The following is a 58,739-nucleotide window of genomic DNA, read 5'->3' as shown; positions in this document are numbered from 1 at the left end:
CACTGGGCCGCGCCATTACCCTCAGGTACCGTACTGTGACTTTCTCCCCTCACTGGGCCGTACCGTTACCCTCAGGTACCGTACTGTGACTTTCTCCCCTCACTGGGCCGTACCATTACCCTCAGGTACCGTACTGTGACTTTCTCCCCTCACTGGGCCGTACATTACCCTCAGGTACCGTACTGTGACTTTCTCCCCTCACTGGGCCGTACCGTTACCCTCAGGTACCGTACTGTGACTTTCTCCCCTCACTGGGCCATACCATTACCCTCAGGTACCGTACTGTGACTTTCTCCCCTCACTGGGCCGTACCGTTACCCTCAGGTACCGTACTGTGACTTTCTCCCCTCACTGGGCCGTACCATTACCCTCAGGTACCGTACTGTGACTTTCTCCCCTCACTGGGCCGTACCGTTACCCTCAGGTACCGTACTGTGACTTTCTCCCCTCACTGGGCCATACCATTACCCTCAGGTACCGTACTGTGACTTTCTCCCCTCACTGGGCCGTACCGTTACCCTCAGGTACCGTAACTGTGACTTTCTCCCCTCACTGGGCCGTACCATTACCCTCAGGTACCGTACTGTGACTTTCTCCCCTCACTGGGCCGTACCATTACCCTCAGGTACCGTACTGTGACTTTCTCCCCTCACTGGGCCGTACCGTTACCCTCAGGTACTGTACTGTGAGTGGTTTGCAATTAACCTCTGATATTGATACATGAGGGTTTTTGCATTCTGGGTTGTACTGGTATCTTCAGGTTCTGTACTACTCATTCCAGAAGCAAAGATTATTAATATGAATTTGATCCTCACTTTTCCCTTAAAACAGCCTTTAACCTCTACATTTTCTCAGAAGGCTTTCTGCTACATGTTGGAACAATGTTGGTTGGGTTTGTTTCCATTTGTACAGAATGGGTACTCTCCAAACTACCAATCCACAAAGCTTTCTTAAAGTTGGGATTTTTGATGACATTTCACCTTAAAATTTCCTTTTTGCAGCATCTTATCTCCCACATATCACTGGGTACAATGATTCCACCTCCTAAATACGAACCCCAGGGGCCCACTGAACAGTTAGATGCCCAATGTGTGTAGGTTTATCCAAGTCCGTAGCATGTAGGGGCCCCAGAAATACCTTGTGTTTGCATTTATACTTATTCATAAACCCACTGTCAGTTTTATGTGCGGTTAAAGCCGCAAAAACCTACGGTGATGATTTCTTACCAGGTGCTAAAATCCATTTTAGTAGAAGTTTTAATCTCCTGGAGTCTGAGTTAAAAGAATATCCAAAGAAAATTCTAGAAAAGAGGTTTCAATTATCATTCCTCATCCCCTGTTGGTTCTTTAAGGTCCCCGTACACCATAAGATCCGCTCATTTGGTGATGTCGCCAAGCGAGCGGATCTTCTCCCGATATCCCCACCTAAGCCTGTTTACTCAAAAAACTGTGACAGTGAGTGCTCCCTCAGGGGAATTTACTAGCAAAGACTTGACCAAGTGTCAGTGGAGACAAGTACAGTGTCTTGCAAACACCTTTTGGGGCAGATGGAGAAAGCAATACATTTCTACTTTGCAGCCACGGAACAAATGGCAAACTGCCAAACCCAACCTTAAGCCTGGTGACATTGTTCTCGTGAAAGACTGCCAGTCACAAAGAAATGAATGACCTTTAGGTCTTGTTGCCAAAACATTTCCCAGTGAGGATGGAAGCGTCCGCAAAGTTGAGTTAAAATCTCCAAACAAGGAGAAACCAAATTCTTCCTCAGACCAGTATCTGACCCTGTTGCTATCTCCTGAGGAATGAAGTGGTGGCATCTATAGATACCAGGCGGGGAGTGTCATGTCTCCAGCATAGCTTCCATCATTTGTTGTTTATTGTTGCTCATTAGCAGTGAACTCCCTCTGCTGGCTGTTTGCTATAAATGCAGTGAAACATTTTCCATGGAGCCTCTGGCCCTTTGGAACCACCATCCTCCTGACACGTGATGTATTACAGTGCATTGTGGGAATCCAGACTCCATTTTGTAGCCCATGCTGTGGAAGAAGCACACTACATCCACCTTCTCCCCCATGGTAGCATCGCTGGTAAGCACTATGGGCACAAAACCTGCACTGGGCCACCAATAAAGCTGCCAGCACCATAGAGACACTGTTGCATATAATTTGTGCCAGCATTGCCGTGTTTATGTTGCAGCTGTTTTCTGTGTTATTATATTTGCCATATACTCATTGTGTTTATTCTATTTGTTACAGTTTCATCTCATTTTCCACAATCACCCAGTAAAGTTCTACAGATTTCCCCCTGGGTCTCTTTATGGGAGTGTGGGAAGGTTTAGCTGTATGTCAAGCTACTCACTGCCCCAGGGGAACACGTGGCGAGGGCAGAACAGGCAGCAAACTGGAAAATGAGGTTCAATGTGGACAAGTGAAAAGTTATGCTTCTACTTTGGTTGAAATAATATAAATGCAAGCTATCTACTGAATGGGAGTGAGTTGGGGGTTTCCTTAATGGAGAAGGATTTGGGGGGGTTTGTAGATAACAAGTTGTCTAATGCCAGGCAGTGTCATTCTGTGGCTACTAAAGCAAATAAAGTGCTGTCTTGTATAAACAGGGCATTGACTCAAGGGGTGAAACTTTGCCTCTTTATAGGTCCCTGTAAGGCCTCACAGTGAGTATGGGGGGCAGTGACTGTGAGTATGGGGGGGGCAGTAACAGTGAATATGGGGGGCAGTAACAGTGAGTATGGGGGGGGCAGTTTTGGGCTTCAGTCCTTAAGAAGGATATTAATGAGCTGGAGAGAGTGCAGAGACGTGCAACTAAACTGGTTAAGGGGATGGAAGGGTTAAACTATGAGGTGAGACTGTCAGGGTTGGGGTTGTTTTCTTTGGAAAAGAGGCGCTTGCGAGGGGACATGATTACTCTGTACAAGTACATTAGGGGGGATTATAGGCAGATGGGGGGGTTCTTTTTTCCCATAAAAACAATCAGCGCACCAGAGGCCCCCCCTTTAGATTAGAGGAAAGGAGCTTCCATTTGAAGCAGCATAGGGGGTTCCTCATGGTGAGGGCAGTGAGGTTGGGGAATGCCCTGCTGGGGGATGTTGGGTAGGGGGTTCGTCACGGTGAGGGCAGTGAGGGGGTTGGGGAATGCCCTGCCGGGGGATGTTGGGTAGGGGGTTCGTCACGGTGAGGGCAGTGAGGGGGTTGGGGAATGCCCTGCTGGGGGATGTTGGGTAGGGGGTTCCTCACGGTGAGTGCAGTGAGGGGGTTGGGGAATACCCTGCCGGGGGATGTTGGGAAGGGGGTTCCTCACGGTGAGGGCAGTGAGGGGGTTGGGGAATGCCCTGCCGGGGGATGTTGGGTAGGGGGTTCCTCACAGTGAGGGCAGTGAGGGGGTTGGGGAATGCCCTGCCGGGGATGTTGGGTAGGGGGTTCCTCACGGTGAGGGCAGTGAGGGGGTTGGGGAATGCCCTGCCGGGGGATGTTGGGTAGGGGTTCCTCACGGTGAGGGCAGTGAGGGGGTTGGGGAATGCCCTGCCGGGGGATGTTGGGTAGGGGGTTCCTCACGGTGAGGGCAGTGAGGGGGTTGGGGAATACCCTGCCGGGGGATGTTGGGTAGGGGGTTCCTCACGGTGAGGGCAGTGAGGGGGTTGGGGAATGCCCTGCCGGGGGATGTTGGGTAGGGGGTTCCTCATGGTGAGGGCAGTGAGGTTGGGAAATGCCCTGCCAGGGGATGTTTGGTAGGGGGTTCCTCACAGGGAGGGCAGTGAGGGGGTTGGGGAATACCCTGCCGGGGGATGTTGGGTAGGGGGTTCCTCACGGTGAGGGCAGTGAGGGGGGTGGGGAATGCCCTGCCGGGGGATGTTGGGTAGGGGGTTCCTCATGGTGAGGGCAGTGAGGTTGGGGAATGCCCTGCCGGGGGATGTTGGGTAGGGGGTTCCTCACGTGAGGGCAGTGAGGTTGGGGAATGCCCTGCCGGGGGATGTTGGGAAGGGGGTTCCTCACGGTGAGGGCAGTGAGTGTAAGGCTCTGCTGGGGATTGATCCCAGGACCTACTTGTTCTTGGCTGCTCTCCCTAACCGTTGAGCTAGGAGAGCAGCTGGTGAGAGAGGATTGCCTTGTATTCCCTTTCACCAGTGTCCTGGGCTTCATAACATTACCCCAGCAGCCTTATTGGCTAGGTGGGGTCAGCCAATGAAGGCTGACTCTGCCCTATATAAGCCCAGCCCTCCTCAAACTCAGTGCCTGAACATTGTTTACATTTAGCACTGTGGCCTGACCCTCCCTGTTCTGGCTCCTTTGTCTTGTTTCTTCTCTTCTTTGTTCCTTAGCCTTGTTTCCTCGCTTCCTTGCCCCTTTGTCTTGTCCCTGTTCTTGCTCCTCACTCCTGATCTTTGCCTTGCCTGCTCTGTCCTGTCCTGTCCCATCTGGTCTATGCCCGCTCCATCCTGTTCTGTCCTGTCCTATCTTCTCTCCGCCCCCTACGTCCTCCATCCTATAACAGCCCCTGCCTGAAGGACTCACCTTACCTTCTCCCACTCACAACAGAATGACTCTTGACAGAATGTTCAGGCCAAAAGAGTCTGCAGGGGCTGTATCTGTTCCATCCTGCCCTGTACTTAAGAAAAAAACATTTTCCCTGGTTACTTGAAGGCACTTTGATGGTACCGCTGCTAAATTGCCAGTATTTCTGGAGGAAGTCCAGCTCCTCATTAGGGCACAGTGGTTTTTGGATTCCTCCCCCATGGACCAGGTCACAAAGATCATATTTTTCCTGTTGGAGGAGGAGGCTCGATCCTGGGCAGAAGATTTACTGTGCTGCAAGTCTTCGGTGATCTACGATACTGTTCTTTTCCTGAAGGCTTTTCAAGAGAAATTTGTAACTAACCTGCTGTCTACGCCTTAGGTACCTGCTCCAGGGCCAGCTGCCCAGCCTTCAGTACCCGCTCCAGGGCCGGCTGCCCAGCCTTCAGTACCCACTCCAGGGCCGGCTGCCCAGCCTTTAGTACCTGCTCCAGGGCTGGCTGCCCAGCCTTCAGTACCTGCTCCAGGGCCAGCTGCCCAGCCTTCAGTACCTGCTCCAGGGCCGGCTGCCCAGCCTTCAGTACCTGTTCATTTGTCTATTTTTCTGGTACCTGCTCTCAGGCGGCTTGGTCCTTTGCCAGCTTTCCCACAGATTGGGCCTCTACCAGCCCTCTGGCAGTTCAGCTCTGAACCTTTATCCGCTGCTGTGCCAGACTCCGCTGCTGTGCCAGACTCCGCTGCTGTGCCGGCTCCCCGAAAGCTGTCTGCTCCCGTGCCGGCTCCCCGAAAGCTGTCTGCTCCCGTGCCGGCTCCCCAAAAGCTGTCTGCTCCTGTGCCAGCTCCCCAAAAGCTGCCACTGCCTATGCCCACAGTCCAGTCTCCGGCTCCTGTGCCTGCGCCCCGGAGAGAGGGGCCTCAGCCTGGTCATGTGCCCCAGAGAGAGGGGCCTCAGCCATGTCCTGCACCCCAGAGAGAGGGGCCTCAGCCATGTCCTGCGCCCCGGAGAGAGGGACCTCAGCCATGTCCTGTGCCCCGGAGAGAGGGGCCTCAGCCATGTCAACCTTTTAGGGTGCTTCCTCCCATGTACCCACCTGAACCCACGAGGGTAGCTCTGCCCTCTCTGCAGTTGACTCCCCCGGCACCCATGAGGGTGGCTCTGCCCTCTCTGCAGTCGACTCCCCGGACACCCACGAGGGTGGCTCTCCCCTCTCTGCAGTCGACTCCCCGGGCACCCACGAGGGTGGCTCTGCCCGCACTCTTGCCTGACCCCCAGGCACCCACGAGGGTGGCTCTGCCCACACTCTTGCCTGACCCCCGGGCACCCATGAGGGTGGCTCTGCCCGCACTCTTGCCTGACCCCCGGGCACCCACGAGGGTGGCTCTGCCCACACTCTTGCCTGACCCCCAGGCACCCACGAGGGTGGCTCTGCCCGCACTCTTGCCTGACCCCAGGCACCCACAACAGAACCATGAGCTCCTTCAACTTACATAGGCTCACAATTAGGAACTACACTCACTACCCCTGGGCCAATGAACTCACCTCCCATGGGCATTTCCTCAATGGTTAATCCCTTTGCCTTTCAATGTACCAAGCTCAGGGCTCAGTGGACATTACGAGGGAGTAACAAATAAAACAAAATCAGAAATTACACATTGAACTACAGTCGTTACACTGAGAAATCCAGTAAACATGTTTGCAGATTACATTTTATTGTGTTACTATTCTGTTTAATGATTATAAATTAAAAAAAAAAAATAATTGTTCAAATGTACATTGATAAGACTTTTCCTTAATTGTTTCAGATCAGCTACGGAGCCACAGATGTAACTTTCACTGACAGAAGGAGGTTCCCATACGTCTACCGAATGGTCCCTAATGAAGGATATTTCCATCAAGCTCTCATTCAGCTGCTGAAGCACTTTGGTTGGACCTGGGTGGGAATCTTGATAGCAGATAGTCAAGAAGATTATATAAAGAGACAACTAATAGAGCTGATTACAAGCAATGGGATGTGTGTGGAATTTGCTTATAAAGTCTTATCAGATGGCAGGTTTGACAACATAATAGTTGAAAGGATTTTAAGAACAACTTCCAAAGTTGTCATAATCAGTGATTCCACCAGTATGCTTTGGCCAATATTGAGATACGTTAAGATTGAGTCTAGCTTTAAAAGAACTTGGATTTTGTCAGTCTCATCTTCATTTACGGATTATATTCTCGAATATGAATTTGCAGAGTTCTTTGCTGGAAGTTTGGCTTTTCCAGTAGCTGCTAGAGAAATTCATGGATTTCAGGATTTTTTATTCTCTGCAAACCCTGATCGGTATCCAGAAGATATATTCATTCGAGCTGCATGGCTGTGGTTTGTAAGCGACCTATCTACTGAAATGACTGACAGTGAAACGTATGTGAGTAATATAACCGGCAGTGAAGACTTTCTAAATGCTTCCTCTCTTGGAAATGAGACCCTTGCATCAATCCCTCACTATAGACAGCTGGATCTCAGAGTGCCCTACAGTGTGTACAAGGCTGTGTATTTGTTGGCCCAGGCTCTACATGTATTGCTCTCAGAGAAGACTTCTCATGGGGCTCCTACAGAGAAAGCCCGACTGGAGAGGGAACTGAACCCATGGAAGGTGGGATATTGGTTTAAGTCTCCATATTCTGGAACTAGATACTCGTTAGCAATATGTTGTTCATCAATCCCTTGGATGTTGCTCCCAGTGGCGTCAAAGTAGGTGCTTCTTTTTGATTTTCTGGCTTAGAGGCAAGTTTGCAAACAGAGCCTTCTCTGGGCTGCCAGTCCACATAGGGGCTATTAAATAGCCAATTATAGCTCTTATTGGCACCCCAGGAACTCTTTTCATGCTTCTAGTGCTCACCAACACTTTTTCCATTTGAATGTGGCTCACTGGTATAAAAGGTTGGGGACCCCTGCTCTGCAGTTTCCTTTAACCCTTTCATGGCCAAACAAAACAAGGCACCTCACTGAATTGGGAAACTCTGCACTTAAGTATTATGAAAACATATACAATAATTAAATTTTTCCCGACCTTGCTTCAATATAGAAGTTTGCAGAACAATTCCCATTCTATGTCATTTACACTAAAGTCAGATACACAGCACGGTATCTAGCAGATTGTGTTTGGAACAAAGATAAGAGTTTGTGGAATACAAAGTCATGAAGTTCCTAAATAATTGTGAACAAATATACAGTACAGTGCCCAAAATATGTGGCTTCCAGAGCTATATATATATATATATATTTTAAGTTTAAAGCTTATTCTAATTTTCAAAACTTTCTTTGATTGATAGAGAAAGAGATGGTTCAGTACAATTTATAAGCTGCAAAGAAAGAAATATGGGCACCAGTGGTTCCTAATCATAAAATAGATGTTTATTTAACACAGCTGAAATACTTATTTAGTACAATGATCATACAAATATACATTCATGTATAAAACAAGCACAGGTACCTTGTAGGTGAATGGACTTAGTATGTTTAGGGTAACCTTTAAAGGAAAAGGAAAGATTAAAACTAAGATGTATCAGAAAGGTCAATGTAAATATAGCCATACACACTCACAGTAATGTTGCTCTGAGTCCTCTGTCAAAATAAACACAGAATTTCTTTCTTTCTGTTCTTCACACATGTTCATAAGTATCAGACTTTCTCTCAGCTCAAACCTCCAGGGCTCAGGCTTGAGCATGCTCAGTTTACTCCTCTCTCCCTCTCCACCTCTCTTCTCCTTCCTCCCCTTCACACATTTGCTGTAATCTGAGCCCAGAGCACAGGGATGCAGACAGGAAGTGATGTCTGACCAAGCTAAAATGGCTTTCTTTGTCCTACCATAGAACCCCTCACAAAGAGAGTCTGGAGTCTCCCTCTCGCAAAGAACCCACTCGCAAAGACGGCTGTCGCGACTGGATTTTTTCACAATTTCTCACTTTCTAAACCTGAGGGTTTCACTTAAGCCAACCCTCAAGATCTATCAAAGGCTATATATATAATATCTCTTGATTTACTGTTATGCATAACATAACTTATTTTATCTCTGACGTTATTCACTTTTACTGTATATATTATGTTTTGTCTTTATGGAGATACGACCCCCCGGGGTCCCTATTTTAACCCCCAAGTTGGGCACAAGGTGTCTGGTCACAAGCCCACAAAACTAACAAAGAAACTTCAATATACCATGCTACATGGAGCTTTATATCCTAATGCTAAATCATGGCTAAGATAATCTCTATAAACCCTAAAGGTTTAAACACCATTACTAAAGACTGCCTGGTGCTTAAAGAAATTAGAAATTTAACGGCAGATGTAGCCTTTATCCAGGAAACCCACTTCCAGAAAGAAAAACCATACAAACTACAGTCCAAACATTATACAAGGGCATACTATGCTTTGGTCTGCTCAAAAACAGCTGGAGTGGCAATATTAGTCCATAAAGATTGCCCTTTAGTAGTTGAGCAGACTACTGCTATGGGACTATGGGAAATATATACCCATAGCCCCGCCCATAACATTACCATATCCAATGGCTTCTGTTACAAACATATACATATATACAGCTTTATATCCTGAACTTTTCAGATAAAGTTTTTTTCTTTCTCTGAAATTCTTATCATTGTCTCTTCTCCTATCTCTTTTAAGCAATTCCTGTCTATCAGTTTCCAGTGCAGACTTAAATGCATCAATTATGAAGTCGCTATTTGATGCATTTAAGTCTGCACTGGAAACTGATAGACATGAGGCCAGCTCAGCCATTAGACATCCCAATATAAACAAATGGGACTCCTACCTCCCTCAGCCTCTATCGGAGGAAGATTGGTCTCTCATTTGGGGAAATGGCAAAAAAATTCTCAAGAAAGAAGATATTTATAAGATTCTTATGTTTTGGTATCATACCCCAGCCAAACTGCATACTCTGTTTTCCAAACCCCCCCACTATGCTGGAGAAATTGTGGGGAGATCAGAACCCTCCCACATATCTTTTGGTTCTATCCGATGATATCCCCACTATGGTCAGAAATCTCAGGCTTATTAAGTGAGGGACTACGAGACCCTGTACCGGTCGATATAACTACCATTTTGCTGGTAAACCATCCCCAAAGACCAGCAAACCGTCCCAAGCATTGATTGATCATGTTCTAACAGCCGCCCGAATCTCAATAGCTGCAAAATGGAAAACCCTGTCCCCCCCACATTAGCTGAAATTAAACGGAAAATGGAGACAAACAAGGTATTTGAGGCTGGAATATCCAGAAGAAACCGTAGAACCCCTCAGTTTCTTCAAATCTGGACACATGGGAACTGCTTGTAACGAAGACTGAAACCCTACTATACCTATCTATCTCCTTTACTTGTATTTCAATAGTTTTTTTTAACTTTGAAATGTTGATATTGTTGAATATATCAATGCAAGAACTCAAACATGTTCTCAATAATTTCATTTTGGTTTTGCATCGCTGTAACACATGTGCTTACTTTCTAATTTCCCCTATTGTATAATCGACATTGTTAAACTCAATAAAAAATATGTTACAAAATATAAGGTCGGACTTGACGGAAGTGAGTCTTATTTCAGCCTACTGTAACTTACTATGTTACTATGAGTATGTAGACAAATCACTCCAGCCCATAGCACATAGTTTGCCCTCATATATAAGAGATAGTGGCGATGTGATTAATAAGTTACAGGATGTGGTGTGAGAAGAAGGTTTGTTGTGGGTCACTTTGGATCTTTATATTCTTGGATAAGTACATCATTTGGGGGATCCAGGCCTTAAGATTTTGGTCAGAAGAGACAAGGTTGTATCCCAGGGAACAGAATGAGTTTATTTTGGAAGCTGCTGAATACCTTGTAAGTCACAATTATTTCATGTATGGGGGCCATTTCTACCTCCACGTGTTTGGCACTACAATAGGGGCGTGGTTTGTACCCTCGTATGCTAATCTCTTTATGGGGTGGCTTGTGAGGTGCCACATCTTTGGGGATGGATCAGCACTAGAGAACTGTGTAGTGAAATACTATAGGTTGGGCAACAAGCCAGGGGGGCTGTCATGTCGGTCCTGTGATTCGATCATCGCAGGACCGACCTCCAAGCAGCTCTCCCTGCTTTCCCCCCGCCCTCCAGCGACACCCACTCACTTCCTGCTGCTGAAGCTCTGCACATGGACCCTCCAGAAGACTACAGGATGATCTGATCATCCCTCTGCCACCAGGACAGGTAAGTGTCCTTTATTTATACTACTATACACACCTACATACACTTACATATATTTACATGCATTCACACACACAAACAGCACACAATTTCGAACAGTTTTTTTTAATTTTGCGCTCATACACTCATATACACACTTACACACTGTCACACAACCTTTACACATGTACACACATGTATACAATAAACTTTTTATTAAAATTTTACCACTTTGTTTTTAGTTTCCTTTCCATGTTTATTTGGACAGTGTGACTATTGGATCAGATATTCTGACTACTAATTACACTGTCATGTGACTTATTTTGTTGTTTCACTGATTTGCACAATTTTTGTGGTTTTATTGCATTTTTATCCCTGTATTAATATTCCTGCATAGCTTTGCAATGTGTAACTTTGGTGTACAAAAATAATTTTACCTATTTTGAATTCATCAGAATGTGTACTTTACAAAAATATATGGTTTTCTGGGGTCTCTGTATAGTTAGGGGGTGTTATGGCACATAGTACGTTTTCCTGAGTAAACTAAAAGTCCCCCGGAGGAAAAGCACCTAATGTGAAACAGTGCAAAATGTTCAAAAACTGTCTGGCAATACAAGTTCCACTTTGACCAAAACAGCTGGCAGTAAAAAGGTTAAACTGTAACTCTTTATTGTCCAAGACAAGATGTAATATGCAGGGATAAGTAAATACTCACAAAGCACAGAAGTAGAAATAGCAGACACCTTGGAGGATAGTAAGAGAGGATGTCACTGATTTATCCCACCTCTTTGGGAGACTGGGCCGGATAAAGCACCTGTCAGCTTGGCACCACTTTAGAGATCAGTCTGGATAATTACTCCAATCCTCAGGTTGATAACCTTTAACTTGTATGGGTCTTACGGCCAGCCATGGATCAGGGTTTAGACTAACCTGTATCCTGTCTCTTATCCGTGCCCTAAGCTAAGGCAACATTGCAGTATGGAAGGTACTTCCAGCTGAACTTCCGGATGGAGCTTGAACTGCTCTTACTATCTAGATCTAACTACCTTGCTCTCCTAGAGAGTGCTATTACAGTTTCTGCTATTCTTTCTAGTCCCCGTTCATGGGGCCCTGTCCCTGACTTCACCAGAGTAGATGTTAACCCTGGGGCAATGGCTTTACTGGGGCCTAGTTCTGATTCCAGGCTCAGTGGAGCTGTTCCTTGAGAATCAGAGGCAGTCAAATAGGAAGCCACACCTCCTTGCTAGACACTATATGAGACTGCAAGAGGTGGGGTCAACCAACCAAACCAATAAGGTATAGTGCATAACTGTAAAAAAGATACATGGGACTTTGCCCAGTAACAGTACAAATCAGGAAGAGGTAGGGTTTAAAGCCATAGAGGAGCTTAACCCTATGGGTCCTTATATTTCTCCAATTATTTGACTGTGATTTGGAGAATAAGTGAGGAACAGGAAGCAAGTGAAGTTAGAGGAAAGGAAAGGAGATATAGAGAAAATGTTATGTAAAAGAGAGGCACGGTGGGTGGTTGAGACCAAAGGGTCTGAATAAGGATTGGGAAATTCAATGTTATGTTGATTAATAGGGATTATATTACATGACTTACAAGTAGCACTGAAACAAATGGATCCCTTTTGGTAATGAAAGAATATAATAGAAGAAGTTTTTTAGATGTTATTAAATAGAATATTCACATGGGTGTGGGATACCAATAAAAGTGATGTTTAGATGATATGCCTTGAAAATTGCCCAAGGAATCCCTGTGAGGTGGGTCCTGTTAGAGGGGATGTGTATAAAGCTGTAAATGTTATGGCTTGTGTTTATACTCTGAGGAACTGCTGTTTATGGGGCACAAAATGCGTCAGTAGTTGGAGAGACTGTTCTGTCCATCAATGTAGAGAAGGAAAACTTATTTATGGGGATGATGTGAGGTGGGTCTGTAGGTCCAAATGAAAGAAGCTCTCACCAGAAAAGCTCCGGCAGCCGCTCCCTTTGTATCAGTTGCCTGTAAATCTCTCACTAATAAGTGAATAAAGAAAATAATGCCGTGGTGTTGTTTCCCCTTAGCTGAATCACTTGCTGAGAAAGGTTCATGTTACACTTTCTTCATCCCAAGAAGAGATCTATATTAACAAGGAGGGAGAAGCTCCGGGACAATATGATCTCACAAACTGGGTCATGTTCCCTGATCGCAGAACCAACGAACTGAATGTGATCACAGTGGGAAGGTACAACACGTCGAACCCCAATCAGCTGATTTTCAATGACAGAGCCATTGTTTGGTACCCGAATGATACAGAGGTGAGCTCCTGGGAAAGGGCAAATTCACATCTCTTGTTTGTTTCCAGGTAAATGTGCTGCTTTCTGTGCTGTGGCCCTGGGGTTACATAGATATATAGTTACGTTGGGTTGGAAAAAGGCCAAAGTCCATCAAGTTCAACCCCTCCAAATAAACTTCAGTGCACATATATACACACACTCTTACCAACCTATACATATATATATTGTGGGGATTTAACTCTTTAGGTAGAGGCAGCAGGTCCTTTCACACAGGAAAGAGACAGGGACACAGGAGTTCCAGCTGAAATCTGGGGTGAGTTTATTTAACACAGCAGGCTTGAATAAAAGTTCATACAGCTGATATCCCAAATACAACCAAATAGTAGCGGTCTTGCTGAAACTGAAAACTGTCCTTCCCAGGGGCACATACAGGCACACTTGGGCAGAATAACCAATACAGGTAAATGCAGGTTACACTCACTGTGAGAAACCCCCTACCCAACATCCCCCGGGAGAGAATTCCCCAACATTACTGCCGTCACCGTGAGGAACCCCCTTCCCAACATCCCCCGGCAGGGCATTCCCCAACCCCCTCACTACCCTCACCGTGAGGAACCCCCTACCCAACATCCCCCGGCAGGGCATTCCCCAACCCCCTCACTGCCCTCATCATGAGGAACCACCTACCCAACATCCCCCGGCAGGGCATTCCCCAACCCCCTCACTGCCCTCACCGTGAGGAACCCCCTACCCAACATCCCCCGGCAGGACATTCCCCAACCCCCTCACTGCCCTCATCGTGAGGAACCCCCTACCCAACATCCCCCGGCAGGGCATTCCCCAACCCCCTCACTGCCCTCACCGTGAGGAACCCCCTACCCAACATCCCCCGGCAGAGCATTCCCCAACCTCCTCACTGCCCTCACCGTGAGGAACCCCCTACCCAACATCCCCCGGCAGGGCATTCCCCAACCCCCTCACTGCCCTCACCGTGAGGAACCCCCTACCCAACATCCCCCGGCAGGGTATTCCCCAACCCCCTCACTGCCCTCACCGTGAGGAACCCCCTACCCAACATCCCCTGGCAGGGCATTCCCCAACCCCCTCACTGCCCTCACCGTGAGGAACCCCCTACCCAACATCCCCCGGCAGGGTATTCCCCAACCCCCTCACTGCCCTCACCATGCCCCACTTTAGAGTTCCCAGGAATAACTGCTTTCCGTCTTTCCTTTTATATTCACTTGGGCATAGGATGTCCTTTAGTGTACTGCCCCATTTATAGCTAAACATGGGGGGTTCTCTATAGTAGTTACCATATTTCTTATCCCCCTGCAATATTGGTCAGTACTGCTTAACCAAAGTTCCCAGTTTCTTACTAACTTCACAGTATTTGCTCACAAAAATGGGTTGCGGTGTAGTTTCTCTACATATTTTTGGTCCTTGGAGTTTTTTGCACCTCCTCTGCTACTTGTATCTGTATCAGTTTATGCTTATTGTAACCTTTTTCTTTGAAACGACCTATCAGCTCCTTAGCTGCTGTCTTATATTTTTCATTTAGGAAGTTATTATACATACCCGCATAAATTGGCCCTTAGGGATGACATTGATAACTCTGGGGTTATGGAGGCTCTTTACGGTTAATAGGTTGTTCCTGTCCATTGGTTTTCTAAACAGGCCTGTGGAAATCTGACCATTCTCAATAGTCAGTAGCACATCAAGGAAGTTTAGCTTAGTCCCCCCAATTTCATAGGTAAACTTTATAGTGGGGTGCTCTGAATTTGCTTCCCTCACCATTTCTTGGAATTGCTGTTTTGTTCCATCCCAAATTACTAGCACATCATCCACGCAGCGCAGATATGATTTTATAATTAATGTGCCATGAGATATTTCTGCTCAAGGGTAAGTACAAAGATGTTAGCAAATGAAGGCGCTACTGAAGAACCCATTGACATCCCTTGTTTTTGCCAGAAATACTTTCCATTAAACCTGAAATAGTTTTTGACTGCCTTAGCCTTGTCTGGGTAAAAACTATTTTGGGGTTCAGGCTCCTAACTGGGTGCCCTGGAGCAGTAACCCCTCCCTTGGACTGCTTGGAACCAGTGGTGCTAAGGGGGAGGTTGGACTTGTTGGAAATGTTTTTTGTTCAGATGTTATGTTGTTCACTTGAAAAAGGGCTTTGCCCGAAACATGTAGTGGAACCCACTAATAAACACTAATTTGCAGAAAAGCTCTGCCTTGTCAGGTGTCCTCCATTATCTTATATGATGTTGTAATCTTATAGTAAATTAGCCCTTCAATTAGCACAAGCTACACCGTATTCTATCCTGGATGAGACTGTATCCCTCAGGGGGAGCCCTCGCTTGGTATGGAGACCAGGTAGATATGTGTTGTATTTCTCAATAAATGGGCACCAGTGGCTCTTAACCTTAAAACCATGAACTGTTTATTTACACAGCCACTTAGGAGTAATTACAGCACAGAATAGGTAGGTAGTAGCATCTCACAGCACAGGCAGTACTTACAAGGAATAGTCACAATAACCATTTAGCTGCAGGGCACAACGGGTTAACTCTTTCAGGTATATGCTTCCAGTGGAACCTGAGTGATCACTAACCCTAGGTCTGTACACTGTTACCCCTACTCTGGGCAGTATTATACCCGGGATTATAATCCCTCTACAATTCCTGGTTGGAGCCAAAATTCTGCTCACTAAATAGCCCTGCCTGTCTATCACACCTAGTGTGATCTATAACAGGAGCTGCCTATTCTTTCTGAACCTACCTATTCCCAGATTTCCACAGTTTCTCTCTCTGCCTGCTTACTCAGGCAGAGACTTTACAAAATGGCCTCTGGCCTCATGGCTGCTCAGTCTTTTATTTGGAGAGTAGTAATCAGCACCAAGTCTTGTGATTAGTTAGAAGTAGTGCAGGTTCCCCAGTGGCCACTTTCCATCGTCATATCCTGGTACAGAAGAACAGGAACAGCACCTCTTGTCTTTGTAGATTAAAATGCCTTTATGGCAAAGTTTTTGGGTGCAAACAACAACAGCAGCAACATTTTAGGTCACATAAGGCCTTTTATCAAGCTTGATAAAAGGTCTTATGTGACCTGAAACGTTGCTGCTGTTGTTGTTTGTCCCAAAAAACTTTGCAATAAAGGCATTTTAATCTACAAAGACAAGAGGTGCTGTTCCTGTTCTTCTGCTCAGCCTTTTATTTCACAGTGCCACCTAATGACCAAACTGTGGAACTGCACAAGGGTTCATGCTATGACCCAGGAACAAGGGACTTACTTCCCATTATATTAAGGACCCTTTATAGCTTTCCAAATACTAGGGGACCACAGAGTTAGAAAAGGTACAATTTACCAGTTCCCTACAATGACTACATGCAATTAGTGCTACAACAGGAGCACAGGAGTGATAGCCTGCCTGAATGAGGTAGCTGAACTGGAATACTGGATTTGGAAAGATTTTGGTTCCCTCATTAAACCTTCTGCTGCTGCTTCTTACATCTGGAATCCCGTACCGGAATTACTCCAGAGAGAATTTTCCCTCAAAACTAAACTCAAAGTGGGGAAATCACAAAGTGCCGGTGAGAATGCAGCGCTAAATGTGTCAGTCGGCAAATTGCAAAAGTGGATCTGTGTAGGTTTTGTTGGGCTGTTTCCCACTGTTAATACTATATTCATGGAAACTATTTTGCCGTTATTAGTCTTCAGGACTTGCCCAGGAAGCACAATTACCTGCTGTTATGGTGTTTGGTTTCAGATCCCAATCTCCGTGTGCAGTGACAGCTGTATCCCAGGGTACCGGAAAGTTTCCCGGGAAGTAGAGTTTTCCTGCTGTTATGACTGTGTGCCCTGCGCAGAGGGACACATCTCCAACACAACAGGTCCGTTCCCCACCAAACCCAAAACTCAAAGTTGTTTCTTAACAAATTATTTGGGCAGGCACAGACTGTGTGATATACTTGGAACTGACTGACTTGGAACTGACTGACTTGGAACTGACTCTTGGGAACAGTTGTTATTTTTATTATTAACATTTATTTATAAAGCACCAACATATTCCACAGCGCTGTATTCACACAGATGTTTCATCCTTATGGGCAGAGGACCTCCTGCATCAGATAGTCTTTTATCTCCTGCATATGGCACTGTATGGTACTATCTGGAGGGTGTGGTTATTTTAGCTTTTCTGGGAACTTGGTTTTCCTGGGAATTTGTATTCTAGGTAATTGTGTCCTTCTTGACTTATCTCCTTACATGTCTCTTACACTGTAACTATCTGAGTATCATGTGTGGTGCATTCTCAGTATTTATATACTCAGTAATAATCCATACAAGTACCTTACTAACAGTAACTATTCTCCAATGTTCATTCTAATATCCCACAGATATGGAAACGTGTATCCAATGCCCAGAAGATCAGTGGCCCAATGACAAGAGAACTATTTGCATCCAGAAAATAACAGAATTCCTTTCATATGAGGATCCCTTGGGACAGTCTCTGGCTGCAGTCTCGGTTCTCTCCTCTCTTACTGTCATTTCAGTTCTGCTGATTTTCATCAAATATCACAAAACTCCTGTGGTCAAGGCCAATAACCAAACCCTGAGCTACTCCCTCCTCCTCTCCCTCACACTGTCCTTCCTCTGCTGCTTCTTGTTCATTGGGCGCCCTCAGAAAGTGACCTGCCTGCTCAGACAAGTTACATTTGGGATCAACTTTACACTTTCTGTCTCTTGTGTCCTGGCTAAAACTGTCACAGTTGCCATTGCCTTTAATGCCACAAAGCCGGGAAGCAAGATAAAGAAATGGGTGGGAACAAGAGTGTCCCTCTGCCTGGTCCTTCTCTGCTCTCTGCTCCAGGTTGGGATATGCCTGGTCTGGCTGATCTCCTCCCCACCATTCCCAGACTATGACACTCACACTTACACTGGGAAGATGATATTACAATGTAATGAAGGCTCTGTCTCTGCATTCTACACTGTGATTGGTTACATGGGGTTCCTGTCGGGATTAAGTTTCATTGTTGCTTTCCTGGTTAGGAAGTTACCAGCCAGTTTCAATGAGGCCCAGCTGATCACTTTCAGCATGCTGGTGTTCTGCAGTGTTTGGGTGTCCTTCATCCCAGCGTACCTGAGCACCAAGGGCAAATACATGGTGGCTGTGGAGATCTTCGCTATCCTGGCTTCCAGTGCAGGGCTGCTGGGCTGTATCTTCATTCCCAAGTGCTACATTATCCTCTTCCGCCCTGAGCAGAACACCCGCCGGGGCCTTACTGGCAAACACTTACAGTGAATTATTGCTAACCTTCAGGATTCTCAGTAGCACACTCATGATTATTTTGATTTATTTTCGTTCATCTTTTTGGTCTTTGTTCCTTTCATCCCTTCCCTTCAATTCTTCTATATTCTGAACATTATCATGTCCCACCCTGAGCAGAACACCAGGAGGAGACACCTCACTAGGAAACACCTACAATTGTTTATTAATAACCTTGCCAAGATTGTTATAATTATTATTTTTAAGTCAGTTTTCTCCAGAATGATTTTGTCTTCTGTTTGGGTCTTTAGGTTTATCCGTATTGTGCACTTAATTGCTGGTCCAACTTGCTCCAAACACAAATGTCCCTTACATTAAATTGGGTCTTTTCATAATACTGGGAAAGTAAGACCTGTATAACTCCATGGACTCCATGGTAAAGAAAACTCTTATTTTGGATATATTCCCTGGGCCGCTGACTGCAAAATGGGTTAAGATACATATTTAGGACACAATGCTACTATAGTTTATTACTTATACTACTTGTATATAGAATGGGGCTGGATATGAATAAGATCATCAACAAAAAAGCAAATGGCACTCAGGGCTTCAAACAAGGGAAAAAACCCTTAAAGTATTTTTATTGCGGAGGTGCCTCCGCAATAAAAATACTTTAAGGGTTTTTTCCCTTGTTTGAAGCCCTGAGTGCCATTTGCTTTTTTGTTGTTGCACCATTTTTGGAGGGTGCCGATCCCTCCAGCAGTGTGCACCGGGCATACAGGTTTGGAGAGCTAGGGTGTGCGGATAAGGTCTCTGTGGTATGAATAAGATCATGACATTAGCTAAGAATGATGCCTGCTTCTTTAGTTGTCTTACTTCCGTAAGCCCATAAACATGGCGGCAGCACATTTCTGTCAGTAATAAATAATAATAGAAACCACAAATAAAACCATGTAAGCATCTGCCTGCTGCTGTGAATGTCCCATGTCTCCTGATACCAATACCAAACACATATAGTTTTATGGAGAATTCCCACGTGTATAGGCCACAAACTCCCAGCAGGACACTTCCAAATCCCCAAAACACTGCGCCAGAAAGCTGCATACTTTAGATTTAAAGGCCAAAACTTCCACTAACAGAAAGTTTATCCCAGAAAATAACATATTTCTGGAAAGAACAGATTCTGGGGAATCCAGAATAGGCACAACTGTCTGTCTGCTCCAAACTACCAAGTCACAATGCTTTCCTAAAGTTATAGGTTTTTATCAAACGTTTTTAAAAAAAATCACTTCAAAGCTTCTATAGTATCTTATCTCTTACAGGTCATAAAGTAAACAAATAAAACCCCCTAAATATGAACGCCAGGGGCCCACTGAACAGTTTGATGCCCAATATGTATAGGTTTAGCTAAGTATGTGGCATGTAGGGCCCCAATGGGAACCCCCATATGTACTGTCATTTCTGTCATTTCAGCTTCTGCAAAATCAACACATTTACATCATTATATGTGGGATAAGGCTACAAAAAGTACATTCACCCCAGAAAGTCATATATTTTTGGAAAGTACACATCTAAATCTAAAATGGGTAACCATGTTTTTCTACTCCAAAGTACCAAGCCGCAAAGCATTTCTAAAGTTAGCAATTTTGATGACAAAAATCCCCTCAAAGCTTCCACTTCGCAGCATCTTATCTCCCACATAGTGTTAGGTACCAAGATAAAACACCCTAAATTTGAACTCCAGGGGTCCACTAAACAGAAATGGGTACCCGTGTCTTTCTACTCCAAAGTACCAAGCCGCAAAGCTTTCCTAAGTTTGATGATTTTTATGATATTTCAGAAAATCGCCTAAAAATGTTGCAGTTTGCCGCATTTATCTCACACAATTTCTTGCATACAAAGGCAAATCACCCCAAATAGGAACACCTAAGGTCTACTGAACAGTTTGATGCCCAATATGCATAGATATACCAAAGTCTGCGGTATGTACTGACCCCAAAAAGAAAATAGCGCATATGGATTTCTCTCCTGCAAACCCAGCTTTTGCACACAGAGCCCCCTGACAGTGTATTATGTGCAGTAACCCCCCCTAACTCTACAGAAAAACCCAGAAAATCATATATTTTTGGAAAGTACACATTAGCCTTTCCTTCTCCTTTAATTACTCTGCCCCGGTCTATCTTGACACCTAAATGTATCTCACCATTCAGATTCCTATCCCACTCCCTTACTCAGGTGCTTGAATCCGTACAAAAAATTGCTACTCCCATTTCATTGCCTATGCAATTGGGCTCTACCCACTTGTCTTCCAAGGAGAGGCTCCGTAGGTGCACTAATGAGTTGTGCATGTACTGTGGGGAGAAGGGTCATTTCCGCATGAATTACTCCCCAGTTTGTCTCATCTAAGATCGTCTTACCTGTCCTCCTTAAATAAGGAGGGGGTAGTGTTAAGATTTCAGCCTTTTTGAATTCTGGAGCGGCTGGGAATCTTTTGGATGCCAATTTTGTCCATAAACTGGGCATTCCCTTTATTTCTTTAGTCCCTCCAGTCAGATTACTGGCTATAGATAGGAGTCCTCTGGGGTGTGGTTTAGTGTTTTTCAGGTCCCGGGATCCCATGGTTACAGAAACATAATCCACATATTGAATGGATTCTTTATTGGCATGGCCGCTGTGTGGGTTCTTGTCATCTAATACCGATTTCCTTGGCAACAACCTCTCTAGAAGGCTTACCTCCTCCCTATGCAGCTTTTGCTGATGTTTTTCCTAAGAAAGCGGAAGAGACCTTACCTGCACATAGGCATTATGATTGTGCAATTGAGTTAATTCCTGGAGCTATTCCTCCCTAAGGTAGAACCTATCCTCTCTCCCTTCCCGAATCCTAGGCCATGAAGGAATATATTAGGGAGATCTTAGAAAGGGGATTCATTAGGCCCACCTCCACTCCCACTGGTGCAGGTTTCTTCTTGTATCTGAGAAGGGTGGGGGTCTTAGGTCCTGTATTGATTATAGAGGTCCAAATAAGATCAAGGTTAAGAATCGTTATCCTCTTCCCTTGATTTCAGGATTCTTTGATAGAGTTAAAGGTGCCTCAGTTTTTACTAAACTTGATCTTAGAGGCGCACACAACCTAATCCCAATCAAAGAAGGAGATGAGTGGAAGATGGCTTTTAACACTTGGGATGGGCATTATGAAAATCTAGTAATACCATTTGGTTTATGTAATGCCCATGACATCTTCCAAGAGTTTGTAAATGATATCTTCCATGATCTCCTGGGGTGCTATGTAGTGGTATACCTGGACAACTTTTAAAATTTTCTATTAATTTGAAGGAGCACCGCTGTCATGTCCAAGAGGCACTACATAGGCTCCGGCAGCATCAGTTATAAGCCAATTATATGCCAAACTGGAGAAATGTATCTTTGAAGTTCTTTCAGTCCATTTTCTAGGGTATATTATCTCCCAACATGGTTTGGAGATGGAACTAAGGTGGAGTCAATTTTGAATTGGACTTGACTCCTTTCTTCCAAAGGTTTCTTGGTTTTGCCAATTATCATAGGCAGTTTATTAAAGGTTTTTCTTCCCTGGTGTCCCCAATCACTGCCCTTACCAAGAAAGGGGCAGATCTGAGTACCTGGCATGGGGAAGAGGTAGAAGCCTTTAAGCTTCTTAAAGAGGCATTTATTTCTGCTCCAGTACTTCGCCACCCAGATTCCACACTCCAGTTTCTGGTGGAAGTGGCTGCTTCTGAAGTAGGAGCTGGTGTGGTGTTGTCACAAGGGCACCCTACTGGTAAAATATACCCATGTGCCTTCTTTTCCAGGAAATTTCAAATCCTAGACAAGCTAGATGGGCTTATTTTTCACTCGATTCAATGTTATGCTTACTTACAGGCCAGGGTCTAAGAATGTGAAGGCTGATTCTTTGTCTTGGAGTTTTGTCTCTATCCCTAAAGAGAGTTTGGAAACAGACACTATTGTTCCAAAGGAAGTGATTGTGGCTCCCCTGAGTCCAGACCTTTTTGCCTCTCTTTCTGAGGCTCAGATTAATGTGCCTGGAAACATACCACCTGGTAAACTTTTTGTCCCAAATAAGGCTGTGTTGCATGAGGCTGTGTTGTCCAACACTCATGATTCCAAGATTGCCGGGCATCCAGGTCATAATAAGTTTTATTCCCTGTTGTCTCATTCACTCTGGTGGCCTACAATGAGACAGGATGTTGGCGACTTTATTAATTCTTGTGCAGTTTGTCAATGTTCTACGCCATCTAGGTCCTTGCCTCAGGGGTTGCTACAGTCACTTCCTGTTCCTGAAAGGCCATGGACTCATATCTCCATAGACTTTATTGTCGATCTACCTCCTTCAAATGGTAATACTGTTATTTGGGTAGTGGTGGACTGGTTTAGTAAAATGTGTCACTTAGGTTACACCCAGGAACCCAGGGTAATGTCTAAGCAACTGAAGGCCTGTCTCACAAAGCCCGATGCTGATGATCATGAGTCCACCATCAGAAGAACACTGAACAGCGATGGTGTGTATGGCAAGATAGCAAGGAGAATCCACTGCTCTTTCCCCAGTCTACAGTTTGCTAAAGATCAAGTGGACAAACCAGAAGGAGACTGGAAGAATGTTTTGTGGATGGATGAAGCCAAAATAGAACTTATTGGCTTAAATGAGGAGTGTTACAGAATAACACTGCATTCCAGCATAAGAACCTTATCCTATCTGTAAAGCATAGTGGTGGGATTGTTCTGGTTTGGGCCTGTTTTGCTGCATCTGGGCTTGGACAGCTTGCCATGGTGCAATTAATTCTGATCTATACCAGAGAATTCTAAAGGAAAATGTCAAGACATCTGTCAGTGAACTGAATCTCAAGAGACAGTGGGTCATGCAGCGAGACATCCAACCTAAACAAGTCATTCTACCAAAGAATGGCTACAGAAGAATAAAGGGAATGGTCAAGTCAAAGTCCTGACTGTAATCCACTTTTGCCCCACGCCACAGATATGTTTTTGGATAATTTTTTTTCCAATAAATACATGAGCAAATATAATCATTTCTGTTTCATTGGTTTCACTAGGTTTTCTTCATCTACTTTTAGGACTTGTTTAAAAATGAGATGATGTTTTAGGTCACATTCATTTTAAATATAAAATGTAATAAGGAAAACACCCCTGTTCTCATTAAATGCCATTAGAGAGACATATTCTAACCTACTGTGCCTCCAGGTTCCAGGTTAATGGCCATGAACTCTCACAGAATAATTTAGGTTCAAGAAGACACATGAGAACCATTGAGTTTAACCTTTTCATCTAAATGAAACCTACATACTTTCTTGCTGATACAGAGGAACGTTACACACCCCCATCTGAATCTTCTTAATTTGTCTCAGAGGGGAGAAAAATGATTTTCTGGTTTCAGCATAGCAATAGGACCAGTCCCTGGATTAACTTTGCTCTAAGAACTAATTTCAGTAACTCCCTTTATAAAAATGCATTCAAAGCCTTACTGAAGCTATATAATGTATCTGCCAGTACAGCCACTTACGGGAAGGAACCCCACAACTATCCAGCTCTCCCTGTAACACCCCTCTCCCTCCTTAACATGGAACCTCTCTGAAGAGTTACAAAGTGCCATTGTGATTGGATTAGTGGAAGAGTATATATGCTGAGGACTTCCCATACCAGTCAGTTGAACTGAAGAAGCTGCTCGGATGAGTAGTGAAACGTCTTCAATGATTACTAAACAAGTCCAGTTGCTTTAGATTTATTTATACTAGATATACCATGACCTGCATGAATGAAAATCTTCAGAATCATATTCTAGATGGGGCCTTACCATTGTTTTTTTTTAAAGGGGAAAAATGATCTCCTCCTCCTGTAATCTAAAAATTGTTTAAAAATGCTTTATATATAACACAAAGTTAATAGACAGTGTGATCTACTGGAAACAAGAGAATGTAATCTTATATACAGTGTACACACTACTCTATAGTGTTCATAGAATATTATAATTATTATATTACAAGGAAAAAGAAAAAAGTATACAATGTTGCTATGGCCATGATCATCATCATCATTGTTTATTTGTATAGCACCAGCAAATCACACAATGAATTTAAACAAACAGGGATCTTAAAAAGTTTAACAAACAAGGGTATATAGAGTAAAAATAGGATCAAAGGGTCCTGCTCACAAGAGCTTACAATCTACAGGGGTTAGAGGTACATTGAAAAAAAAAAAGAATGTAGATACTGATTGATGATTTATGATACATATTCACTAAAGTGCGATAAAATGTGCGCTATTTATAGCGTGCGTTAAAAATTTTATCGCGTCTAAATTTTCGCGACTTATCGCACGATTCACTATAAGCATACTATTTATAGCTAATTTATGTGCGATATTGCATGCGTTATTTAAGATTTTCAGATAGTAGCCGCATATGAATTGTTGCCACATATAAATGGTAGCATATAAATGGTAGCATATAAATAGTATCATATAAATAGTAGCATATAAATAATAGCATATAAATGGTAGCATATAAATAGTAGCATATAAATGGTAGCATATAAATAGTATCATATAAATAGTAGCATATAAATAATAGCATATAAATGGTAGCATATTAATAGTAGCATATATATGGTAGCATATAAATAGTAGCATATAAATGGTAGCATATAAATGGTAGCATATAAATAGTAGCATATAAATAGTATCATATAAATGGTAGCATATAAATGGTAGCATATAAATAGTATCATATAAATGGTAGCATATAAATGGTAGCATATAAATAGTATCATATAAATGGTAGCATATAAATAGTAGCATATAAATGGTAGCATATAAATAGTAGCATATAAATAGTATCATATAAATAGTAGCATATAAATAGTAGCATATAAATGGTAGCATATAAATAGTAGCATATAAATAGTAGCATATAAATGGTAGCATATAAATGGTAGCATATAATTAGTAGTTGCTTATAAATAGTAACTGCTAGTGATGAGCGAATCTGTTCCGTTTATCTTAAGTGAAAAATTCACAATGTCGTGCGGCCAAAAAATTGTTGCCTGCGACTATTTATATGCGGCTACAATTGATGAAATGTTTCACCAAGGCATGGATTTACGGCGAATTTTTGGATGTGCGGTGAATTTTTCCGTGGCGAATTTTTTCATGCGTTTTGCCATTGGCGGATTGTTTTTCAAAACGCATGAAAAAATTCGCCGTGGAAAAATTCGCCGCACGTCCAAAAATTTGGACGTTTACGGGGTTTCTCACTGTCCCCAGTGACTTTCACATGTCCACAATGACTCACACTCGTGAACACTCAGGCTTCACCTTAAGCCTTGCTGACTCCTCTCAGCTCTCATATGCCTGGTCATGGCTCCCTCTGCTCCTCGCAGTGGCAGGAGGCACCCCCAGCTCCTCTGGGAGTTCCTGATACAGACAGGCAGCCTTCCTGCCCTGTGCCCTGCTCTGAGAGTGACCCTCAGTCAAGGATCAACCTTCTGCTCAACCCCCTACTGTGTGATCCCACAGCCCTTTTTATTTTCTGCTCACCTGCAGCCCAATCAGGCAGCTCCCTACAGCCGGCCAAATTAAAATGTTAACTGGAGTTCAGAATGGAGGGTCTTTCCTGCTCTCCCTCCATTCACTCCAGGGACCTATTAATTTGGCTTTTCCTAAGCCAGTAACATAAACACAGCATTACCTGCTACAAAACCAGGTATTTTACCTGGCGCTACTTGTATCCCACCTTCAACACTGGTGGAAAACACACCAAACCATGATCTTTTCCATTGCATCTCTCACAATATATAAATGCCTGTTCAGCTTAGATACATTGCATATGCTTCCCTAAAGAGATACAACAGATGTGGAACGATGCAATGGATGAATGAGTATGGCAGCAGCATTTAGAACAGATTGGAGTTGGGAAAAAGCAATGTGTTGGGATGCCTGTAAGGAGTAGGTTACAGTAATCAAGGTGGGAGATGAGAGACTGGATGAGTGTTTTAGTTTTAGGCAATGTTGCACAGGTGAAAATGACAAGATTTGACAAGTGATTGAATGTGTGGTGTAGAAGAGTCTAAGATAATTCCTAGGCAGCATGCCTGAGTGTGATTGAGAGTTATTGACTGTGAGTGAAACCTGAGGGACAGGGGAGGATATTGGAGGAAATATAATGAATTCTGTTTTAGAAAGATTCAGTTTCAGGTGACATCAAGGAGGAGATGGCAGACAGGCTGTCTGAAACTTGGGAAAGGATAGAAGGACAGAGATCAGGAGTAGACAGGTAGAGCTGGGTGTCATCAGCATAAAGGTGGTACTGTAGTGCAAATGACTGAATTTCCCTAGAGAAGTTGTGTAGACTGAGAACAGACATAGCCTTGAGGAACACCAACAGCAGGGTTCCCCAACCTTTCTTACTCGTGAACCACAGTCAAATGTAAAAAGACTTGGAGAGCAACACAAGCACCATAAAAGTTCATGGAGGCTATTAGGGGCCTTTATGCACACTGTCAGCTTACAGGAGGCTTTATTTAGTAGTAAAGTTTTTTTTTATTCAACCAAAACTTTCCACCAAGTCAGGAATTCAAAAAATAATAACCTGGTTTGGGGGCAACATCCAAGGGGTTGGGGAGCAACATGTTGCTCACAAGCCACTGATTGGGGATCACTGACCAACAAAAAGAGGGAGTGAGGTGGAGGTAGGCAACTTTAAAGGAACAGTCATAAAGAAAAGATTTAAAACAAGAAGAGCCATGTCACAAACACCAACTGAATACAAAATGTCTAGAAGGAGTGGGTGGTCAACCATTTGAAAGGCTGCAGAGAGATCTAGAAGGATGGGATAGTGGCCTTTGACTTAGCCAGGAGAAGATCATTGGTTACATTGGTGAGAGCAGTTTCTGTTGAGTGTGTTGGATGGAAGCCAGATTACAGGGGGTCAAGAACAGTCTAACAGTTTAGATGCAAGAAGGAAACTGGACGATATATGGTGGGGGAACTGGGATCAAGGAAGGTTTCTTGAGGAGGGGAGTGATTAATACTTTATATGACAAAGGAAAAGTACCAGTAGAAAGTGAGAGGTTAAAAATTGGGTGAACACAGGGCTGAGTGTATCAGAAATTGGGTAAAGGGGGTAAGAAGGTATGGGGTCGAGGGAGCAGGTTGAGGGGTTTGAGCAGGGTAGAAGTTTGGACTTCATCTAATGTTTCAGGGGAGAAAGAGTGTAGAGCAGATGTGAGTAACAGGGTAATTTGACATTGTCATCAAATGGTATGCTCTGTCTAATAAGGTCAATTTGTCCTTAAAGAAATGAGCAAGGTCTTGGGCAGTTACAGTAACAAGTGGGGGATGCAGAGGGGGGCACAGTAGGGAGTTAAAGGTGGCAAACAATCGCTGTGGTTTAGAGGATAGAGTGGAGATTAAAGGAGAGAAGTAGAGTTGTTAAGCTATCGATAGAGCTCAATTGTAGCAGGAGAGCATGAACTTAAAGTTGATAAATTCAGGATCAGTTTGTGACTCCTCCACTGGCGTTTAGCTGGTCAACTACATTTTCTGAAGTGCCATGTTAAACTAGGGTTGGGGTTTAGCTGGTCGAAAGTTACGGGTGGTGGAAGGAGCAAGGGTGTCGAGAGCGAACAAAAGAGCATCATTATAGAGAGAAGTTGCCATATTCGGACAGGACTGGGGCCCAGGGCCCCATAGGAAAAGCCTGTCAAGGCCAGGAAGACAAGTCGATGTAAGCAAGCCCACAAACGTCCCACACTACCGGAGGCTTGGCTGAGGATGGGAACAGAAAGCACGGAAGTGGAGAGAGACCGGAGAGCCAAACGAGGTGCAACAGGATCAGGCGAGAGAATGGTCAGAGAGGTCCAGGTCGAGGCAGGCAGAACAGGTTCAGAAGCAAAGGTCAGGCAAGCTTCAAAAACAAGGAAGCAGGATCAGGAAAAACACCAGGCACAAGAGTAAACTTGATAACCAAGCAAAGATGGTGGATTCTAGGTGACTATTTAAACTAACAGGATGGTGCCAATACACAAGGACACACTTGCATCAAGACGCACACTGAATTGTTTCACTTGCGTGTGGACCCACGTGCTCTGATCGAGCCCATGCAGACAGCGGACACCCTTACAAAGCCAGACACGTAGATTCTACATGCCTGGCTTTTCCTGCTCTCCCCCTTCACCCCCGCCCACTCACCGGATCCGACAGAGAAGACTGCAGCTGCTTTCCCTGGGTCCCTCCTGTGTCCCTCCTGCGATCACCAGCTTCTTGTCCCCAGGTTAGTGCCACATACAAAGACACACTTATTACACAAATACACACTTGTACTTACACATATACATTTTGGGGGGGGTGTTACACATTCACAGCACTTACAGCACTCACACATACTTGCACACGCACACAACACGCATTTTGCCACATGTACACACACACTTATGCAATTTTGTGTATTTTTTTTATTGCATAGTTTATTTTCCTGCCTTTGCGGATAGCGCATTCGCTAACTGCACTGTGCAATAACTTTTGTGTATTATTTTGGTGTTTTTATTATATTTTCTGGGATTTTGGTGAATTTTTTGTAATTTTATTGCATTTTTAGCCATTTTATTGCATTTTCAGTTATGCATAGTTGTTGTTCACTTGACTTTATCTGTAAAACTTATTTGCCCTAGCCAAAATACACACACTGTGATTCTGACTGCAGATATTACTAGGCAAAAAAAACCCATTGATTTTAGTGATTTTTTGGGGGATTTAAGCAATTTTATTGCATTTCACATTGTTCTTTGTTACTTTGTCTTTGCACATGGACATTTTGTCTTTGTCTGTATTTCAATTTGGCTTCCTCTGTACACCGCATAGTTTGGTAAGTCTATGCATATTGGGCATCAAACTGTTCAGTAGACCCCTGGAGTTCATATTTAGAGTGTTTTATGTTGCTGGAGGTGGGCATAGAGAGTAATGTTTCTATTTTTGCTGATGACACTAAATTGTGCAAAACTATAAGTTCCATGCAGGATGCTGCCGCTTTGCAGAGCGATTTGACAAAATTGGAAAACTGGGCAGCAAACTGGAAAATGAGGTTCAATGTTGATAAGTGCAAAGTTATGCACTTTGGTAGAAATAATATAAACGCGAACTATCTACTGAATGGGAGTGTGTTGGGGGGATCCTTAATGGAGAAGGATCTAGGGGTTTTTGTAGATCACAAGTTGTCTAATTCCAGGCAGTGTCATTCTGTGGCTACTAAAGCAAATAAAGTGCTGTCTTGTATAAAAAAGGGCATTGACTCAAGGGATGAAAACATATTTTTGCCTCTTTATAGGTCCCTGGTAAGGCCTCACCTTGAGTATGCGGTGCAGTTTTGGGCTCCAGTCCTTAAGAAGGATATTAGTGAGCTGGAGAGAGTGCAGAGACGTGCAACTAAACTGGTAAAGGGGATGGAAGGGTTAAACTATGAGGTTAGACTGTCAGGGTTGGGGTTGTTTTCTCTGGAAAAGAGGCGCTTGCGAGGGGACATGATTACTTTGTACAAGTACATTAGAGGGGATTATAGGCAGATGGGGGATGTTCTTTTTTCCCATAAAAACAATCAACGCACCAGAGGTCACCCCTATAGATTAGTTTATGTATGTGAGTGTATAGATTGGTAAGTATAGGTTGTGTGCTGGGTTTACTCGGATGGGTTGAACTTGATGGACAATGGTCTTTTTTCAACCCTATGTAACTATGTAACTATGTACATTACTAAATGTGGTATACACAAAGGGGCAAAATGCAAGCTTTGTGATGATTCTCAGAAATGTCATAAAAACCATTCTGTTTAGCATAGCTTTGTAGTTTGGTAGTTTGCAGTAGAAAGATGTATTTACCCATTTTTGTTTTGTCAGAATGTGTACTTTCGGAACATATATGGTTTTCTAGGGTGTCCATACTGTTAGGGGGTCTTATGGCACATAATACACATAACAGGTGCAAAATTTACACGAGCCGGAGCATCATAGGAGAAAATTCATGTGCACTATTTTTATTTGGGTGCCCCTGTACGCCATGTAGTTTGGTAAATATATGCATTTAGGGGGTCTTATGGCACATAATACATATGCCAGTAGCTTATATTGCAGCTTAAACACTTTGTATGCACTAACTTCCTTTTGGGGTCTCTAAATGCCAGATACTTTAGTAATCCTATGCACAATGGGCATCAAACTGTTCAGTGGACCCTTGGCTTTCATATTTAGGGTGTGTTTTCTTGGTACCTAATGTTATGTGGGAGATAAGGTGCTTGAAAATGGAAGCTTTGAGGCGATTTTTTTTAGAATTTTCATAATTATTTAGATATTTAGATAGTTGGAAGACATGGTTACCCATTTTGGATTCGTCAGAATGTGTACTGTACATTTCAAAAATATATGGTTTCCTGGGGTACTCCTAATGTTCCAGGATTTTTGGCTTTGGAATGTAAAGTATGCCGTATTCTGCTGTAATGCTTTAAAAATTTGGTAATTTACTGCTGGGAGTTTTTGATCTATAGAAGTCAGAATTCTCCATAAAACTATACATATCAGGTATTGGCACATTCGGGAGACATGAGGCTTTCCAAATCAGTTGAATTTTTGTCTATAAAATAAAATATGTTTCTGGTAAAAATCCCTATATCATGAAAAATAGCATTTTTTCTTTTTTTTTGTATTTCGAGCTCTAAGTCTTGTTCCAAAAGTGGAAATACACAAAAACTCAAGCAGATTTGGAAAGCTCAGGTTCTCCTGAAAAAAACAAAATGTGAAATTCTGCTAAAACTAAAAAGGTTAAGAAGGTATCCTTCAGTGGATTTCTCAGAGCAGCCACACCAATAAGATACTACAGATAGGTTGTCATTAGTTGACTTTCCAGTTGGGCTTTTAGATGGTTCCTGCCTAAACCTCATTTTTAATGTAATTGTATTATTTTGGTTAGCACAACACATCCTTATTATTATTCTTTAATTGTTTGATTTCAATAAAGGTTAAGTCTTAATAAGGCAATCTGATATGCTACCAATGTGAAAAAAGAGGAGGAGGTGCAACATTTTTTTTTCTTTTTTTTCCTTGAGTTACATATTGATATTTGACCTTCTTTAGCTTTTATTTGATTAATGGAAGGTGCCCCCCATTTTCTAAATATTGTTTGACCATTAATAAAATTCTTGGACTCCCCCATTGGAAGTCAATGTCTGGCTGACATAAAGATTGCCCGGCCGTACATATACTGTATAAACCATTTGCTACATTTCTGATTTATCTGCTTCTCCTTATTTAGAGAATTGAGAAACTATTGTTGATTTACTAATTACAGTAAATACATTTACACAGTAAATTTAAAAAGCCCAGGGAATTCTCTGTTTTAGCAAATACAAATCAGTGTTACTATAATATACAGGGTATAGAAGCGAATGTACTGGATCTGTTATATAAACAGAGGCTTCTGAGTATTCAGATTCCCATTGCTGCTCAGCACCGAGGCTGAGATGTGAGGCATTTATTGCCTATTTATTTACCTGAATAGAGAAACATGGGGAATAGGAAAGGCTGGTGACTTCCATGTGTCTGGGAGCCTGTGGCTGATCCTTGATAATTCCCATTGCTCAGACAGACAGATTGCTGCTATTACATTACTGATCCCAACGCTCTGTGCTCTGTATTATCCTTCTGCTCAGCCACCGGCACAACATGCACAGAAACCCTTTCCCCTTGGCCTGTCATGGTGGCCTCTTTCTGTTCATCATCATCCTACTTGTCTCTACTGTTCTTGAGGGGAAATTTAATTCAAAATGCGCTTTAACGGCTTACTTCTCAAGTCAACATCTGTACCAGCCTGGGGACATTGTATTGGGAGGAATAATGCAGTTAAGCTTTGATAAAGATCTGATAAATTCCGGTAGTATGATAATGGAGAGGCCAACAGATTTACAACTTTTTATGTATGTTTTGTGATTAAAGGGGATTATGGATTAGGAAATGTTGTTATCTAATACCTTGAGCCAACAGGATCAGAGATGTAACAGTGAAGGTCCCCCAAAGCTTCTTCTGTGTCTTCTTTCTGTACCCAGTGAATTTGCTGAAAGCTCTAATAACCAGGTTTCCATCCTACAAGCCAATGTCTTCCCTCTTAGCAATGAGATACGGTATACGGCATTTGGGGATGTGCATGATATCAGCGGCTTACAGAGCTACATACTGGGAGGCAGAAAACCATGAATATAGGCATTTGTCCAGGTTAGTAAGGGTTACATAGTTTAGAATAAGATATATAATGGGTCTTTAGTTGGAGGAGAGAAATTGTCTGATTGAAGTGAGTCATGTAGGTAGCATATATAGGCAGCTCTTGGATAAATAGAGAGAGAAAAGACAGAAGGGCCCCATAAAGGAGTGTAAAAAAGGTTAATGTTCTGGTAAATACAAATGAAGAAAAGCTGAATCAGAATGGCCCTGTTGTGATATACAGAATTAAACATGTAGTTATATACAAATAGGGAGAAGGGGTGCAGGACAGCAATTTACAGGAGTTGGGTTAAATTGCCAATAGAGCCAAACTGGTACAGGGGAGACAGAGGCCCCCAACATGGAGTTCCTTTGAAACCTGTTTCTGGGGGAGAGGCAGGGAAGAGGGGATGGAGATGGCATTTTATAGGGTCATTGTCATGTGATTTCCCAAGGAGACCCCCAGATGGGGAAGAGATACTGGCAGTGGTACAGCCAAGCAGGAAAGCATGGAGTTGCTGCCATTGTGCCACTGAGAGCTTGCACATTCACATTCACTCATGTACTTTCCCCCCAAGTGCCGCCATTTGCCTGGGGAAGTCAGTTACACATATACAGTATGTGGGTGTCTCTGCCAACTGGGCTGTACCATTGCCCCCAAGTCCTGTACTGGGACTATTGTTCCACCCTGTGTGGATCTCCCCTCGCTGGGATGTAAAATTATTGCCAGGTACTGTGTGTGTCTCCCCAGGCCTCTCCCCACCTCTCACTTCCCTGTTACCTGACAAATAGAATATTGAATATTGTGTAAATATACTGATTTAATGTGCATTGTGTCATACAGTGTGGAATTGGTACTGAATTTGAGAAAAATATACTTTCCCTTACAGTAATGCTAAATTTTACTATCATCACTACATGGCACTCAAGTTCGCCATAGAAGAGATAAACCGAAGAGCTGACATTCTGCCCAACATCACCCTGGGATATATGGTGTATAATACAAGGGGAATAGAGAGACAATCAATGAGGGGTGTCATGTCAGTACTGTCAGGAGGGAAGGAATTAGTTCCTAATTATAATTGTGAGAGGAGGGGAATCCTGGCTGGTTTCATTGGAGATCTGTCATCTGTCTCTTCCAACATAATCTCCCTCCTCACTGGGCTGTACCATTACCCTCAGGTACCGTACTGTGACTTTCTCCCCTCACTGGGCCGTACCATTACCCTCAGGTACCGTACTGTGACTTTCTCCCCTCACTGGGCCATACCATTACCCTCAGGTACCGTACTGTGACTTTCTCCCCTCACTGGGCCGTACCGTTACCCTCAGGTACCGTACTGTGACTTTCTCCCCTCACTGGGCCGTACCGTTACCCTCAGGTACCGTACTGTGACTTTCTCCCCTCACTGGGCTGTACCATTACCCTCAGGTACCGTACTGTGACTTTCTCCTCTCACTGGGCCGTACCATTACCCTCAGGTACCGTACTGTGACTTTCTCCCCTCACTGGGCCGTACCATTACCCTCAGGTACCGTACTGTGACTTTCTCCCCTCACTGGGCCTTACCATTACCCTCAGGTACCGTACTGTGACTTTCTCCCCTCACTGGGCCGTACCATTACCCTCAGGTACCGTACTGTGACTTTCTCCCCTCACTGGGCCATACCATTACCCTCAGGTACCGTACTGTGACTTTCTCCCCTCACTGGGCCGTACCGTTACCCTCAGGTACCGTACTGTGACTTTCTCCCCTCACTGGGCTGTACCATTACCCTCAGGTACCGTACTGTGACTTTCTCCTCTCACTGGGCCGTACCATTACCCTCAGGTACCGTACTGTGACTTTCTCCCCTCACTGGGCCGTACCATTACCCTCAGGTACCGTACTGTGACTTTCTCCCCTCACTGGGCCTTACCATTACCCTCAGGTACCGTACTGTGACTTTCTCCCCTCACTGGGCTGTACCATTACCCTCAGGTACCGTACTGTGACTTTCTCCCCTCACTGGGCCTTACCATTACCCTCAGGTACCGTACTGTGACTTTCTCCCCTCACTGGGCCTTACCATTACCCTCAGGTACCGTACTGTGACTTTCTCCCCTCACTGGGCCGTACCATTACCCTCAGGTACCGTACTGTGACTTTCTCCCCTCACTGGGCCTTACCATTACCCTCAGGTACCGTATTGTGACTTTCTCCCCTCACTGGGCTGTACCATTACCCTCAGGTACCGTACTGTGACTTTCTCCCCTCACTGGGCTGTACCATTACCCTCAGGTACCGTACTGTGACTTTCTCTCCTCACTGGGCCATGCCATTACCCTCAGGAACCGTACTGTGACTTTCTCCCCTCACTGGGCCGCGCCATTACCCTCAGGTACCGTAATGTGACTTTCTCCCCTCACTGGGCTGTACCATTACCCTCAGGTACCGTACTGTGACTTTCTCTCCTCACTGGGCTGTACCATTACCCTCAGGTACCGTACTGTGACTTTCTCCCCTCACTGGGCCTTACCATTACCCTCAGGTACCGTACTGTGACTTTCTCCCCTCACTAAATGAAACTTGTGCATATGGATTTTTCTCGTCTTCCAAATCAGTTTCTACCAAATGAGCCCCATGACTGCGCATTATGCATAGTAACCCCCCCAACTGTACAGAGACATCCAGGAAACTAAATATATTTGGAAAGTACACATTCTGACAAACCCAACATGGGTGAAGATGTCTTTCTACACCAAAGTAACAAACTGTAAAGTTCTGCTAAAACACAGACCAGGAACAATAATGGTGGTGTAATTTCAGGAGAATGAGAGTAGAGAGTAGTGTAATTTGGCCTTGGCAGTCTGGAGATTACTGGCAACTCTATATAAGGTGTCTCAGTGGGGCGTGCAGGTTGAAAACCAGACTGCATGGGGCACAGAAGATCATGGGTGCAGAGAAAGTAATCTAATAATAAAAATATAATAAAATAAAATAGAGAAAGTACTAGAAGCTATAGAGGAATTGAATACATATGGATAAGAGATGGAGTAATTGCTGGGGTACAGTCAGTAAAGGTGATAGGCTCAAGTAAGCAAGTTGTAAGTGAAGACAACAAAAGAAGCTGGGAAACTTCAGACTCAGTTACAAGATCAAAGAGCTAAAGAAGGATGGAGAAGACTTGAGAAGGTTGAGATTTTAAGCTTTCATACAGATACAGATAGCAAGTTTTCTTATTTTGTCTCACCATATCCAGACACCATTTTTAATGTTAAATCCTGCCCCTAGATGGTGTTAGAGTGCAAAGACTTGCCAGCAAAACACAATAGAAAACACCATAGACCATGCGCCACCTTATGGTTAATTTTGGTATTTTTATTTTTCCCTGCATTAACTGGTAGAGACATAATGCAACAACATGTTAAAGGAGCTTGGCTGCATCTGTAGGGTGGCAAAGTTTGGGAACCCTGGCATAAATAGTGTGAGAAAGGCAGTATATTAAATTTAAACAAAAAAATTCAATAAGTGAAGTCTGATTGCCTGTTGGTAGCTCCACCCACTATTTAAAACCTAAAAGTGCAGTCCCCTAATGACCCTGGTGTTCATATTGTGAGAATGGCAGCAGGTTGGATTTCCCCATTGAAAATCAATAGTTAAAATCTGATTGGCTGTTGGTGGCTCCACCCACTTTTTCTAACTCTAAACCACAGTTACCTGGTGACTAGCTTTGGGGATCTTAGTATTAATATTTAATGAATGGCAGCAGTTTAAATTTAAACGTATAAAGTCTATAGGTGAAATCTGAATGGCTGTTGTTGGCCCCTTTTGGGCATCCAACAATCATCATATTTTCATTCAGGCTGAGCCCATGACTGTGTGATTCAAGTTTGGGGGGTGTGGCCTCAAAGCTGTAAGATTGGCAGCAGTTTCAATTTCCCCATTAAAGTCAATGATTGAAGTTTGATTGGCTGTTGTTGGCCCCACCCACTATGGGTCATCCAACAAATGTCGCTGTTTTATTCAGGGTGACCCCATGATTATGTTATTCAAGTTTGGGGGGGTGTAGCTTCAAAGCTGTAAGCAGTTTGAAAATCTTCCCAGTCAAAGTCAATGGGATAATTAGGGGGTTCAGAGCGGCGCCACAAAAAGATGGGGGGCGGGATCGCTTAGAAAAGCACAAGCAACCTGCTTCACTATAGGATGAAGAAGTGTGGAGAGTTTGGGTGTTGTACCTGTAGGGACCCATAGGGTTAAGTTCCCTATGGCTTCATACCTCTACCTCTTCACACCTTTACTGTTATTGGGTAAAGCACTCTGTACTCAGGTTACAGTTGAAACACTATTCCCTATAGGTTTAGTCTGGTTGACCACTCCCCCTGCAGACTGATATAGTGTCTTGCAAGGAGGAGTGGCTTCCTCTTTGGCTGCCTCTGCTCTCAGGCATCAGTCACTGAGCCTGGGTGCAGCAACAGGCCCCAGTAAAGCCATACCATCTAGATCAAGTCGGGGGACAGGGCCCCGTGAATGAGGTAGAGAAAGCACAGGTTAATTAATATTATAGCACTTTCTAGGAAAGTAAAGTCAGTCAGGATTAGTGATGAGCGAATCTGTCCTGTTTCGCTTCGCCGAAAAATTCACGAAACTGCGAAAATGATGCACGTCAAAAAAAATTGCCGCCTGCGGCTATTCTTTCATCATGTGGCTATTATTTTGTCGCACAGCTATTATTCAGTCGCCCGCTGCTATTATTTTTTCACGCGGCTATTATTTTGTCATGCGGCTATTATTTTGTCACGCGGCTATTATTTAGTCGCCCGCTGCTATTATTTTTTCACGCGGCTATTATTTTGTCATGCGGCTATTATTTCGTCGCCCGCTGCTATTATTTTGTCACGCGGCTATTATTTTGTCACGCGGCTATTATTTCGTCGCCCGCTGCTATTATTTTGTCACACGGCTATTATTTTGTCGCCCGTGACTATTCATTCATACAATTTTTGGATATGCGGCGAATTTTTCCACTGCAAATTTTTTCATCCGTTTCACGAAACAATCCACCAATGGCGAAATGCGGAAATTTTAGGGATACAGAAGTGCCAGAGACATGGGCCAGCAATTAACCCTGCCTTTACCTCTACCCAGAGAGGGATAAACCGTTGAGCTGCCTCTGTCACTCTGTTGGTTGCCTTACCCTGCCCAACCTCTTTATGAGAAGGGATAAACCGGAAGGCACCATACTTCAAATACTCAATCTGCTTTATCATCAGTTGTATTGCTGCATGCCTGTTTACCTCAACTGAGTGAGTATTGATTTCCCTGCATGCTCACATTTTGTCTTGGACAAAGTTCCTTTGTTTTGCAAGAGCTCCTGGTGTCCATTCTATCATTTACTCTACACAGTGGCAGTGGGAGGTATAGTTCAACAACATCCTCCATTAGTTTCTCCCACATAGCGGAGGCCCATCCTGGTGCATGAGAGTCGCATGTAACACATGCTCTACTAATAGCCTGGGTATTTACCATTCCTGGCCAAAATAGTGTTACATACCTATAAAACTGTAGGGGGAGTAGCATTTAGAAATGGGGGGGTGCTAAGAATAATAATAATAAGAAAAAGCGGAAGAATCAGCTGAAGTGGAAAAACAGTTTGTGGGTTTTTCAGCCCAACATAATAATAGGAGGAAGCCAATTGTGTGTGTGTGTGTGTATATGTATGTATGTATGTAGGTATGTATGTATGTATGTGTGTGTGTGTGTATATGTGTGTGTGTGTGTGTGTGTATATGTGTGTGTGTGTGTGTATGTATGTGTGTGTGTGTGTATATGTGTATATGTGTGTATATGTGTATGTGTGTATGTATGTGTGTGTATATGTGTCTATATGTGTGTGTGTATGTGTGTATGTATGTATATGTATGTATGTGTGTGTGTGTGTGTTTGGGGGGGTGGGAAGACAATTAAAGTGACTCCAGTTAAAACCTGCATATTTTTGGATAATGAATATGCTTGTTTCTTATTGGTTCAGGAATTTGATTGACAGTGTTGTTTCACAGAATGGATATTTTATCAGTTTTGTTAAACAGATTATTCATTTTGTTGATAAAATGAATTCTGTACTATAGAATCTTGCTTTCTGTCACAGGCATCTATTTTGTCATGAAAATCTAGATGGAATGCTATTCGGTTACATGATTATAGATTTTGTCAAAGTTTTGTTTTACATAGTTCATTCGGTAAGTAACTTTAACTGTTTTTTTTTGTATGGATGTTATACATTTGTGAGATAGAATGCTTGTAAAAATTTACAGAATGGAGTTTGTATTATAATAATATCCTTTTGTGCACTAAATTGATTTTTGTTCACTAAAAATATATGTTTTGTGTTTTGTATATTTTTACCAGTGTATCTATCCATACATTAATTCTATGTACTGGGGATTGTTTTTTGTATATAGAATGTATTTTTGTAGACAAAATGTACTTTGGACAAATGGCACCCTATAGTCCTGTTCCCTAGCTGACAAAAGGGTGGAATCATGCAGGGCTAGGGCTCTTGGTGCTCTGCCTAAGAAGCAGGTAGAAGTGCTGGGGGTCCAAAAGCCTCACTTTCTGCATTAAGTCTGGATATTGGGACCTCAATACTAGGTACTGGTAGTAAGACCCCCCAAATGCATTTATACAAACATATAAAGGGGCCGATTCACTAAAGGCCGATAACGCTTATCGCATGCTTTTTTGCATTTAAATTGACGCGATAATTAAGTACCAATTCATCAAAGTATTTTTGCATGCGTTAAGACGCATGTCCCATGTACCCAAATAATGCATCATCGCAAGGCATTAATTTTAATGCATTGTGTTAATTAGCGAATATAAATAGTAGTAACGCATGATTCACAAAAAATTTTTCTTGGCAAATTTTTTGTCAAAGTGAATTTTTGCCACAGTTTCATGAAGTAAAATTATGTTCTACTTACTTAAGTAAGTGGGTAATATTCACACCAGCTCAGTGTGCTTCGAGCCATTCTAATAAGATGTACCTGAGTCCAACCCATTAGAGTTCCTACAATACGAGGGGTATTACCTAAGAAACTACCCCCCACACTTCAGTCTCCTCAGTGGAGAATGAAGCTGCTTCTTACCCTCTCCTGCAAAAACAGGAGCTACCTGATACTAACTAGAAACCCTCAATTGCAGGTCTCTTTCTTTGATTTCACTAAAGCAGTTATACCCAAACAGTGGCTCGGGGGCAACATGTTGCTCACCAACCCCTTGGATGTTGCTCCCAGTGGCCTCAAAGCAGGCCCTTATTTTTTTTAAGTTTTGGTTGAATAAAAACAGATGAACTGACAAACAGAGCCTTCTGTAGGCTGACAGTCCATATAGGGGCTACCAAATAGCCACTCATAACCCTTATTTGCACCCCAGAAACATTTTTCATGCTTATGTTGCTCCCCCACTCTATTTACATTTGAATATGCCTTATGGGTAAAAAAAAGATTGGTGGTCCCTGCACTAAGGTATCAAACCTAACTTAGGGTCCTGGCTTCTCCTTACAGAGGTCTTCTGACCTGCCAGCACATCCACCCCTGGTACTAGGTGGTGTCCAAGGTGACAGAACCATGAGCTCCTTCACCTTATTTAGCCTCACAATTAGGAACTACACTCACTACCCCTGGGCCAATTAAATCACCTCCCATGGGCATTTCCTCATGTTAGGAATGGTCAACCCCTTTATGGCCTTGCCTTTCAATGTACCAAGCCCAGGGCTCAGTGGAAGAGGGAAATAATTGTTTAAATGTGAAACTTTTCATTAATCATTTCAGATCAGCTACGGAGCCACGGATGTCACTTTCACTGACAGAAGGAGGTTCCCATACGTCTACCGAACGGTCCCTAATGTAGGATATTTCCATCAAGCTCTCATTCAGCTGCTGAAGCACTTTGGTTGGACCTGGGTGGGAATCATGATAGCAGATAATGAAGCAGATTATGTAAAGAGACAACTAATAGAGCTGATTACAAGCAATGGGATGTGTGTGGAATTTGCTTATGAATACTTATGGGATCGCAGGTTCGACGACAGAATGGCTGAAAGGATTTTAAAAACAACTTCCAGAGTTGTCATAATCAGTGATTCCACCAGTATGCTTTGGCAAATATTGAGATACGTTAAGATTGAGTCTAGCTTTAAAAGAACTTGGATTTTGTCAGTCTCATCTTCATTTACGGATTATATTCTCCAATATGAGATTGCAGAGTTCTTTGCTGGAAGTTTGGCTTTTCCCGTAGCTGCTAGAGAAATGGATGGATTTCAGGATTTTTTATTCTCTGCAAACCCTGATCGGTATCCAGAAGATATATTCATTCAAGAAGCATGGCTGGGGTTTGTAAGCGACCTATCTACTGAAATGGCCAACAGTGAAACGTATGTGAGTAATATAACCGGCAGTGAAGACTTTCTAAATGCTTCCCCTCTTGGAAATGAGACCCTTGCATCAATCCCTCACTATAGACAGCTGGATCTCAGAGTGCCCTACAGTGTGTACAAGGCTGTGTATTTGTTGGCCCAGGCTCTACATGTATTGCTCTCAGAGAAGACTTCTCATGGGGCTCCTACAGAGAAAGCCCGACTGGAGAGGGAACTGAACCCATGGAAGGTGGGATATTGGTTTAAGCCTCCATGCTCTGCAGTTCCCTTTAACTCTTTAAACAAGGCATCTCACTGAATGGGAAACTTGCACTTAAGTATTATGACAACAAATTCCATAAGGCTCCTAAAAAAATCCTATTTACGTGGGTTTAATGGGAGCATTATGGAATTTGTTCCCAGAATCCCTTTGGTCTATTTGCATACATATGAGGCAGTCTCCTCAACCCATTTGACTTGTTTGTAACAACATATACAATATTTATCATTTTTCAATATAGAATTTTGCAGAACAATGTCATTCTATGTCATTTACACTAACGTCAGATACACAGCACGGTATCTAGCAGATTGTGTTTGGAACAAAGATAAGAGTTTGTGGAATACAAAGTCATGAAGTTTCTAAACAAATGTGAACAAATATACGTACAGTGCCCAAAATATGTGGCTTCCAGATAACTAGATATATCTTTTTACATGTAAAACTTATTCTAATTTTGAAAACTTTCTTTGATTAGAGGGAGAGATAGTTCAGTACAGCGTATAAGAAATATGGGCACCAGTGGTTCTTAATCAGGAAATAGATGTTTATTTAACACAGCTGAAATACTTATTTAGTACAATGATCATACAAATATACATTCATATATAAAACAGGCACAGGTACCACGTAGGAGAAGGGACTTAGTATGTTTAAGGTAACCTTTAAAGGAAAAGGAAAGGTTAAAACTAAGTAAGCTGTATCACAAAGGTAATGTTGCTCTGAGTCCTCTGTCAATAGAAACACAGTATTTCTTTACTTCTGTTCTTTACACATGTTCTTAGGTATCAGACTTTCTTCTCTCAGCTCAAACCTCCAGGGCTCGTGCTTGAGCATGCTCAACTTGCTCCTCTCTCTCTCTCACCCTCCCTTCTCCTTCCTCCACTTCACACGTTTGCTGTAATCTGAGCCCACAGCACAGGGATGCAGACAGGAAGTGTCAGACCAAGCTAAAATGGTACCAACTTTCTTAAATAAATACAGAGAGCTTTTAGGGCTGTTTACTCAGCATGGTAAAGCTTTCTACAGAATAAATATAGAGGTCTAGCTTGTCCTATTCTGGCTAATCTATTGGAAAGAATCTGCATCAGTAGCTTTGCTTTTTCTTTAAGAAATACCTCCAAATGATACAGACTTGGCTCCCTTCCATGTCTTTTCTCACCCCGAACCACAATATCGCAGACCCACAATACTTTCCTACCCTGTCACCTGCAGCAACAGGTCCACCTCCCCCTGTCACTAATTTGTACTCAAGACCTAACATACCTGCTTCATTGAAATACATAACAACTTCACCCAAAGTTCTCCAATATCTGCCAGAAAAAGTGAAGCAGGCATTTTGGTAGGGGCAGGGCAAAATGGGTCTGGGCAGAATGCAGGCAGAGCTGGGGTTGGGGCAGGGGTAGCGCTAATTACTTTATTAGATATACATTTCAGATTATTTATAATAATAATTAGAAAAAGTCACATTGTTTTATCCTGTAGGACAGAATGGACCATTTCTGGATAGGTTTTATGCACTGGTGTCGAAAGATTTGAAGTTGTCTGGGAAGGAAAGTAAAGGATTTAGTAAGAAAAAGAACTCAACAGTGAACGAATATCCAGCATTACAATCCCTAAAAAATAACAGAGAGATAGTGATCTGAAAGTCAGATAAGAGAGAAGTTCCTGATAGAGATTATGATGAGAAGGCTACAGTATATCAGCACAATTAAATGATGAGAAAAAATACTGATGTTTGAGTAGTGATCCCACTAAAGTTTTTGAACATTTTGTGCTCTTTCATTTTAGGGGCCTTTCCTAGAGGGAGCATCAATTAGTGTCTAAAGCACCTGATTTGGGGAATGATGGTCAATCTAGTGCCCTATTTGATTTCCAGGATGAGCGATGTTTACAAGTCTTACAATCATTACAGAAGGATTCTGAACATCGGGTTGAGAGAGTTGGGGTTGAGATTGGAGACATCATAAATAAGTTGAGGTTTGACTCCAACTTTTATCCGATTCACTCTAGGGGTAACACTCTGGATGTTTTTCAGGATTTAGTTGAGAAACAATTGTTGGCCCTAAAAATGGAAACAGATGATCAATATGTGTCCTCTAACCTTAGTAAAGGTGAACATTTGGCACTTAAACAGTTAAGGGAAGACAAGTCCCTGGTAAATAAAAGTGCGGATAAAAGAGGGATGGTGGTAGTTTTGGACACAGCCACTTATAAAGCTGAGGCAATGCGGCAGTTGAGTGATGTTTCCACCTATAAGATTCTGAAATTTAACCCCACGGATGATTTTACACGGATTCTTAGTGGCTTAATCTTTAAGGCCTATACTGAAGGTCTCATTAATACAAAAATTAGGGATTATCTGATCCCCACTAATGTTAAGATCCCTGTATTTCATCACCTTCCAAAAGTACACAAGGCACAAGATTGGTAGGCCTATAGTGTCGGGAATTATGTCCCTAAATGAAAGACTATCTGAATTTATAGACATTTTGTTGCAGCCTTTAGTGTTACGTTTGACTTCATATGTTCGTGACACGAAACATATTTTGCAGATTTTAGGGGATTTTGAGTGGCAGGATGGTTTTTCTTGGGGTACAATAGATGTCACTTCTCCTGCATCCCCCACGAAAAAGGTTTGCAGGCTATCTCTTATCACTTGGATAATTATAGTTCATATGATAGCGTTTTAGAGGATTTTATTTTGGATGTTGTTTTATATTTACTGATGCACATTTTTTTCAAATTTGAGGGTGTCTTTTACCTCCAGAGATGCGGGACCTCAATGGGTGTTAAATTTGCACCCACCTATGCCAACCTGTACATGGGTTGGTGGGAGGAACCCCACATCTTTGAGGGTAAGGCACCTTTATTACAGCACGTGGTGTTATATAGGAGGTTTGTGGATGACCTCCTTTTTGTATGGGGGGCGCACTGAATATGCTTTTTCACAATTTGTGGAAGTTTTGAATATGAATGATCTAAATTTAAAATTCACAATGAGTACGGTAAAACTCGGATCACGTCTTTGGACCTTGAATTAAGGTGTCACGGCGATTCTGTTGTAACTGATGTCTATAGGAAGCCTTGTGCGGGGAATTCCCTTTTGAGGGCGGACTCTTGTCATCCAGGACATTTGTTCAAAGGGATTCCCTTAGGACAGTTTTGTCGATTAAGGAGGAATTGCAGAACTGAGTTTCGTTAAGCAATCCTGTCAGTTAAGGGATCGTTTTCTAAGTCGGGGTTACACTATGAAACACCTTTTACCAGCCTTTTAGAGAACGCTTAACATGGATAGGCGGCTTTTGTTGTGTAAAAGATCCGGGGAGATGGCTGGTGGTGTTCGGGGGGGGCCCTTTGTGATGGAGGGCAAAAAAGATGTTCCTATCTTTGTGACTACATATAGTGGGCAATTTTATAGCATCAAAAAGATCATTCAAAATGTGTTACCAGTTCTCTTTAAGCCCCTGTGGTAGCAGATGGTTGTAGATTTGTTTCACGTAGAGCCCCCACCATGGGCAATTATTTATCCCCAACAGTCTTGAAATCGGCGAAGGCTAAAGCTACATGGCTTAACATTAAGGGGACTTATCCTTATGGTGCGCGGAGATGTATTATGTGCGCATGTGTCAAGCGCTCCACTGCTTTTGAAAGCACTGTGACCAAGTGTTCTTTTGATATGCGCTTTTACGCTAATTGCAACACACACCATGTGGTTTATTTGTTGACTTGTATGACTTGTTTTTTTCAGTAGGGCTGTACCACTCATCCACTTAAACATAGGATGCGGGAGCATATTGCACATATTGTTGCAAAAAAACGTAATAGTCCAGTTTCTAGGCACTTTATTGACTGTTGCAATAGTAATGTTGCTTTGCTGCAGATTCAGGTTATTGACAGGGGGTTTCCAGATGAACGAGGTGGGAATCTGTGGAGAAAACTTTTGCAGAGGGAAGTAAAATGGATATTTACATTGGGCACGCGCCAACCACATGGTTTAAATTCTATATTTGATATTAATTGTTATGTTCCCTCAAAGTGATGCTGCCAAAGAATTGTACATATCAGGTCAGTCTACCTTTCTTTATTTCGTTCTGTTTCATTTATATACACATAGGGGCACATTTACTAACCCACGAACGGGCCGAATGCGTCCGATTGCGTTTTTTTCGTAATGATTGTTTTTTTGCGATTTTTTCGTAAAATTGACGCAACTTTTTCGTTACCAATACGATTTTTGCGAAAAAACGTGAGTTTTTCGTAGCCATTCCGAAAGTTGCGATTTTTTCGTAGTGTTAAAACTTGCGCGAAACGTCGCGCCTTTTAAGTTTTAATGCTACGAAAAAACCGCAACTTTTTGCGCAAGTTTTAACGCTATGAAAAAATGGCAACTTTCGGAATGGCTACGAAAAACTCGCGTTTTTTCGCGCAAATCGTATTGGTACCGAAAAAGTCGCGATAATTTCCGAAAAGTCGTAAAGGCGCCGAAAAAATCGCAAAAAATACGAAAAAGTCGCAAAATGTTCGTTTTCAAATCGGATTTTTCCAATTCGGACTCGGATTCGACCCATAGTAAATGTGCCCCATAAAGTTAAAAGAAAAAAAAAATTAGCATGTGATGTCATTTGATGTCAATTGATAGGCTTTATATACTGTTATATTACTGTCTCAGAATGTATGCCTATGATTAAGTGTGGGTACGCACGAAACGCGTCAGGCGTTCTGGGTTTTTAAGGATGTAAATAAAGTTCGAGTTTTACCCTTTCTGTGGCTGACCATGGTGCTTTGCGAGCCGTTTTCTTCAGAGATTTGAATTTGCTCCCTTGGGCTACGGGTTTGGGGCTCCAGGCACCCGAACCAAATTTCGGCATCGGTGAGTGTGTGTATATTTATGTGATCTTCACTGCTTGTGTACTAACATTTGAAATATTTGGCAAGGGACCTGGGGTATTTACACCCAGGTCAACACTTGTTGTAGGTAAAGATTTTGGTCTTTAATTAAATTGTTTAATTAAACTGTGTAAGCATACTACATATATAAACTTTATTAAATTGAGTGTATTCTTTGAAGATTTAGGCCTTTCCTAGAGGGGACTTTAAGTTTACCTGGGAAAATAATATATATCGTTTTTTCAGGACAACCTTAGCTTTCAAAATATGCCACTTCTGTAACAAGATATAGGCTTTGAAAATACAACTGATTTGGAAATATTTCCAAGTTTTAAAATGTCTCTTGAATGTGCCAATACCAAATATATATAGTTTTATGGAGATTTCTCACTTGTATAGGCCACAAACTCCCAGCAGTACCTACTAACTTTCCCACAGCGCTGCGCCAGAAAGCTGCATTATTTAGATTTCAAGGCCAAATATTCCACTTACAGTAGGTTTGCCCTAGAAAACTACATTTTTGGAAAGAACAAATTCTGATGAATCCAGAATAGGTAAAACTGCCTTTCTACTCCAAATTACCAAGATGCAATGCTTTCCTAAATGTACCAGTTTTTATAAACATTTGTGAAATTTGTGAAAATCATTTCAAAGCTTCTACTCTACAGCTTCTTATCTCCCACATATCATTAGGTACCAAGATAAAACCCCCTAAATATGAATGCCAGGGGTCCACTCAACAGTTTGATACCCAATATGTATAGGTTTAGCTAAGTATGTGGCATGTAGGGGCCCCAAAATGAAAATACCCCCATATGGTGTATCATTTCTGTCATTTCAGTTACTGCAAAAATAAACACATTTACTGCATTTTATGGGGGTAAAGCTATAAAAAGTTTTCCCCTATATATTTTTGGAAAGTACACAATTCCTCCAAATCTAAAATAGCTACCCATGTCTTTCTACTCCAAAGTTTCAAACCACAAAGTTTTTCTAAAATTGGTGATTTTGAGGAGATTTCTGAAATTCACCTCAAAGCTTTCACTTCTGCCACATCTTTTATCCCACATACTATTAGGTACCAAGATAAACATCTTAATTATGTACCCCAAGGGTCCACTGAACCGTTTGATGCTCAATGTGCATACGTTTACCTAAGTATGTGGCATGTAGGGGCCCCAAAGTGAAGTTACACCATAGGATCTATCATTTCTGTCATTTTTGCTATTGGAAAATCAACACATTTACTGCATTTTATGTGGGGTAAAGCTATAAAAAAGTACATTCACCCCAGAAAGTCATATATTTTTGGAAAGTACACATTCCCCCGAATATAAAATGGGTACCCATGTCTTTCTACTCCAAAGTACCAAACCGCACAGCTTTCCTAAAATTGGCGATTTTAAGAAGCTTTCTGAAAATCAACTCAACTCAAAGCTTTCACTTTGCACCATCTTTTCTCTCACAAGTCATTAGGTAACCATATAAAACACCATAAATATGAACCCCAGAGGTCTACTGAACACTTTTATGTCTAATATACATAGGTTTATCAAAGTACATGGCTCTTATAGACCCCAAAATATACCTTGTGCCACTATTTTCATGGCTTACCTTTACCTAATTCATAAACACACAGGCAGTTTTATGTGTGGTAAAAGAGGCAAAAATATAAGGTGACCCCTGAAAACCATATTTTTTTGGAAACTACACAATCAGACAAGTCAAACATGGGGAAGGACACCTTTCTACACCAAAGTACCAAACTGCAAAGCTTTCCTAAAGTTAGTATTTTTTATGTCATTTCTGAAAGTCACCTAAAAACGTTGCCGTTTTTATCTCACACAAGTTTTTACATACAATGGCAAATCACCCCAAATATCAACACCAGGAGACTACTGAACAGTTTGATGCCCAATATGTATAGATATACCAAAGTCTGTGGTTATGTACAGACCCCAAATAAAAGTAGTGCATATGAATTTTTTCACCTGCCAACTCAGAATCTGCAAACAAAACCCCCAACTGCATATTATGTGCCATAACACCCCCTAACTGTACAGAGAAAACCAGATATTTTTGGAAAGTATACATTCTTACAAATCAAACAGGGGTAAGGACATCTTTCTACCCCAAACTACCAAACGGCAAAGCTATGCCAAAAGAAATGCAACAAACAACAATGCAAATCTAAAACTGCAATAAAATAAAAAAATGAAATACAATTAGGCAAATCAATGAAATAACAAAATTAATCATTTTACAGCATGGTTAGTGGTCAGAATACCTGATAAAAATTTTTAGGGAAAAAAACAAAAGACAAAATGATAAAATAAGTAACTAAAAAAAAAAAAGCTCCGGCAGCCGCTCCCTTTGTATCAGTTGCCTGTAAATCTCTCACTAATAAGTGAATAAAGAAAATAATGCCGTGGTGTTGTTTCCCCTTAGCTGAATCACTTGCTGAGAAAGGTTCATGTTACACTTTCTTCATCCCAAGAAGAGATTTATATTAACAAGGAGGGAGAAGCTCCGGGACAATATGATCTCACAAACTGGGTCATGTTCCCTGATCGCAGAACCAACGAACTGAATGTGATCACAGTGGGAAGGTACAACACGTCGAACCCCAATCAGCTGATTTGCAATGACAGAGCCATTGTTTGGTACCCGAATGATACAGAGGTGAGCTCCTGGGAAAGGGCAAATTCACATCTCTTGTTTGTTTCCAGGTAAATGTGCTGCTTTCTGTGCTGTGGCCCTGGGGTTACATAGATATATAGTTACGTTGGGTTGGAAAAAGGCCAAAGTCCATCACGTTCAACTCCTCCAAATGAATTTCAGTGCACATATATACACACACTCTGGTGCATTGTTTCTTTTTTTTTCCATAGAAACAAACCCAACCTTGACAGTCTAACCCCATAGTTTAAATATTTTATCCATTTTACAAGTTTAGTTGCAGTCTCTGCACTCTCTTCAGCTCATTAATTCCCTTTTTAATGACTGGAGCCCCACTGTTAATACTATATTCATGGAAACTATTGCTGTTATTAGTCTTCAGGACTTGCCCAGGAAGCACAATTACCTGCTGTTATGGTGTTTGGTTTCAGATCCCAATCTCCGTGTGCAGTGACAGCTGTATCCCAGGGTACCGGAAAAATTCCCGGGAAGTAGAGTTTTCCTGCTGTTATGACTGTGTGCCCTGCGAGGAGGGACACATCTCCAACACAACAGGTCCGTTTCCCACCAAACCCAAAACTCAAAGTTGTTCCTCAACAAATTATTTGGGCAGACACAGACTGTGTGATATACTGGGAACTGACTCTTGGGAACAGTTGTTTCATGTTTATGGGCAGAGACCCTCCTGCATCAGATACAAGGGATGCACATGTAATGAACAAAAGCCCATAACTTTAAATTGATTTTAGAAAGAAGAATTAAGTTGTACGATATCCACCTCAGGGGTTGCTATTATGTTAAGTGACCTATTAAAGAATCTCACCAAACTGGAATATATATATCAATAAATATTGCCCTTTTACATCCTTTCCATTGAGCCGCCATTTAGTGATGGGCTGTGTGCTCCCTCAGAGATCAGCTGGCAGGAAGTGATGCAGCTCTAACTGTAACAGGAAGTAGTGTGGCAGCAAAAGGTAGAACTCTGCCCATTCATTGGCTGATGGGGCCTAGCATGTATGTGTGCCTTGGCTTGTTTGTGTGCACTGTGAATCCTATGATCCCAGGGGGCGGCCCTTAATTCTTAAAATGGCATTTTTCTATTTAGGATTACCCAATAGCATTTTTATAAAAATGGTTTATTTATATGAAGCAGGGTTTTAGATATGAGCTGTTTATGTAATATATTGTTATAGAGACCTACATTGTTTGGGGGTATAGTTTTCCTTTTATCTCCTGCATATGGCACTGTATGTTACTCTCTGGAGGGTGTGGTTAATTTGGCTTTTCTGGGAAGTTGTTTTTTCTGGGAATTTGTATTCTAGGTAATTGTGTCCTCCTTGACTTATCTCCTTACATGTCTCTTACACTGTAACTATCTGAGTATCATGTGTGGTGAATTCTCAGTATTTATATACTCAGTAATAATCCATACAAGTACCTTACTAACAGTAACTATTCTCTAATGTTCATTCTAATATCCCACAGATATGGAAACGTGTATCCAATGCCCAGAAGATCAGTGGCCCAATGACAATAGAACTATTTGCATCCAGAAAATAACAGAATTCCTTTCATATGAGGATCCCTTGGGACAGTCTCTGGCTGCAGTCTCGGTTCTCTCCTCTCTTACTGTCATTTTAGTTTTTCTGATTTTCATCAAATATCACAAAACTCCTGTGGTCAAGGCCAATAACCAAACCCTGAGCTACTCCCTCCTCCTCTCCCTCACACTGTCCTTCCTCTGCTGCTTCTTGTTCATTGGGCGCCCTCAGAAAGTGACCTGCCTGCTCAGACAAGTTACATTTGGGATCAACTTTACACTTTCGGTCTCTTGTGTCCTGGCTAAAACTGTCACAGTTGCCATTGCCTTTAATGCCACAAAGCCGGGAAGCAAGATAAAGAAATGGGTGGGAACAAGAGTGTCCCTCTGCCTGGTCCTTCTCTGCTCTCTGCTCCAGGTTGGGATATGCCTGGTCTGGCTGATCTCCTCCCCACCATTCCCAGACTATGACACTCACACTTACACTGGGAAGATGATATTACAATGTAATGAAGGCTCTGTCTCTGCATTCTACACTGTGATTGGTTACATGGGGTTCCTGTCGGGATTAAGTTTCATTGTTGCTTTCCTGGTTAGGCAGTTACCAGCCAGTTTCAATGAGGCCCAGCTGATCACTTTCAGCATGCTGGTGTTCTGCAGTGTTTGGGTGTCCTTCATCCCAGCGTACCTGAGCACCAAGGGCAAATACATGGTGGCTGTGGAGATCTTCGCTATCCTGGCTTCCAGTGCAGGGCTGCTGGGCTGTATCTTCATTCCCAAGTGCTACATTATCCTCTTCCGCCCTGAGCAGAACACCCGCCGGGGCCTTACTGGGAAACACTTACAGTGAATTATTGCTAACCCTCAGGATTCTCAGTAACATATTCATGATTATTTTTATTTATATACGTTCATCTTTTTGGTCTTTATTCCTTTCCTCCCTTCCCTTCAATTCTTCTATATTCTGAACATTATCATGTCCCACCCTGAGCAGAACACCAGGAGGAGACACCTCACTAGGAAACACCTACAATGGTTTATTGCTAACCATGCCCTAATTATTATAATTATTATTAGGTTCCATCAAGTCAGTTTTCTCCAGAATAATTTTGTCTTCTGTTTGGGTCTTTAGATTTATCCGTATTGTGCACTTAATTGCTGGTCCAACTTGTTCCAAACACAAATGTCCTTTACAATAAATTGGGTCTTTTCATAATACTGGGAGAGTAAGACTAGAAAATGAATTATCAACCTGTATAACTCCATGGACTCCATGGTAAAGAAAACTCTTATTTTGGATATATTCCCTGGGCCACTGACTGCAAAATGGGTTAAGATACATATTTAGGACACAATGCTACTATAGTTTATTACTTATACTACTTGTATATAGAATGGGGCTGGATATGAATAAGATCATGGCATTAGCTAAGAATGATGCCTGCTTCTTTTGTTGTCTTACTTCCATAAGCCCATAAACATGGCGGAAGCACATTTCTGTCAGTAATAAATAATAATAGAAACCCCAAATAAAACCATGTAAGTATCTGCCTGCTGCTGTGAATAGCCCATTGAGGGCAAATTTCTCCTTCAAGTGGAAACCAGACAAAATTAAACATCTGGGAGAATGAATAAAATTACAATTAAAGACCAATGTTATCACATATATCTGACCTGTTAAAAAGTTGGACAATAAAACACATCACCTGGACAGGAAGGGTCAATATTGTGAAAAAGGTAACATTGCCCAAAGTTTTATATTTATTCCAGACCTTGCCAATAACTATACCAAAATAATTTTTCAATGATCCAAACAAATAATCAGATGATTAATATGGGCAAATAAGACATCAAGGGCAAAACTTTCTATATTATACAAACCCAAGTTATTATTTATTATTATTATTAACATTTATTTATAAAGCGCCAACATATCCCGCAGCGCTGTACAATAAGTGGGTTTCATACATTGGGCATACAGAGTAACATATAAAGCAACCAATAACCGATAACAGAGGTGAAGAGGGCCCTGCCCAAAAGAGCTTACACTCTACAAGGAGAAAGGGTTGAGACACAAGGTGTGGGAATGGGCATGGAGGACTTGGCCTTCCAGACTTCCACTCATACTACCAGGCTGGTATTCTATCCAAGGTGACAGAATATCCTAAGAAATTTTCTTCTAAACAATGGAGAATTCTAGAAGAAGGATGGGCAGGTCATGCTTTATCAGATTTGCTGCGAGTTCCACACATGGAGCTGAGAGTAAAAGGTAAAATACAAATACAAACAGTTGTGGAAACCTCCCACCTCCCACACTCTTACAATGTACTCACAGGGAGGACTAGTATTATAATACATACAGTAAATAAGTATAAATGTACTGTATATACAGGTTGTGCCATGTGGTATGAGACACAGTAGGAAGAAGGTCCCTGCCCCATAGAGATTACAGTGTAAGTGGGTGGGTAATTACTCAGGGTGCTTTTCTAATCACTTTTGCAATTTACTTTAATGATATTGTTTTGTTTCGGAGCTATTTTTATTTAGTTTTAATTAACTAACTTTAAAATGAATTTTGTAACAACAGCGCCACCTGCTGTTCAGTTCCTATAAATATACAGACAAAGAGATATCCCTTTAGAAGGAAAACAGAGAAGTGTTCCAATGTTGCTCTGGGAGGAAATGGGAAAGGGCAGATGAGGCTTTTGATTTCTTTTCACTCTTCAGAGCAACATCAGAGAGGGCAGTACTGAGGAAAAGAAGAAATTTATAGTGGAGGAAGTGGTCTTTGTACAGATTTCTGATTGCGCTCTGCAGATTGTACACAGGAGTGCAGAAATTGTATCTGAGAGTTGCCTACGCATGACCTGTTCTGCACAGATAACCCCATTACACACTGATTACTCATGGAACACTAACTAATGCCCCCACACATTAGAATTCTCACTGACCCAACAAACACTCATCAGGTAGGGAATGGTCATTTGTTTGACCTTCCTGCTTTGTGCTCTTAAAGCACCTACAATGTTGATCTAGCCCTGCCCAGTCCCTAGGTCACATGGGCTTCTCCCCAACTGGTACTCACTACACCAGGCTCTGGATCCTTATCTTCCCCTCACTGGGCATCCAGGACACTAAATGGAATTACTTTCACACCTTTTACCTAGGGTGATATATGAGGCTACATATAACCAGTTATCCCACAAACCTGGGCTACCCCCAAGTCTCTCGTTGAAATGATACCAAGGGAAATATCTGCCATACAAGTTCTTACAGTACGTTCACATTGGAACTTGGAACTACAAGTTTCTATATTTTTTTATGAATGTGACCGAAAACATTATCTGATTTTCCAAGTCCTAAAAGTAGAAAACCTAGTGAAACAAAAGAAACCAAAAATATTATATTTAGTCATGTATTTATTGAAAACAATGACAATCAGGTGTGAGTGAGACCCTGTTTTATTTAAGGGGGGACCCAGCAAAGCCAGATCACACATACAGCACATTTGTGGATATGTATAATGGCTGGAGCAAAGGAGGTGTCTGAGTGTTAGGGTACCTCCCCGCGCACTGCTTCTCTATGATGAGCGAATCAGTTGCGCACAAATTTTACCCAACGTGGCCCAATGTAGCTTCTGTTTCTCCAAGTTCCTGGGTGCATTACCTTGCTTGGTTTTCCATGTTTGGCTTCTGCCTGACCTAGACCTTGAAGATTGCTGCCCGTACTGACCCTTTTGCCTGATCTTTGACTATATTTCCTGGATTCCTATTTTGTACCTCGCTGCTAGTACGGTTTTGACCTCTGCTTGTGTGTCTCCACTTCCTGTACTCCAAAATATGCTTTGGTTCCCTTGCCTGCCCACAACACTTGCCCTGGTTCTCTCACATTAAGTCCAGGTGACACCCGAGTAGCAGAGGACTGTTATAGGCAGAAGAGTGAGCTCAGACTGGAATCTTGGAATTTGTTCTGGGTTTTGGGATACCAAGTGTGACATTACGTTGGGCCTAAACATGGATGCTGAAGGCGCTGCTGTTTCATTCGCTATTCCTGAAGCTATGTTATCCAATCACCTCTGGCGTCTCAGGGAACAAGAGATGAAGGAAGATCAGATTATCCAGTGTATCCAGGGTCTTGCAGCTAGACTAGATGCTCTCCAGCAACCACCAGCCATTGCTGCCCCTGCTCCCTTACCTCTGGGTAACCCACTACCATTCCCTGTGGGGGTTTCTCCTGTGGAGCCTAAAGTCCTATTTCCAGAGAGATTCTCTGGGGATTGTAGCAAATTTTTTTGCCTTTAAAGAGGCATGTACATTGTATCTAAGTTTTCTGCCCCGCTCCTTCCCTACTGAGGAGTCTATGGTAAATTTTGTGTTTTAGGGGCTTTTAGCTTAGTCTATTCTGACCCAGTTTGGCACTCTCTCTCGGGATACTTTAAAGCCATGGCTACCATTTATGATGATCCCGAACGAGCTGCCTCTGCCGATACTCCCATCCGTAACCTAAACAAGGCAGGAGATTAGTTGAGGATTATTGCACTGTGTTTCGCAGCTGGGCAGTTGAGATAGACTGGGATGATTCAGCCCTTCATAGCCAGTTCAGGGTAGGACTGTCTGATGCTATTAAAGAAAGTCTTATTAATTACCCTGCCCCGGTCTCTCTTGACACCTTAATGTATCTCCTTATTCAGATTCCTATCCTGCTCCCTTACTCAGGTTTCTGAATCTGTACACAAAATTGATACTCCCATTTCATTAGAGGAGCCTATTCAGTTGGGCTCTACCCACTTGTCTTTCAAGAAGAGGCATCATAGTTGCACTAATGGGTTGTTCGTGTACTTTCGGGAGAAGGTTTTATTTCCACAAGAATTGTCCAAAGAGAACAAGAAACTGCAAAGTCTAAACAGGTCTGGGGAGTCCTGGTTGGGTAATGCAGTTTCTACTCCCCAGTTTGTCTCTTCTAAGATCTTCTTACCTGTCCTCCTTGAATGGGGAGGGGGTAGTGTTAAGATTTTGGCCTTTTTGGATTCTGGAGCGGCTGGGAATCTTTTGGATGCCAATTTTAAACTGGGCATTCCCTTTATTTCTTTGGTCCCTCCAGTCAGATTACTGGCTATATATGGGAGTCCTCTGGGGTGTGGTTTAGTGTTTTTCAGGTCCCGGGATCCCATGGTTATGGAAACATAATACACATATTGATTGCGTTACCGGTAAGATTCTTTGTTGGCTTGGTGGCTGTGAGGGTTCTTGTCACCTAATACCTATTTCCTTGGCAACAACCTCTCTAGAAGGCTTACCTCCTCCCTATGCAGCTTTTGCTGATGTTTTTACTAAGAAAGCGGCAGAAACTCTACCTGCACGTAGGCATTATGTTTGTGCAATTGAGTTAATTCCTGGAGCTATTTCTCCCAAGGGTAAAACCTATCCTCTCTCACTTCCTATATCCTAGGCCATGGAGGAATATATTAGGGAGAACTTAGATAGGGGATTAGTTAGGCCCGCCTCCTCTCCCACTGGTGCAGGTTTCTTCTTTGTATCTAAGATGGATGGAGGTCTTAGGCCCTGTATTGATTATAGAGGTCCAAATAAGATCAAGGTTAAGAATTGTTATCCTCTTCCCTTGATTTCAGAATTCTGAAAGGTGCCTCAGTTTTTACTAAACTTGATCTTAGAGGTGCATACAACCTAATCTTGAATCAAAGAAGGAGATGAGTGGAAGATGGCTTTTAACACTTGGGATGGGTATAATAAATATCTAGTAATACATTTTGGTTTATGTAATGCCCCTGCCGTCTTCCAAGAGTTTGTAAATGATATCTTCCATGAGATCCTGGGGCGCTATGTAGTGGTAAACCTGGACAACTTTTAATATTTTTATCTAATTTGAAGGAGCACCACTGTCATGTCCAAGAGGCACTACATAGGCTCCGGCAGCATCAATTATATGTCAAACTGGAGAAATGCATCTTTGAAGTTCCTTCAGTCCATTTTCTAGGGTATATTATCTCCCAACATGGTTTAGAGATGGAACCAACTAAGGTGGAGGCAATTTTGAATTGGGCTCAACCCCTTTCTTTACGTGCCAAAAGGTTTCTTGGTTTTGCCAATTATTATAGGCAGTTTATTAGGTTTCTCTTCCCTGGTGTCCCCAATCACTGCCCATACTAAGAAGGGGGCAGATCTGAGTACCTGGCATGGGGAAGTGGTAGAAGCCTTTAAGCTTCTTAAAGAAGCAATGAATTTTCAGTAGCTAAAGAGATCTCTGGGGCAATTTGTATGTACTAACTTCCTTATGGGGTCTCTAAATGCCAGATCCTTTAGTAATCCTATGCACAATGGGCATCAAACTGTTGAGTGGACCCTTGGCTTTCATATTTAGGATGTTTTTTCTTGATACCTAATGTTATGTGGGAGATATGATGCTTGAAAGTGGAAGCTCTGAGGCAATTTTTTAGAATTTTCATAATTTTTTATAGAAACTGCTAAATTCAGTAAAGCATTGCTGTTTGGTACTTAGGAGTTGGAAGACATGGTTACCCATTTTGGATTCGGCACAATGCGTACTTTTCAAAAATATATGGTTTCCTGAGGTAAACCTAATGTTTCAGGATTTTTGGCTTTGGAATCTAACGTTAGCCGTATTCTGCTCTAATGCTTTGAAAATTTGGTAATTTACTGCTGGGAGTTTTTGATCTATAGAAGTCAGAAATCTCAATAAAACTATACATTGGTACACAGGTATTGGCATGTTCGGGAGACATGAGGCTTTCCAAATCAGTTGAATTTTTGTCCATAAAATAAAATATGTTTCTGGTATAAATCCCTATATCATGTAAAATAGCATTTTTCTTTTTTTGTATTAGAGCTCTAAATCTTGTTTAGAGGAAATCTCAGGTTCGACCCAATATGCTACCAATGTGAAAAAATAGTGGGAGGTACAACATTTTTTTCTTTTTCCTTTTTTTCCTTAAGTTACATTGTTATTTGACCTTGCACACCTTCTTTGGGTTTTATTTGATTAATGGAAGGTGCCCCCCATTTTCTAAATATTGTTTGACCATTATTATAATTCTTGGACTCCCCCATTGGAAGTCAATGTCTGGCTGACATAAAGATTGCCCGGCCGTACATATACTGTATAAATCATTTGCTACATTTCTGATTTCTCTGCTTCTCCCTATTTAGAGAATTGAAGTATTTCGCTTGAGACACTATTGTTGATTCACTAATTACAGTAGGTAAATTTACCAAGATCCCAGGGAATTCAGTTTTAGCAAATACAAATCAGTGTTACTATAATGTACAGGGTATAGAAGCAAATGTACTGGATCTGTTATATAAACAGAGGCTTCTGAGTATTCAGATTCCCATTGCTGCTCAGCACCGAGGCTGAGATGTGAGGCATTTATTGCCTATTTATTTACCTGAATAGAGAAACATGGGGAATAGGAAAGGCTGGTGACTTCCATGTGTCTGGGAGCCTGTGGCTGATTCTTGATAATTCCCATTGCTCAGACAGACAGATTGCTGCTATTACATTACTGATCCCAACGCTCTGTGCTCTGTATTATCCTTCTGCTCAGCCAACGGCACAACATGCACAGAAACCCTTTCCCCTTGGCCTGTCATGGTGGCCTCTTTCTGTTCATCATCCTACTTGTCTCTACTGTCCTTGAGGGGAAATTGAATCCAAAATGCACTTTAATGACTTCCTTCTCAAGTCAACTTCTGTACCAGCCTGGGGACATTGTATTGGGAGGAATAATGCAGTTAAGCTTTGATAAAGATCTGATACATTCCGGTAGTATGATAATGAAGAGGTCAACAGATTTACAACTTTTTGTGTATGTATTGTAAGTAAAGGGGATTATGGATTAGGAAATGTTGTTATCTAATACCTCGAGCCAACAGGATCAGAGATGTAACTGTGAAGGTCCCCCCACCCCAAAGCTTCTTCTGTGTCTTCATTCTGTACCCAATGACTTTGCTGAAAGTTCTAATAACCAGGTTTCCATCCTACAAACCAGTCTCTTTCCTCTGAGATACAGTTGGTGTGTGGCATTTGGGGATGTATATGATATCAGCGGCTTACAGAGCTACATACTGGGAAGTAGAAGCCAAGAAAATAGACATTTGGTCCAGGTTAGCAAGGGTTACATAGTTTAGAATAAGATATGTAATGGGTCTTTAGTTGGAGGAGAGAAACTGTCTGATTGAAGTGAGTCAAATAGGGAACATATATAGGCAGCTCTTGGATAAACAGAGAGAGAAAAGACAGAAGGGCCCCATAGAAGGTTGTAAAAAAAGGTTAATGTTATATTTGGGGGAGTTAGAATGGCACTATTGTGATATACAGAATTAAACATGTAGTTATATACAAATAGGGAGAAGGG

At 42.4% G+C, this 58,739-nt stretch overlaps 3 protein-coding genes across 3 annotated transcripts; all 3 read left to right on the top strand.

Moving 5' to 3' along the window:
* The first annotated feature begins 6,250 nt into the window (after positions 1–6,250).
* Positions 6,251–7,298, top strand: LOC116408933 (vomeronasal type-2 receptor 26-like). The gene has a single exon (XM_031897414.1). The coding sequence runs from the start codon at positions 6,392–6,394 to the stop codon at positions 7,262–7,264; it is 873 nt and encodes a 290-aa protein (XP_031753274.1). The 5' UTR covers positions 6,251–6,391; the 3' UTR covers positions 7,265–7,298.
* A 2,936-nt stretch (positions 7,299–10,234) lies between these two features.
* LOC116408626 (vomeronasal type-2 receptor 26-like) lies at positions 10,235–18,493 on the top strand. The gene is made up of 4 exons (XM_031896267.1): positions 10,235–10,252; positions 12,807–13,040; positions 16,789–16,912; positions 17,417–18,493. The coding sequence occupies exons 1-4, from the start codon at positions 10,235–10,237 to the stop codon at positions 18,319–18,321; spliced, it is 1,281 nt and encodes a 426-aa protein (XP_031752127.1). The 3' UTR covers positions 18,322–18,493.
* A 9,605-nt stretch (positions 18,494–28,098) lies between these two features.
* LOC100490900 (vomeronasal type-2 receptor 26) lies at positions 28,099–51,467 on the top strand. The gene is made up of 5 exons (XM_012954500.3): positions 28,099–28,221; positions 40,375–41,208; positions 48,577–48,810; positions 49,239–49,362; positions 50,293–51,467. Exons 1-5 carry the CDS (start codon positions 28,099–28,101, stop codon positions 51,195–51,197), a joined length of 2,220 nt encoding a protein of 739 aa, XP_012809954.2. The 3' UTR covers positions 51,198–51,467.
* Positions 51,468–58,739: the final 7,272 nt, after the last annotated feature.

This window comes from Xenopus tropicalis, chromosome 2 (assembly GCF_000004195.4).
Source record: "Xenopus tropicalis strain Nigerian chromosome 2, UCB_Xtro_10.0, whole genome shotgun sequence".
NCBI classification, from domain to species: domain Eukaryota; kingdom Metazoa; phylum Chordata; class Amphibia; order Anura; family Pipidae; genus Xenopus; species Xenopus tropicalis.
Note: the sequence above shows the minus strand (reverse complement) of the source record. Positions and strands in the feature narration are given on the sequence as shown.

What these genes read in the sequence shown, in the direction of transcription:
- LOC116408933 (XM_031897414.1), top strand. Translation starts at nt 6,392, where the DNA reads ATGGTCCCTAATGAAGGATATTTCCATCAAGCTCTCATTCAGCTGCTG.
- LOC116408626 (XM_031896267.1), top strand. An exon ending in GGTACCCGAATGATACAGAG is followed by an intron (nt 13,041 to 16,788) that starts GTGAGCTCCTGG and finishes GTTTGGTTTCAG; the next exon opens with ATCCCAATCTCCGTGTGCAG. An exon ending in ACACATCTCCAACACAACAG is followed by an intron (nt 16,913 to 17,416) that starts GTCCGTTCCCCA and finishes AATATCCCACAG; the next exon opens with ATATGGAAACGTGTATCCAA.
- LOC100490900 (XM_012954500.3), top strand. Translation starts at nt 28,099, where the DNA reads ATGGGAACAGAAAGCACGGAAGTGGAGAGAGACCGGAGAGCCAAACGA. An exon ending in GAACAGGTTCAGAAGCAAAG is followed by an intron (nt 28,222 to 40,374) that starts GTCAGGCAAGCT and finishes TAATCATTTCAG; the next exon opens with ATCAGCTACGGAGCCACGGA. An exon ending in ACACATCTCCAACACAACAG is followed by an intron (nt 49,363 to 50,292) that starts GTCCGTTTCCCA and finishes AATATCCCACAG; the next exon opens with ATATGGAAACGTGTATCCAA.